At 37.4% G+C, this 56,132-nt stretch overlaps 9 protein-coding genes and 1 non-coding gene across 13 annotated transcripts; 6 read left to right on the top strand and 4 right to left on the bottom strand.

Annotated features, from left to right (window-relative positions):
- The first annotated feature begins 6,174 nt into the window (after positions 1-6,174).
- On the top strand, positions 6,175-8,667 carry LOC103985882 (alpha-galactosidase 1-like). The gene is made up of 15 exons (XM_065185412.1): positions 6,175-6,314; positions 6,381-6,439; positions 6,527-6,583; positions 6,674-6,708; positions 6,833-6,936; positions 7,027-7,102; positions 7,180-7,238; positions 7,315-7,380; positions 7,469-7,552; positions 7,619-7,683; positions 7,758-7,840; positions 7,955-8,045; positions 8,121-8,170; positions 8,252-8,392; positions 8,479-8,667. The coding sequence occupies exons 1-15, from the start codon at positions 6,175-6,177 to the stop codon at positions 8,596-8,598; spliced, it is 1,230 nt and encodes a 409-aa protein (XP_065041484.1). The 3' UTR covers positions 8,599-8,667.
- Positions 8,668-12,358: 3,691 nt separating this feature from the next.
- On the top strand, positions 12,359-13,125 carry LOC135675138 (uncharacterized). The gene has a single exon (XM_065185411.1). The coding sequence runs from the start codon at positions 12,439-12,441 to the stop codon at positions 12,892-12,894; it is 456 nt and encodes a 151-aa protein (XP_065041483.1). The 5' UTR covers positions 12,359-12,438; the 3' UTR covers positions 12,895-13,125.
- A 3,146-nt stretch (positions 13,126-16,271) lies between these two features.
- Positions 16,272-19,264, bottom strand: LOC103985447 (signal peptidase complex subunit 2). Its single transcript, XM_009403143.3, has 5 exons — positions 19,127-19,264; positions 18,842-18,993; positions 18,647-18,728; positions 17,235-17,377; positions 16,272-16,583 (listed from the first exon to the last, which is right to left on the bottom strand). The coding sequence occupies exons 1-5, from the start codon at positions 19,217-19,219 to the stop codon at positions 16,490-16,492; spliced, it is 564 nt and encodes a 187-aa protein (XP_009401418.2). The 5' UTR covers positions 19,220-19,264; the 3' UTR covers positions 16,272-16,489.
- Positions 19,265-20,678: 1,414 nt separating this feature from the next.
- On the top strand, positions 20,679-23,474 carry LOC135674460 (probable small nuclear ribonucleoprotein G). Its single transcript, XM_065184334.1, has 4 exons — positions 20,679-20,825; positions 20,938-20,960; positions 22,918-23,039; positions 23,169-23,474. The coding sequence occupies exons 1-4, from the start codon at positions 20,791-20,793 to the stop codon at positions 23,226-23,228; spliced, it is 240 nt and encodes a 79-aa protein (XP_065040406.1). The 5' UTR covers positions 20,679-20,790; the 3' UTR covers positions 23,229-23,474.
- Positions 23,475-24,477: 1,003 nt separating this feature from the next.
- On the top strand, positions 24,478-28,821 carry LOC135584984 (small ribosomal subunit protein uS3x-like). Of its 4 annotated transcripts, none has more exons than XM_009403146.3 (7): positions 24,478-24,636; positions 24,738-24,885; positions 24,973-25,144; positions 26,746-26,800; positions 26,871-27,002; positions 27,275-27,488; positions 28,470-28,821. In XM_009403146.3, the coding sequence occupies exons 1-6, from the start codon at positions 24,607-24,609 to the stop codon at positions 27,437-27,439; spliced, it is 702 nt and encodes a 233-aa protein (XP_009401421.1). In that variant the 5' UTR covers positions 24,478-24,606; the 3' UTR covers positions 27,440-27,488; positions 28,470-28,821. The 4 variants fall into 4 exon arrangements, with proteins under 4 accessions (XP_009401421.1, XP_065040403.1, XP_065040404.1 ...); XM_065184331.1 differs by having other exon boundaries at positions 28,464-28,821; XM_065184332.1 differs by lacking the exon at positions 28,470-28,821 and adding an exon at positions 27,580-27,641.
- A 663-nt stretch (positions 28,822-29,484) lies between these two features.
- LOC103985450 (uncharacterized) lies at positions 29,485-30,746 on the bottom strand. Its single transcript, XM_009403148.3, has one exon. The coding sequence runs from the start codon at positions 30,694-30,696 to the stop codon at positions 29,758-29,760; it is 939 nt and encodes a 312-aa protein (XP_009401423.2). The 5' UTR covers positions 30,697-30,746; the 3' UTR covers positions 29,485-29,757.
- A 9,961-nt stretch (positions 30,747-40,707) lies between these two features.
- On the top strand, positions 40,708-42,737 carry LOC135675137 (protein indeterminate-domain 16-like). Its single transcript, XM_065185410.1, has 3 exons — positions 40,708-41,062; positions 41,161-41,566; positions 41,785-42,737. Exons 1-3 carry the CDS (start codon positions 40,927-40,929, stop codon positions 42,542-42,544), a joined length of 1,302 nt encoding a protein of 433 aa, XP_065041482.1. The 5' UTR covers positions 40,708-40,926; the 3' UTR covers positions 42,545-42,737.
- Positions 42,738-43,392: 655 nt separating this feature from the next.
- TRNAG-CCC (transfer RNA glycine (anticodon CCC)) lies at positions 43,393-43,463 on the bottom strand. The gene has a single exon. It is a non-coding gene; the product is annotated as a tRNA-Gly (tRNA).
- A 1,011-nt stretch (positions 43,464-44,474) lies between these two features.
- On the bottom strand, positions 44,475-48,110 carry LOC135674459 (signal recognition particle 9 kDa protein). The gene is made up of 4 exons (XM_065184329.1): positions 47,952-48,110; positions 47,768-47,836; positions 44,869-44,962; positions 44,475-44,739 (listed from the first exon to the last, which is right to left on the bottom strand). Exons 1-4 carry the CDS (start codon positions 48,021-48,023, stop codon positions 44,663-44,665), a joined length of 312 nt encoding a protein of 103 aa, XP_065040401.1. The 5' UTR covers positions 48,024-48,110; the 3' UTR covers positions 44,475-44,662.
- Positions 48,111-49,697: 1,587 nt separating this feature from the next.
- On the top strand, positions 49,698-50,698 carry LOC135675136 (transcription factor MYB20-like). The gene is made up of 3 exons (XM_065185409.1): positions 49,698-49,859; positions 49,946-50,075; positions 50,174-50,698. Exons 1-3 carry the CDS (start codon positions 49,727-49,729, stop codon positions 50,589-50,591), a joined length of 681 nt encoding a protein of 226 aa, XP_065041481.1. The 5' UTR covers positions 49,698-49,726; the 3' UTR covers positions 50,592-50,698.
- The last annotated feature ends 5,434 nt before the right edge of the window (positions 50,699-56,132 follow it).

Here is a 56,132-nt window from a genome sequence, read left to right as displayed (position 1 = left end):
AGTCGCGCCTTTGTTGACTCAACCGTAATGCCAAGTGATGCTAACGTTGGGGGGCCCAGATGGGGCCTTTCCATCGGCCAATCACCTTGCTTCGACGTGGCAAGGACATGAAATCAATCTAAGTAAAAGAAATGAGAAAATTATTAGTTATCAAGTTTGAAATTTGAAATTTGAACATGGCAAAGAAAATATCAAGAATTATCTTTTATAAATATATTTAATTTAATGTATCAAAATAAAATAAAATTTTGAATTATTTTAATTTAACTAAATTGTAAAATTTTGCCTCTCATTTGGGTTTTTCTGATTTATTATTATTATTGTTATTATTGTTGTTATTGTTGTTGTTGTTGTTGTTGATGGCCTTACTTTCCTTGCCTGCATAATAAGGCAAAAAGATAAATTAGTGTTATACTATTTTTATTTAGGCTATAGTGTTTTTGGCACATCCACAAAAATATTTTGAATCTGTATAAAAATATTATAACTAATGAATAAAGACTCAAAATATAATACAAAAAAATATTATCTTTTTTTAGATTTAAATAAGTATTTTTATTATTTTGGTAACAAGAACATTAAAAAATGATTTCTAAATAATATTATAATGTTTTCAGTATATCCATAAAAATACTATAATTGTACGGATCTGTGTAAATGGTAAGTATCTTTCATCTATTTAATGAAGGGCATATTAAGGATATAACGAAAGTATGGCTAAATAGGTGCACTAAGGAGAAAAAGTCAAAAGAAAGGATTCTTCTTAGGAATTCATCCAAAATATTCACCTAACCAATTATAAATAATTAGGACATAATGATTTATTATTATATACTTAATTTAATTTATTAAGATTGTACCATAATCTGTATAAATAATAATAGTTAATCACATCCTGCTTTTAAATTTCAAATAAACAAGGTGATTTATCAAAAATAATAAATGAAAAAAATGTGGTTGCTCAATCTACGGTTGTATTCATTTGTAGCAATACAGTATATAAAAAATATGAAATCAAGATAATATAAAGCAGGTTGTAAAGTACATGTTATATGAATATAAGTAGGCTTAAAGCATAAATAGATTAAAAAATGGGTGGTTTCATTAGAAAATATAAATATTTTTTATATTTCTTAATTAATCAATATTATTTTGGAGTAGGATTTATCTTCGAATGTAATATGCAGGTTCATAATTCTCTAATATGGGAGATTAATTCGGTCAACAAAACAAATTCATTAACGTAAAGTTATTAGTTGATAACTCTAGTGAAAAGTATCAAAGTAAATGATATTGACAAAGCTACTTATATCAATCATGATCTTTTTCACTTGAGCATTAATCATCCTCACAGAGACTATCAAAGCATCATCATGATTTAGGTTATAGTATTTTGTTTCTTTCTCCTTGAAAGTCATCTTTGAGTCGTCTTTTGGACGTTTTTCAATGGTAACTTAGGTATAAGTCTTATGACCTAAGGAGCTATCTTTGCCTCCTCCCAAGGCAAATCCACTAATGATAACATCAATCTATCTCTCCATCGGCCCTTAAGGTCAGGTGAGGGTTTCTAGTGCTTTTAAACAAATCGCATAATGTGCACTCGTCATATGAGCTCTTCAATATGCTCTTTTAGGTCGTGATATTCTTGGGTGTCACGAACATAATCTCGGTGGAATTGATAGTACTTGGACTTAGAAATACTTCGGTAGAATTGGTAGAACTTGGGTGAGGGTCTCGTAAAAGCTCATTCTCATTTATTTGCAGGAAGACTTTGGCTCTAGTCATATTTAGAAATGTCAACCTGAGTCTTGGGTAAGGTAACTTAGGTTGTTCATTTCTTCTCTATCGTGGTAACTTTAGGGTCATGATTGTATATGATATCTCTTGCTTCAGCCTCTTACGTGTCACCTGAAGCTTGCCCGAGATCATCACCTTCATAGCAACATATCATTTATTATTTCTTTCTCCATATGCTTGAGTTCAAGGAGTGTTACTATTGACAATTGAGGGCATACATTCCTGAGAAAGTAAAATTTGAACTCCTTCGTCAGTTGGGCGAAAGAACAGATGGAAAGTGACTTTAGGCGAGTATATTATTCTTGTGTCAATTCTCTTAATGTGATCGGGAATGCCCAATACATTAAGGAGCCAAAGCTATGATATAAATGACATTTGGGCTTGGAATGTTGCAATGTACTCCAAGTCAATTCTACCATCGAATACTTCTAAGGATGAGAGATAGATATTTGCTAGAATTGGTTCCTCTTGGATTTTCTAAGTGAATGATGACTGACTCACGATATGGTCGACCAGTGCCTCCCCTTTTAATTGTTGGAACTCTCTTTGCATCTCCTTCAAACATCGGTCTATCTATCATAATTGGATATGTTGGGAATCCTCTATCAAGTTTGCTAATTAGATCTCAAATTCAAGTATAGCAGAATAAGGGTGGTATATTATATTGAATTCTATGGTCGAGAACTAAAGTTCCCCTCGGTTGATGGTTTGATAGGTCTCAGGTACTCCTGAGATCGTGTCAGGTCAAGGAATCTTGGTGAGTGATGATAAAGGTGGAGTTGGGGACAATGACTGAGTTGGTGGCACAGTCTCTTGAACCAGTTGGGACAAAATCAGGGTGACAATTTATATTATGCATGTTAGCATCTATACTAACTAAGGTTTAAAAGCACCTTGACGGAGATGAGAAGGTAGCTTGAGGCTATCCCTAGGGATAAAAGACTCGAGTTATTGAATAGATGCCAGCATCACGTTAGAGTATGCGCCAAGATAGATGCATTGATGTGTGAAAAAGATAGTTATTGCCCCCTCTTGGATAAAAGTATTATGGTTCAGGGACAAAGCCTCTTCGTTCAAGCATTTATTGAGAGGATCAATGGACAAGCATTCTTGCGACATTGAGTCCTTAGCCAAAAATATTATAAGAAGATATCATTGACATTTGAGTCACCCGTCGTGATTTGTACCTATGTACGTAGGGTTATCCGAGATACCTCCAAGGTGAAAATGTCGAGCTTCCGAGGAGGTTGTCTAATATGTCGCTTACACTAAGATTAAGATTAGTTGAGGTTTCTTGAGTCAGTCCCTCTAACACCTAAGTAACCCGAGATATATAAGTGAAGTTGCCAATGGTAAAAAATCACTTTTGATTATGTTAAAAGTGAGCTTTTATATCTAGTAATGAATAGATGGTATATTCTATGAAAGATTCTTCGGGAATAACTTTTAATCATTCTTAATAATCAATTTGGTCTCCTTTTCAAGAAAGCTACTAGGAGAGAGATAGCTATAACTATTTGTCTTGAACCCATGTCTATACAGGCAAACAGATGATGGATAGTTTTTCTCTCATTCTTCTAACTTGGACACCACATAGATGACACATGTTCAATGATGGTTAGTTAATAATATCCTTCATATTACTTTTAATACCAATATAATCTATTAATATATAATTACATTGGGCTTGATTGAGTTATGATATAAAATATATAATCTGTCAGTCACCACTTATCACATTAGCGCCACATAAGACCCATAGGAAGATAAAGGCCTATACAACCTAACACCCTCCTGCCTATATGTATAGGAGTCTAAAGGCAGCTCGGGTCAATTATCGAGTTGCCTCTACAAATATTCATAGGAATATTTTTGAAAGTCCAGAGGGAAATTTAGGTCAGTTACAAACTATTGCCCCTATAAAATATTTACAAAAATATTCTCGAAAGTCTAGGATTAGTTCGAATCTGTTATAAAATGCTTCTCTTACGAAATATTCATAAGATATTCTCAAAAGTCTTATGGAGCAGCTCGGGTCGGTCACGAACTGTCTCTCCTATAAAATCTTTATGGGATATTCCTTCTCCTCAAAGTAAGTATAAAAATACATAATTAACTTTATATTAAAGGTAGTGAATCTCGGTACTAACTTAAGCGTCGGAAGGATCGACTTAGGAAAATCCTTTCAACCTCGATCTTTATATAGGTAACAAGTTTAGAGAAATAACATACCTTTTCGGATGACTCCTCACATATAGATCAGGGCCATGTTGTGCTAATGGAGATATCAATGATATTTTTCTCTAATATTTTTGCACTAAAAGGAGGGTTCGATGTCACAAGAGCATCCGTAGGACAACCGTGTCTATAAACATTCATGTGAGTCTCTGCCTCCAACCTACAATATTTTTACTCAAACAGAACAGTAGCCACCCTTTCCTTATATAGATACATTTACCTCACCATAAGTATCAATATAGCACTGGTGTTCGTTCAACGACCTTAGACCCTCATCTTTGAAAATGCCGTCAAGCCATCTACTTGTTCCTACTAAGGCATTCTTAAACCTCACCCAGCAAATGCAAACATTATCTAGCATAATACAGGTCATTATCTTGTTTTTACCTCGGTTAGACCAATTGGTGATGCCATTGCCTCAGCCCTCATCGACAATTTGGCAACCACCAACATCGGTATCCACTGAGGTCCTCTCACCCAACAAATTGTTAGTATCTCATGAGCATCCAAAACCTTTCAAGCCACTGACAAAGGGAGCACCTCATTCCCCAAATGCAGAGTTCAGTAGGCTACCCCACCATCACTATGCTCTACTTGAATTTGAGACTCACTTAGTTGATTCAATGGGTAACTATTTGATGATCTAACTATAGCAAATGGATCGACGCTTAGAAGAGATGCACCAAGATTTTCACCAATCTACGGGTGATGAATAGATCGACTCCACCTCGGGTCAATCACCGTTTATCTAAAATATCCAAGAGAAGTCGATCTGTAACATCCCATTAGTCCCACATCGGAAGTGGGCAATGTGTATGATTAGCTTATAAGGGTATGATGAGTGTACTACGTTAACTCCTGCTTAAGCATTTTGGTCCGTGGTTGAATGACCAAAATGGAGTTATTGGCTAGTTGGCTCATCAGACTCGGGTCGTGATATTTGGTATCAGAGCCGACCTAGCATTTGGGCAGGGTGAGAGGGCTCGAGTAGGAAAGGGCTACCCGTGGATGGAGTCAGAAAACTAATCACGGCGTGGAGCCACCATTGAGTTAAACCTTGTAACATCCCATTAGTCCCACATCGGAAGTTGGCAATGTGTATGATTAGCTTATAAGGGCCTGATAAGTGTACTACGTTAACTCCCGCTTAAGCATTTTGGTCCGTGACATTATTGTAACATCCCATTAGTCCCACATCGGAAGTGGGCAATGTGTATGATTATCTTATATGGGCACGAGGACGTCAAGCTAATTGAGTTGGGGATATTGCAACATCACATTAGTCCCACATTGGAAGTTGGGGATATTGCAACATCACATTAGTCCCACATTGGAAGTGGGCAATGTGTATGATTATCTTATATGGGCACGAGGACGTCAAGCTAATTGAGTTGTGGATATTGCAACATCACATTAGTCCCACATTGGAAGTGGGCAATGTGTATGATTATCTTATATGGGCCTGATAAGTGTACTATGTTAACTCCTGAGGACGTCAAGCTAATTGAGTTGGGGATATTGCAACATCACATTAGTCCCACATTGGAAGTGGGCAATGTGTATGATTATCTTATATGGGCACGAGGACGTCAAGCTTTGGGGATATTATAACATCTCATTAGTCCCACATCGGAAGTGGGCAATGTGTATGATTAGCTTATATGGCCCTGATGAGTGTACTATGTTAACTCCCACTTGAGTATTTTGGTCCGTGGTTGAAGGACCAATTGGCTCAGTGACACGATCCCTTTTGCCTCCTATCATTAGAAACCTTTGATGGTGCCACTAACGGTCATGATTTAACGATGTGTATGACTCACTAAATTTTTATTGATAATGATTATAAATTTATATGCACAAATAAAAATTAAAAAATATTTATTAAATTATTTCATAATTTTAAAAATCATTTTGATATCTAATCTTGATATCTAATCTTTATTATTGATATAATCAAGATAATATTTTATAATTTAAAATTATAATAAATCTATGAGATCGTGATAATCTTATCGATATCTTTTCAGAACAGAAAATCCCTATCAATACTAACAGAATAGGGTGTTGCTATTGCTATAAAGCTCTCTACGTAAGTATAAGGAAGTAGTACTGTGTATGAGAAAGTACAATTGTGTGAGGATGATGAAGAAGCAAATCGGTTTGGTGATGATTGCGGTGGTGATGTTGTGTAGCCAATATTTGATTAGCGTCGAAGCAAGATCGATCGTCGAGCGTCGGAATCTGCTCGCGAATGGGCTTGGGATGACTCCTCCCATGGGGTATGTTTTTTTTTTTTTTTGATAGATTTATGTAAATTTTTCTGATCATAAGATTTTTAAGAGCAGTTGGAACACTTGGAATCACTTTTATTGCGATATCAACGAGACTATAATTAGAGAATCAGGTACAAATATATTGATGTGTTTTTTCTAACAAAAAATAAGTAGATCGGTTTATGATATGCTAGTGATGCTTTGTTTTGGTGTTATAGCGGATGCATTGGTGTCTACTGGGCTTGCTAAACTTGGATATCGATATGTCAACATAGGTATGTCTTTCATAACCTCACTCACAATTTTATTTTTCTTAGATTTAGAGAGAGTAAATCTGATGAATTGTTTATGGCATGGACATGTAGATGATTGTTGGGCTGAGCATGATCGCGATTCAACGGTTTGTAAATGGGGTTTTATTGACTAATTTATGATATGATGCATCAAGTGTTTGCTCATAAATACTTCAAGGCATCTGTTTTAGTGTTTCATCAACTCTCATGGTCAGTCATGGATGCTTCCAGGGTTATATGGTGCCAAAAAGGTTGACGTTTCCATCAGGAATCAAAGCTCTCGCGGATTATGTTCATGGCAAGGGGCTTAAACTTGGTATTTACTCGGACGCTGGGTAAGTCTAGCGGAACAATGAATCCTGATCATCTCTTCATGACTGTCTCGATCTGTGAGTTCTTGAAATAAGACTTGTCGGGCATTGCAGGCACCAAACATGCAGCCAGACGATGCCAGGTTCGCTTGGTCATGAGCAGAAAGATGCTGAAACTTTTGCTTCATGGGTGAGTATGCGTGGTCGAACTGTTGAAGCTTTCTCTAATACGAATTAGCTTGTTTATTCTTCTTATTCTTGTACCAGGGCATTGATTACCTCAAGTACGACAACTGTAACAATGATGATTTGAAACCGATGAAGCGGTAAGGTTTTCTTTTTTTTTTCGTCTCGGTGAGATTTCGTGTGTGCCATTGAAACAAGGAAGAACTGTCGATATAGGTATCCTGAGATGACTCGAGCTCTGATGAGAACAGGCAGACCAATTTTTGTCTCTCTATGTGAATGGTAAAAAAGAAAAAGAATACTAGAGAATATGAGCAAACAATTCTTGCTTCTTTGTTGATCGACTCTGCTCTTGTTCTCTCTGATTCAGGGGAGACATGCACCCGGCTCTTTGGGCTGACAAGTTGGGGAATAGTTGGAGAACAACTTTCGACATAAACGATTCATGGGAAAGGTACAGTCATTCATCTTTGTTTCTTCTTGATATTCTCTTGTGGCATAATATTTGTTGTTTCTGCAGTATGGTCTCGAGGGCAGATCAGAATGAAGTTTACGCTGAGCATGCAAGGCCCGGCGGTTGGAATGGTAAGTGCCTGCATAATTAGTCGATCCCATCATTTTTTGTGCAAGACGTCTGACATGTCGGCTTACGTCTATAGATCCAGACATGCTCGAAGTTGGAAATGGTGGTATGAGTAACGATGAGTACATCGTGCACTTCAGCCTCTGGGCTGCTTCCAAGGTAGCATAAATCTCTCTCTCTCTCTCTCTCTCTCTCTCTCTCTCTCATTATCTTTCTGCATGGTGAAGATTCTATTTACATATTGCTACACTCTAATCTAATCCATCCTTGTAGGCTCCTCTTATTATCGGTTGTGATGTAAGGAGCATGACCAAGGAAACCTTGGCTATCCTTGGCAACGAGGAAGTGATTGCTGTAAACCAAGGTAGGCATATGCGATGAGTTCGATGGGGCTCTCATGAGTATGGCTTTTACATATGGTTTGTTTTTTGATGAACAGATCCTCTTGGTGTTCAAGCTAAGAAAGTGCGAATGTATGGAGATTCCGAGGTTGGTAATTGGCATTGTAAGTTGTTCTCATATTCTGCCATGAAGCACGCAAGTCCTGAGATCATGGAAGTTTGGATGTAGGTTTGGGCAGGACCTCTCTCTGGATACAGAACTATAGTCGTTCTATTGAACCGTTCCCCTGAATTCAGAACCATCACAGCCCAATGGGATGACATCGGTCTTCCACCAAACACGGTTGTGGAAGTTAGAGATCTTTGGAAGGTACTCCAAATGTTTTGCCATCTTCTCCTACACATTGTAGTCACCGATTGACCGTTGTAGTTAACATACATTATTGGTTGTTGTAGCATGCGACACTAGAGAAGAGGTTCATGAACGAACTGAGAGCCGACGTGCACCATCATGCCTGCAAGATGTTCCTGTTGACGCCTCTTACACTATCAGAAGAGGATGAACCGAAAGTCTAATCACTGCTCGGATGAATAAATACATGTACAAATTCGATGCTTGAATTTATTGGTATTTTAATGAAGTAGATCGGCTCGTAGGATGAATAAATTCATGTACAAATTCGATGCTTGAATTTGATGGTATTTTAATGAAATTGAGGAATACGAGCTTTTTTTATTCATGACTTCTTTTCCCTAAGAAATCGCATACTGTGATATTCTTTTTCATGTGCGTAAGCTATGGTTCCGATCGGGGATCGATTTTAACGTGATCACGCAACGAGCGAGTGGGTTGCGGGGATCTCATCTCTCCTTGTGCCGCGTCGAGTAGTCATCCCGTCATCGTATGCGTCCCATTAAATGTGTTACGGACTATTTTTGAATTGCGTGCTTATAATTTTCGAAGCATTTTAGGAACTTATTTGTAGATTTGATCACTTTTCATTTGATTTTTTATTTTGATAGGGTAATTTGGTTGTTAAGAAATCTAAATTATAAATAATTATAAATTTATAATTATAAATTTATTGATAATAATTATAAATTTATTATTAATAATTCTAAATTTATTGATAATAATTATAAATTTATATACATAAATAAATATTAATTATGTGTTTTATTTCAAAAATAATTATAAAAAATATTTATTAAATTATTTCATAATTTCAGAAATCATTTTGGGATCTAATCTTTATCATTGATATAATTAAGTTAATATTTTATAATTTAAATTATAATAATATATTCTTAAAATATCGATGAGATCATGATAATTTTATCTCAATGATATCTATATTATTTAATAATTTAGAAAAACATGATCTTTATTATTGATAGAATCATTATGAAATATTATTATAATATAATATTAAAATATTAAGTAGATCATGATAAATCATATCTTGGTTGAAAATGATTTGGAATCCTTTAATCATGATCTCGATTCTTTTTTTTTACAATAACTCATTCTAGAGAGATTTTTTATAAAGTTCACCCTATGATGTCATGAATTAAAGGTACCAAAAGTATGACTCACTAAATTTTTATTGATAACGATTATAAATTTATATGCATAAATAAAAATATAAAAATATAAAAAATATATATTTTATTTAAAAATTATAAAAAAAATTAAATTATTCCATAATTTCGGAAATCATTTTGAGATCTAATCTTTATTATTGAACAATCCGAGATCTAAACTAACCCTTCTAAACTTATGGAATAATCTTTATTATTCCATAATTTCAGAAATCATTTCTAGAACTGAAGTTTAGAAAAATGCTTATGGAGATACCTCCAACTAACGAGGACTTCACTTGAGAAAAGAAACAAATATAAGTATTGTCGTTCCCATCACAATTACGATCATGACACAAAGAACTATCACAAGGTCATTTAAAAAATCGATCGGCATGTTAAACGATCGAAGATGTCGAGAGTCATTACCCTGACCTTAGGGTCTAGTTTAGAGAAGATCAATGTTCTCATTGACGATCCAACCATAAGAGGAGACAACACTTCGGATCGTAAAGTTTACGCCCAAGCCATTATTGAAAAGTAACACAGGACTAAAGGTGACTAGGAAATAACTTTTAGAGAGGAAGAAATAGAGTGTCTCGATCCAAACTATGATGATACCTTGGTGGTTTTCATGAGAATAATCAACGCTCATGTAAAAAGAGTCATGATTGATATAAGTAGCTCTGCTGATATCCTCTATTTTGATACGTTTCAAAAACTTGGGTTCACGACTAACAATGTCACCCTATGGCTTCTTCATTGATGGGGTTTATGGGCAACTTAATCTCCCCTCTCGAGATCTTGAGCTTACATATTATATTTGGAGATGAGACATGCTCTAAAATAGTTGTGACTAAGTTAATGGTAGTTGACATTCCCTTAGCATATAACGACATCATAGGCCGACCAATATTGAATAGATTATAGGTAGTAGCGTCAACTTATCATATAATGATGAATTTCCTGACCAACACTAGCATTAGAAAATTGAGGAGCAACCCGAGAGAGTCCTAACAGTGTTACCTCATGTCGGTCTCCTTGCCTAAGAAGGTTTGACTCGATGTGTCACTTGCGAACCCTGAGATTTTGCCAAGCTCCTTCCACACCCTAGAATTGGTGGAGCCATTAATTAAAATACCCCTACCCTATACAAGGCTCGTCCCGATTGGATCCAAGGTGGGAGCAACGTTATCCAATGAGAAATGAGTATAACTTATTAACTTCCTCAAAAATAATTCTGGGATGTTCTCATAGTCACCAAGAGATATGATGGAGATCGATCATGATGTGGCTCAATATTCTCTGAACATCTCTTTAGAAGCTTGACCAATCAAGCAAAGGCCTTGCAAATTTGCCCTTGAATGCTAGTAGACGATTAGCAATGAAATCAACAAGCTATTAGGAGCAAGGTTTATTACCGAGGTGCAATACCTGCTATAGCTTGCCTACATTATACTTGTCAAGAAGTTCAATAAAAATTATAGGATATGTGTTTGGCTATACCAATCTCAACAAGACATGTTTGAAGAATAGCTATCTACTCACTCGAATAGATTAATTAGTCGATGCTATATCGGGTCATGAGCTCTTTACCTTAATTGATGCATTTTTAGGATATAACCAGATAAGGATGACACTCAAATATCGGGAGCACACATCATTCATCACCAACCGAGAGGTACATACTATTACCAAGTCATGCTGTTTGGGCTAAAGAACGCAAAAGATCTAATATATAATAGAGCAAGATCCATTATAGTTACTAGAGAGGGATCTCTGTAAAAGTGATGTGGGACTAAAAATGTTATAAGGCTAGACCCTTTAGTCACCACCTCTATGACTTCTCCCATTGTTCTTCCTTAGCTGACTGCCCCCTCTCTAGTGCGAGAGGGTAGCAAAAAGGACTACCCCTACTGCATGGTGGTGGTGCGTAAAGACGAGGAAAAAATGCATCACGAGAGGAGGTGCATCACCACTTCATTTGTCGTGTGGATCACCGCTAAAGAGGAGAACGCAAGATCTCCTTCATCCACAGATTAAAATCTACAGATCAGGGATATACAAGTTCCCTTAGGTGAGATCATCTTATGTCTTATACAGTTTTCGATTTTCGATTTCATGAGTTTTTCACTCCTAATCATCGTACGTTATTTGATATAAATTTATTTTTTGGAAATCTTTTTTTTTTTTTTTTGCTGCGCATGTGATGTTCTTCTAAGTTTCCCAATAATTCCATCTCCTCAAAGTTAGTATAAAAACGTATCCATAACTCTAGATTAGAGATGGTAGATCTCGATATTGACTTAAATGTCGAAGGGATTAGCTCGAGAATCTCATTTCGATCTCGATCTTTATGCAAATAATGAATCTAGATAAACCGCGCTCCATTCCGAATGATTCTTCAATATACGGATCAAGATCACGTTGTGTTAACGGAGATATTTACGATATTTTTTCCTAACAAGTTACACATCAAATTTCTACTTATCAAAATTAGTGATATTTCAGTATTTATTTCAAAATTTAATTGAAAAGATCTCAATTCTGTCTTCCCCATAATTTTTTAAATGATAATAATAATAATATGAAGTTATTTTAAATCCGCCTTGAGTACTTCTCTTTCGGATCAAAATCAAACCTGACTTTTCTGCGGATTCAATCGAAAGTTACCGGATCCGCCATCCCCTCCAATGAGCCTGGTGATCTTGTGATTTCTTGTTCCCCAAGCTCGATGTCATTTATGATATAAACCTCTCCGGATTCCCGAGCTTATAAGCACAGTTCCTCTTCCTTCTCCCCGAAACGAATCAAAGAACCGACAAAACCCTAAGCATGTCCTATCCTCCTCCTCCTCCTCCTCCCACAACCCCTTCACCATCTCCCTCCTCCTCCGATCCCACACCCGATCATGACACCCCGCCCGCCGTCGGTCTGGCGGCGGCGGACGAGGGAGCAGAGTCGAAGATGGTATCAGGAGACGAAGCAGCCCAAGTGGAAGAGGAGGAGGAGGAGGAGGAGTGCGGCTTCTGCCTCTTTATGAAGGGGGGCGGCTGCAAGGACGCCTTCGTCGCGTGGGAGAAGTGCGTGGAGGACGCCGAGAAGCGCGGCGATGACATTGTGGACAAGTGCGCCGAGGTCACCGCCCTCCTTAAGAAGTGCATGGACGCTCACGCGGACTATTACGAGCCCGTGCTCCGCGCCGAGCAAGCCATGGTCGAGGCCGCGGCTGACGCGGCCGCCTCCGCTAACCCTGAACTGGAGGAGGTAAAGAGAGGGAACGATTCTTGAATTCCTTTGACGTTCTTACTTGTTTCTGATACCTTCTAATTTCTCCATGTTGTACGGTTTGGCATTGCATTCTTGGATGAGTTACTTTGCAAAGTAACCTCTGCCTTTTGCTTTCTAGCCACAGAGTTGTGAGAATAATGTGGCCTCAATTTGAGGAAGCTTTAGAGCAATACGTTCCTCTGTAGAACTAAAACAATTTTGAGATCATACACAGTTTTTTTTTTTGTCTTTTTACAATATCTTTATCGTGTTCTTGAATTGCTTTTACTTTTAATGTAGTTCTTGCATCTATGATCTGAACTTTGAGTAGCTATGCAGTCTGAACACAATAACTTGTATTGGGTAGATGATGCAAACGATTGAAACATGATATCTTCAATTGAATATTAGGTTTTGAGCTCCTTTCCTTAAAATAACTGATAAATTGTTTCATGATCTACACTGTGGTATCACTGTGCATGAAGAAGAAAATACCTAGAGCTTTGCATAATATTTTGATCAAAAATAGGGGGATGTTTATGTTGCTGCTTTCTTATGATTTGGAATGATTTATCAGGAGAGACCATTAGTGTTGCAATTTGCTGACTGCAACAGTATTCAGTATTCTGTGTCCATAATTTGACTTTAAAATTTGAGAACCATTGATGGTGAGATTTGGTGGATGTGTTATCTATTTAGTACTCTGTGATTGTGTATGAAGGTTATCGGTGTACTAATCTTCTTTTTCAGCTTATTCACTCCTTTTAGAATCTCTTAAAAAAAATCCTAGACCAATTGATCCGTAGGTTGTGTGGCATAGGGTTGTACCAAACTCTGTTGACTTCTTCTACACTACTGATGGCTCTTTGACATGAATGATCTACATGAAACTTGGACAATTTCCTACCTATTAAGTTCAATATTTTGCTTGTCAAATGTGGTAATGGATGAGGATAATATTGGCAAAAAAAGGAGAAAACAATAAGGTTCGCCAAAAGGGGAAAAAAAATGATACTGTCAAATGTGGATGAGATTGATTATACTATCCCATGGAGAATTTCAGTCAAGTGCAAGTTGCATTGAACCAAGCTTAAGGAACCAAAAATCATTTGCTGAAATTTAGGCCTAGTTTATTAATCATAAACCTCTTAATTCTTAATATGCATGGTTTTGATATGCCGATTTTTTCATGTTACATTATAGTCAACCAAGCACTTCATCACGGCTGGCTTAATTGGAATTCTGATAGTGGTCCTTGGTCATGTAATCTGTTTCTACCTGTTCTCTTAACTAAATATTAGGGAGCTAATCAATGTCTGCTGGTGTCTACCTGGTCAGAGATCACACTAACTGGTATCTCAGTGTTCAGCCTTATTCTAAGGGTTCATATTCAAATTCAATTATATGAATCTTCTATGTGCAATTACTAATTCCAATCAGATCTTTGTCAGAGTACCATCCATATCCATCCAAACATTATCCTATTAGAACAACTCCTCTCCCTTTATCTCACATTTTTTAGGTAACTTCTTTGGAAGATTCATTTGAGGGTTCATTCTCCTTCATATGCTGCGCTTACACATGAAGAATATTTTTTTTAGTGAAGATCCTATAAGTGGCTATTCCCAAAGACTAACTGATCATGTTTTTGCCTTGAATCTTATTTGTCAGGCCACATGATGTCTGAAGTAGGCACATCCTACAATTCCTTTGCTAGAAATTGGAGAAAAGAATCTGGTTCCAATTAGTAGTATTACTAGGATTAAGAAAACTTGTTGGTAGACATTGAATCATACAAATTTTTGTTTGCTTTATCCTATGTTTGATATTGAATATTGAGAGGAATAATTTTCATCCCAGGAGGTAGAAACTCTAGAAGACCATGCACTATCAGCTAGTAATTGCGAACCATAATTCCACATGATGTTTGTGAATATCATATTAGATCTCAGAGTGTGATGTCTGATCTTATCCTATGAAATTTTTGTAAGCTCATCACCCATGCTACAAACTAACAAATGATCAGGTAGCAAAACCAAATGAATGGACAATTCTTATTTGTCTGACCACTTTAGTGGCTCCTACTTAAATGGAGTCACTTGTTATTTGTTGAGAAAGGAAGATAAAACTAATATTCAGCATGAAAGGGTAATTTTGGTAGGGGAATATTTGATAGTGGATTGTTAGGGATATTTAGCTGTTACTAGTGAACTTCTGTGTGCATTAGGCTGGATATCTACATTATTGGTGAAGGAAAATGATATAGGTATTTTTCCTGTAGTTTGTTGAAGAAAATGTGAATGATATAGCAGGAATCCGAACAAAATATCTTGAGAAATTTTACACCTTAAGCTGACAAATGGTGAAATACTTGTTTTATTTAGTCTTTAAATAAAACTTTATAGACAATCCATTCAGTGCTTTTTTTATCTGGAACATATTATGCGATATATTATATAGTAAACCATGTGATATATTTAAGAGGGAGAAGGGAGTGTGGGATGAGAAGAAAAGGTGAAAGAGAAAAGAATATCAAGAAATCATTGTTGTGTGCAATTAGGGTTTATATGCACACAATTAGACTTTTTTTTTATTCAATGATTTTTAATTGAATCATAATTGATTAAATTAAGGTTCATCAAGTCTAATTTGAATAACAAAAGTCTGACACGTCTAATTTGGACTAACAACTTTGCTCACATACATATTAATGAGTTGGGTATAATATATGTATTTATATAGATAATATAAAATATCCTCATCCCCGTCCTTTTTTTTCTTTTCATCCCTGCGAGCACCTGTACCCAAGTGTAATTGACATCCTTAGTTGACACCTTTAGCTTGTTAGTCCTCGGCGACTGTTGTCCTTTTGGAACTGTGTTCGTCTTCTGGGACTGTTGTCCTTTCGGAACTGTGCTAATGTTTGGCACCTATCAAGAGTTATTTTAGAAAATGATATTAATTTCCTACCTGGATGTTTCTCTAAGACAAATGTAAAACAACACACGTTACAAGAAAGATGTGAAGTTGAGAACAATTTAGTTGTTGAACAAGGATCGAGCAATGGCAAACTTAATGATCTCATCAAGTGCATCATATTAGTCTTCAAAGGTGATTACTCCCTTTGCACATGTATTATAATGTTTATTTGTAGAGTCCAAATATTATTCTTTGTGTCCTGTCGTTCTTTTTATTTTTTATTTTTATTAATAAAATTACTTTCGTAATTATAGGATAAATAGATTTAGATGATTTACTTTCATAAAAAATATCAATTTAACTTTTTTAAATATAAAGATCAAAATAATAAAAATAACTAATTATATAAAGTAGCATGTAATTAACCTCAATACCACAGACATAGATCCACCAAACACAAACCAAGATAAAACGTGCAGTTAGCCCATCTAAAACATCCCAACTTAGTGGTGGCTGCTTCCTTCAGTAAAATTCAGAAATGATAGCAAAAAAAACCTTAAAGGGTGTTTGTTGATTTTTCAATGAAAATGATCGATAATTTTTATGTTTGCAATCAAGCAAGGGATTTCAACAGCAGGAACAAGTCCCCAAAAAAACCCTCTACTAATCAAGCCTGATGAAATTCCCCAAAGATGAGTTATTTGTTCTTCCGATCCCCATTGTAATCATCCATCAATCTCTCCACATCCTTCCAGAAGAGACCTTCAACGAGAAGACCATCCTTGGTGAACCTGGTCAAAAAGAGAAGTATAATTATAAAATTCCATGAAGAATCAAAAATCAAAGAATTGGTTCATTCTTTCAGAAGACAAAAAGAAAAAAGAAACTTAACCGGACAACTTCCCAAAATGGGTCTTCGTCATCACCAGTATTAGATGAAACATCAAAAAAGGCATTTAATTGGTGGATAATTAGTGGGAATCAAATATGGTCGCATATATCTGACGATAGCTCTTCTTTTTTCTTTTTTTTTGGAGACAATAGTTTGTTTTTTCGGTAATGATCATCACTGCATAAACAAACTAACAGAAACAAAGAATACTCAGGTTGGACAATACTTACTGGTGATGATCCATCACCTTGATGTTTGTTTTTTGTCTTTCAGATATCAGATATACATGACAAAAAGATTTAAATTCAACAAGTTATTCTTAAAGGAATTTGCTGGATTATATTCATTCCCTATCATGAAAACCACATTCATTACATCACCATAAATAAATTTAAGACCATTCTTAAGTTCAATTTTCATTCAAATCCTAATTTCTTGATTCCTATCACAAGCATTTCAATTTACCTTCACCAGACAATTAAAGTGACTTTAGTAAGAAATAATTCATGTTAAGAAAAAGTTTTTATTAACAAAAAGAGGAAAAACTAACCATTTTGTAACACTCTTTGTCAGAACTACTGGTTTATTAGCAGAAATGGACTTTGGATCAGCACTAGCTATTGTTAGAGTGTACATGTCAGAGAACCTTGGCAGCTTAGAGGACACGATCAATCCAGTGCTATTGAAAGATCCCTGTCATCAAATAAAAACAGAACCACACTTGAGTCATCGAATAAAAGCTGCATGTTAAGTATAAGCTTAGATATATGTTACAAGGGCAAAACATAGGTCTACTATGGTGCTGAAATGCCAGAGTGAATCCATCACCTCAAACGAATTTACAACAAGCTTTGAAAATAATATACTTTTCCTAAAACATGAGAAGCAATATGATCTAACATCTGACAAATTCATGATATACAGACAACAATCTCCCGACAGCAAAGAATCATCGTACTTATCACTTCTCACTGCGTAAATGGTTCTTAGACTTACATTATCAGTTTAATAAATCAAGCAACATCCACGGGTTAATGTAAAATCCCAATTTCATGTCACTAGAGGCCCAAGCCCTGACTTTGTGACACTGATAATGTAGCCTGCTAACACAGAACTTGCACATATCCCAACTCCATCCACCTCCTTACAAAAGAAAGGGACACCCAATGAAAGGCTGCTGATGTAAAATAGCTTCTGTTTACATATCAATAGTCAAGACAATCCTTATAGACAATTGTTATCCTATTTTGATGTCCAAATTGTCCTGAAAACCTATTGTAATAATGTAAAGTACAAGCCGATTGCTATTATATTTCAATACTCGAGTTGTTTTGATTAGTTACCTACCTACCAAGGAGGTATATGAAATACAACATCTTTGCAGAGAGATCAAGTAAAGCACTATCATGTTGCGTTCAGGAAAGACTTACATCTAGACAAGGTAAGTCAGAATATTTCAATTTGTCGCGTAAATCTCTAGCTGTACAGCAGACAAATTAAGTTCTTGTGGATTTCAAACTTAATATAGAGTGCTCAAATTAAGATAATCTATGTACATATGACCGAAGTTACCAACATCACCTAACTGTGTATTTCTTTTTTAAAAGAAAACAGACAACAATTGCATTAATATATCACCATCTAAAATGTTCCACAGGGAATGCTAAATGGGGGAGTCACCCTTCCAAGTGCAGGAATCCCTCGGGTAATCTGGCACAATTAGCCTTCCAAAGGGAATTGTCTATTTTGTGTTGAATCAAATTGACAGAGTCATGCATGAGACTTATTAATCGTTCTTACATTTATACTTTTGCTAAAATGTTCCTGAAGACACACAAACTTATATAAGAATATCAACAGTATACCAAGGATTAGATGAAATAATAACCCAAAGTTATGTCATCAACATCTACACTACAACCAGGTAATTTCTAGATACTAATTCCAGCCAAAGAAACTTACAGGAGGAGGATAAGTGAAAAGGAACGCGTTCTTCTCCTTCGTATAGCTGATGCACTGCAACAGGCCATTAAACACTACATACTTGCCCAAGTCAAAGAAGAAACAAACTCCGCACAAATGCTAACGTTTTTGTGAGTGAGTGTGTGTGTGTGTGTTAGCAGAAGAAAATGGTCCAAACAAAGAGTAAAAGGATATAATCCGATGCAAGTAACAAGGAAGTCCCTATTTTCAGGGAATTTCTTGGGGTAGAACTGCGCAAGAAGCGCGATGGCGATGATGATGGATCCGATCAGCAGCCTCACGTTGCTCAACCTCACGTCCTCCGCGTAACCCTGACTCTTGACGACCTGAACCAAAGACAAACCATCTCCAACCTAAAAACCCTGGCGACTCATCGGATGCGGAAGGATCGAGGCGAACAAAGAGAACCCTAGAGATCGATCGAGGGGGAAAGGAGTAGAAGGAGGGAAGGGATGTGACCTCGGTGACCGATTCGTCGAGGAGATGCTTGATGGAGTAGTGATCGACGAGGTTTGCCTTCTTAGGATTCTTCGCCGCGCCGCTGCTCGCCATTTTTGGTGATCGGTTCTCTTCGATCTGTCTCCGTTGTGTGTCCGTTGTTCTTTTGGTTCATTTACCTATCGACCCACTAAAGCTAAAATTACGTAAGTACCCCTATTATTACACGTGAGATAATAGCTTTTACATTTATGTATTTTTTATTTTATTATTGGTATATTTTTTTGAATTGATATTAACAAAAAACTTTTCTATTAGAATTTAAAAAAACAAAATGATGTTTTTCATGTTATAATATTTTAAAATCATTTATGATTGTCCAATTTGTTGGATCGCAGACATGAAAAAATAAAAAAATACTATGACTGCTAATCTAAAAATAAAAAATAGGCATTAAAAAAATAAATAATAAATAATATGACTACTAATCTATATGACATATTCCTTATATCCATTATAAGATGTAATAATAAATAAATAAATAAATAGACAGACATGAAAAAAGAGATTTTTTGTGGGCTCAAAATTTTAGTATTAAAAAAAAAATCAAATTATACATTATTTTTTTTATTGTTGTTGCATGAGAGGGTATTAATGTCAAGTTTAGTGCATAAGAAGTCATCTTGGAGACCTAACAAGATATAACACAAAGCTAAGTTGGCTTCAGGTTAGTAAAAGGAACAACAATAAATATTTTTTCTGATATTTAAGATAAAATTTTCTGAACTAATTATGAAAAAAAAAGCATCTCATTTTGGATTTTCAGCACCTCTTTTTATTTTTTTCTATCCTTTTATATCTCCAGTTTAGTGTTTTTTATACCATGTCAAAAACATTACAACCTAACTTAAAAATACTATGTTTTTACATGTTCTTATTCTGTGACAACTAAGATTATATATTTAAAACCACACAAAGGATGAAAATTTAATATTTATTATATTTTGAGTTTTTATCCCATATTTATAATTTTTTTATGGGTGGAAAAAGTATTACGTTCCTGTTCAAATTTATTATAATTAATATACAAGTCAAAATCTAAAAGGTTATATGCTATTTTATATTTCATATATTTTTAATTTATAGTGTTTGTATATAGTATTTATTGTACTAAAATTATTATAATCTTATTCAATTAACATTGAAACAAGAAAGGTTGACCTGACCTTATGGATTGGTTCTTGTCAATCCAATGTAGAAATATTTAAAATTATGAGTATTGTTTGAAAAAAAAAAAAAGAGTCAAATAAAAAAAAGTAAAAATAAAATGCATTATATCCTTATAAATATTATTAAAATTATAATAGTTAAAAATTAGTAAAAAAAACTTTTGAGAAATATTTAAAATTATGAGTATTGTTTGAAAAAAAATAAAAGAAACCATATCTATTGAAAAAATACAAAATATAAATATTTTCTTAGGAAATCGTCTAAAAAAAATCATAAAATTCGATTTTTTAGCTAAGGAATTCGGCCAATATTTTATTAATTTATTTGAAGCCATTATTTGCGTGTCCGCCACATCGATGAGCTCAGACGCCCCCACCGACATCTAGGGTTTACTGTTCCCGAGCGGCTGCAAGTGTCCTTGGAGACCCACCGGTTCCTTCTCGCTTCTCATCACCATGAGCCGATCGGGCCAACCCCCGGATCTCAAGAAGTGAGTTCCTCAATCTCTTCCTTGGAATCTCTATTTGCTCGCGTCTTTAACCAATCTAGTGCTGACTCCTTTACGATTCTTGGTACCTCCCGGTGCCTGCTTGTTTCTTCAGGTACATGGACAAGAAGCTACAGAGTGAGTGCCCCCTGCCGTGGTCGTCTGATTCCGCTTTTATTTGCGCTCTTTTCTTGGCGAAAGCAGTACACTTTGGGTTTTCATTCTGAGCAATTTTTTATGAGACACATCTTGGATTGGTTTGTTCTTTATGGAATCCCGAAAAAGTTAGTTGAGACCATTGAGATGAAATATAGCTATGTTCATTGTGGAAGATAATCTTGTGGAGATTATTCTTGGTTTCCTCGTAGGGTGGGTGAGTGACCAGGAGGAAATTGAGGGAAAGGTACAAACTTGGGTGATAGGCGAAAATTTTTAATCTTGATTTTTAGTTTCACAAGTTGCCTGCTCTAACAGCAGGAAAAGTGAACTTTCGATTCTCTTGGGCTCCTTTAAATTTATCTACTTAATATAATTTCTATTAGAAGTTTTTGATGCCTTCAATAATCTGTAGTATTAGTTAATGCTTCTTTCTCGGACTTTGGTATTTACATATTGTGATACCTTAAATAATTTGTACATAAAATAATATTGCAAAATAGCACATAGATTTAGCATGACAAACAGGCCCATTATCCATCCTCTGAATCATAGATCTCTGCTTCATTTTTCACATTCATGTTAAGTTATCATTAAGTTTAAATGCATCACCAATCTTATAGCATATATGTTTTTATGTCTTTTCTGATTTGATTAAATCATTAAGTTTAAATGCATCACCAATCTTATATCATATATATTTAGGCCCCCTGTAGATTGTAAAACTATTGTATTTTGCCTATGAAATAGACCTTTTAATATTATCATTAGTAGTTGAATTTTCTGGGGCCTAGTTGTACTATTTGTGATTGCATGGTAAACTAATCCTACAAGAAAATTAGAACAGACAAGAGTACAAGACAGGAATTGCATCTTTAAGTGTTTGATTCTTCCAAGATGCTTAAATATGGATACTTTTTTTGTGAACTTGTTATTATTTTGCAACTAAATAAGGTTTTGCTTCTTTTCATTGAGGAGTAAATGGGCATCTGCTTGCATGTTGAGAATTTAATTGTAATCCTAAACTGTTTGATTTTGAACAAGCTTTCAGTTTGAGTTATCGATATTATGTTTAGACAATAGACATTCATTACAGGAGGATAGATGGGAAAACGTGTGATTATTAGACAACGATAATGCAACAGATGAAGATAAGAGAGATATTGGAGATTTGGAAGATATTTGAAGTACATTAGGCTTTGATCCTTTGAACTTGTTAGCTAATATATGCAAGAGGAAATGCAAAAAAGCAGATGTTTAGGGAAGGTGGATATTGTGGTCTTTATTCAGAGGATGTTATTGCTAAAGTGTCTTAAACCAAGATTTTCTTGAAAAGAACTTTGGGGGAACTTTTGTGTGAACCAGATGGAATGTCAAAATACTCAGAATTCAAAACCAGTTATCTATATATATATTGTCATGTAGATTATGGAAAGTGCTATGCAACTTTTCTAGATGGTTCAAGATGCTGTTTAGTCATTGATGAGTGTTGGGTGGACTTGAAAAGATTAAGTTAGTTACTGGGATGACCAACTTTTGTAACTATTTGAGGAAAAAAGGGTCAAGTCCGGTTTGTTTTCTACACCCTTCTACATAGTTTACCATTAATGGGAGGGAACATCAAGGAGAAAAGATTTTCCATTATAAATTAATAGATAACTAAGTAGTATTGGATGGGAGGGAGCATAAATCTTATTTGTTTAACACTAATGGACCCCATAGTAAAATTGATAGACATGAAGACATATTAGAGATGATCTCCTTTAATGTTAAGTGTATAGGTAGATAGCAATAGCAGCAGGTCAGGTCAGGTTGTAGAACTGCCTTGTTCAGCGTAACATGACGAGCTGCCAGCAGGTCAAAGTTCATGTGCTTTAATTTATTCACTCGAATAGATTAATCTTTCATGTCCTTTTCACACGTAAACTCATATTTGCAGTAAAACTGAATGCAAACCGGGTCGTTGTGGGTACTCTCCGCGGATTTGACCAATTTATGAACCTTGTTGTTGACAACACAGTGGAGGTGAATGGCAATGAGCAAAATGATATTGGCATGGTGGTGAGTTCTTCTTGCAGCAATAATCCTGTTCAATTTATGCAATCTCTAGTGCTTTTATTAAGTTTTTCCTTGGGTTGCTTTGTCTTTCTTCTCTTTTTGAAGATATTGAAAATGTACTCTTTTTTGTAGGTTATTCGAGGAAACAGTGTGGCCATGATTGAAGCTCTTGAACCAGTCGCCAGAACGTAATCACATATTTTCTCTTCTTCGGATTGATGCTTGTACCAGACATGTTCTTAATGAACGCTTATGATATTTGTAATGATTTAGCTGGAGTTCATTGTCTACATTGTGTTCCCTTGATGCAAAACCTGGTTAAGCCAATGTAGCATGACATTGTCCTTCCTTTAAATCTTGTCTTTGTCAGTTGGCTGTAGGATCTCTCAAGTACCTATTGTTAAACTATTTATAGTATGACATTCTATTTCTGTTGGATGCCTAGTGGGCAGCTAAAGGTAAATAATAATAATAATTTAGAACTGATCGTACAATTAGTTCCTTTTGTTAGACATATCATCATGCATTATTTTTCACTGCTGATTTCTGCTTGTTTTGCCAGTGAAGTGGCTTTGCTTATTTTCTTCTATGAGGTGCTCTTAATGCCATATGTTTGCTGTGTGCTTCTCGTTACCCAGGTTGCAATGAAACTGACAATTATGCCTTTGACATCCATGACATTTTAATGATGGACTTTACTAGTAGATAAGATATTAGCATAGCATGTCTTGCTCTACATGTAACAAATGAAACTCAAAGTGCATATACGTGAGGGGTTAATTATAAATTAGCCTATGTAGTTAATTATTTTAGTATTTCGATCCTTATAATTTTAAAAATTATATTGATATGTTTATAATTATAAAGTAAAATATTTATGTTTATTTATTTTAATATCATCGATTTTATTAAGAGAAATATGAAAAAAATATATAAAAAATAATTTTAATATTTTAGTTGGTGATGACAAATAGTGATATCGTTGAGGGTTGATTATTGTAGATAATAAAAATGACGATAAGAGATGAGGGTCATTTTGTATTTGTATCAATATTGATACACTTATCGAATGACGAAAGGGTCGATAAATTTTTTATTTATTTTTTTATCTATTATTTTTATATTTTTATTAATAAAATCGATGATATTAAGATAAATAAAATTAGATATTTTATTCTATAATTTTTTAAAGTATGAAAATGTTAAAAGGTAACACACACTCATACACACATATATATATATATATATATATATATATATATATATATATATATATATATATATATATATATATATATATATATATATATATATATATAACAATGGGAGACCATTTACATGATCCATAAATGATCGACGGCTTTGATACTTCACAACTCCAATTATCCATCTAAACTCTCTGTTTCATGATCAACTTCTCCTAACCGTCCGATCTGCTCGATAAACTCCGATATAAGGAACAAGTGCGCCGCTTATCTTCTTCTAGGGTTTCAACTTCCAACGCGACGCACGACCAGTCTAAAGAGCAAAAGCGGCGTCGAATCTGCTTCTCTCGAATCCCTCCTCGCAAATGGCGACCCAGATGAGTAAGAAGCGAAAGGTTGCACCTCTTCCGATCCCATTCTTCGCTTTTCCCCGAGGTTTTCTGCTGTCGCGCTCTCAATTCGGTATATTGGTTTGAGTCCCTTCCCTCTCGCGTAGTTTGTTGCGGATGGGGTGTTCTTCGCTGAATTGAACGAGGTCCTTACGAGGGAGCTCGCGGAGGATGGCTACTCTGGCGTGGAGGTCAGGGTCACGCCCATGCGTACCGAGATCATCATCCGGGCGACCCGCACCCAGAACGTCCTCGGTGAGCTATCTGTTACTTTTGGGAGTTTGATTCGATTTTCATGCTTTGGATAGGTGGTGTTTAGTGTTTGATTCCTTGTTGATTTAGGTGAGAAGGGAAGGAGGATTAGGGAGCTGACGTCGGTGGTGCAGAAAAGATTCAACTTTCCGGAGAACGGCGTCGAGCTCTACGCGGAGAAGGTGAACAATAGGGGGCTCTGTGCCATTGCTCAGGCTGAATCGCTCCGTTACAAGCTTCTTGGCGGCCTTGCTGTTCGGAGGTTGAGAACTATTTCACCTTTTGTTTCACTTCTAAATTTGATGAAAGAAGTCTTTTCCTATTGCTTTGTTGTTAGTTGTGACACTTTTATTCATTATTGCTGTTTAAACGTGGTACTAAATTCCTTAATTGTTATCGATGTTATAAATAGGTGTTCAAGCTTGCATATGTGAGAGGAACAGTATTGCACCTATTCTAGAATTATGGTTGTACTCAAACTGTATCTCATGAATTCTGTTTCATGACTGTTAAGGCTAACTCTTATATGCTATTTAGTATGTTATGTGATCTATTGGCCATCATTTAAATTACAGTGGTAATTTAGATAATATCTTTGCATGGTTTTAATATCATTACGTATCTTGTTCATGTTTGTGATTTTTTTTATTGGTGCAGCTAGGTTCATGATGTTTCTTGATCTCATAATGGAAGCATTTGGCGGCATGTTTACTAATTCATTGCCAATCATTTGCCAAACTTGTTTCAGTTCTATAAACAACTCAATGGGATTTTGGTAGATGAGAACATGGAAATGTAGGTTCAGATACACGAGGAAAAGTTTCATAGGCAATGAAAGAGTTTTGGTTCTTTCTTTATAGTAACTTTTGTGTGCTATCAGGTGGTCTTTTAGCTGTTATTTTGTACAAATTTTAGTCGTCATGGAAAGTTAATTATTTTTCATAGTTTGAATATGATTTTATATGTTTTTGATGTCTGCAATGTCTGTCATCTAGAAATCAAATGCATGTAATGGCCATCTTTGTTGGAAGGTGACCATATCAAGTTTGTTGTTGATGTAGTTAGCTTTGTGATATTTCTAGATTGTATGATAGGAACTTCAGAGGACATGTTCATCCATTTAATGAAACGTAGGTATTATTTTTGGACTTGTTTGTTGTCCATTTTTAAGTTTTTTTTTTAATTTTTTCTCAAGCATCAAATTCATTGATTGTGACATCAAGTAATATTTTGACTGTGTGATTATTCACAATTGACCTGTTTTATCAAAAGTCAGCATCAGTTCCCTTAGACACTTCCTCCTTTACTATTGGGCCATTGAAATGTATATGTGCGTCTATGATGTTCAATTGATGGTCAATTTTTTGTTTTTGCTTCGAGTTTCTGATTATGAATATACTTTCTTGTTTTGATGTGTATCATTCTTTATCAGTCTTAAAAAAGACTGATTAACATGAATTCTGGCAGGAATGGAAGCGTGTCTTGTGTTCTACATAATGCTATGACACTGTTGCATCTGTGATATGCTGTAATTTTGTAGAGCCTTTTACTATCTTATATCCATGGTTAGTTAAATTCACACCAATTTATTAGTACTCTAAAGTCAAACATAGATCACCAGAGAAATTCTAATGAATTTCATCCGAGGATTCATATCTCAGTATAGTATTTTTAATCTATTATTTTCTCATTCTCCATAACATGTTTTCTGTGGTATGTTCCTGTATGTGACATTTGTTTACATGTGACATTTGTGACTGTTAACTTCAGAGTTAATGGTGTGGACGGATTTTCTTTAAAATATGTACAGTTCATGGATTAGATTTTGGAATTAAAGTGGTGTTTGGTTTGCTTATGTTCTAGGGCTTGTTATGGTGTATTGAGGTTTGTCATGGAGAGTGGTGCCAAGGGATGTGAGGTATACACTGGTCCTAATGGTGCATCATTTTTTCTGTGGGGATTGGTGTCTTATTTCATTTTTTCTTTAGGTAATTGTGAGTGGAAAGCTCAGGGCTCAGCGTGCTAAGTCTATGAAGTTCAAGGATGGATACATGATATCTTCTGGTCAGCCAGTTAATGAATATATTGACTCAGCAGTGAGGCATGTTCTACTAAGACAGGTTAGGATCTAATATGATCAAGTTCTCGATTTATTTCATGCTCAAATGTATTATTTTTATGGTCTTCAGGATAACCTAATGCATACTTTTTTCGATGTTGGATGCAATGTTTTTACTTGCCAGTCACATTTTAATTTGTGGTTTTAGTCTGTTTCATTGTTCCTTTTTTCCTCAAAAACATTAGATGTGAGACTGATCAGTTTTAGCTGGTACAGGTTTCTGGATATAGATTTTCTTTTCCTAATTTTAGTTTCACGCATTGTTATCAACAGGGTGTTCTTGGAATCAAGGTCAAGATCATGCTGGATTGGGATCCAAAGGGAAAGCAGGGTCCTACAACGCCTCTTCCAGATCTCGTCACGATTCATCCGCCAAAAGATGAAGAAGAATATGTCAAGCCAGCAGTACTGGTGGCTCCAGAGGTACCAGTGGCATGATAATAATGGATGCTGGTATTCTCCAGTCTTGGATGCTCAGCTGGGAGAGGTACTGGTGCTAAGAAGAGTTACCTTGTCATGCTTTTCAGAATAACTAATTAGCTTTCATTTGTATGTGATCTGAACTTGTTCTTTCACAGTGCCTTCCAAACTATTGTTATCTTTGGCCGATGGAATTGCAAATTTTTCTCTTATGGCTGCATTTCTGGGCTTTTTATTTCACAATTGCTGAATGTGAGAGCTGTAGTACTCCTCATGTTGGTGTAGTTTGTTATTTGAGAAGTGCACAGCAGTTCAATGTTTCAGTAGACAATTAAATTACCTGTTCTGACTTATTTTGGAATGCCTAAAATCATTGATGCGAAACTTTGAATTATAATAGGTAATGAAGAACAAAAGGTATCCAATTATGGTCTCTTATTAATTATTCTCTGATACTCTACTGTTTGATTCCTCCTTGTTTGTTCTCCTTTGATGAACCACATGAATTCTTGTTGGGTTTCCAATCGTTTAAATAACAAAGTTGGTCTCCGTCTTCCTGAATTCGTAACGAGTTAAATTCAAGACTTACAAGATGCTTTTTATGCGGATATTGATTTATGTCCTTTCAAAATGATAGTCCATGTCATATGTATGATATACATATGATCAAATTGTTGATTCATTGTGGACCACCATTCATGGATGATGCTTTAATTCATCAGCAAAACATGGATCCTAATATACTGACCTCTAAGATGGTTTGCCTATCTAATCTTTCCTTCATTCTCCACTCTAAGCACTAACCTTCCTCCAACCATTCCATCCCAATCAAACACTTGTTCATTATATTAGCTCAAGCTGGAAGGCAAGTGATCTTACTGGTCAATTTATCGTCATCTAGTTAACATGAATCCTCCAGCTAATATCAGATCAAGAAAATCTTTATAGTAATGTCACTCTTTGAAATAGTTTATAAAATAATTGTTCTGCTACTTTATCTGAGAGGATGAAGAGAATGTGTCTTGTTTGCTATGCTTTGCAGTTGCAGTTGCAGTTGCAGTTAACCTGATAAAGACAGACAGTTGTTTTCTTGTAAGAGCAATCCATTATCTTTAAAGCATCCGAAGATTCCTCATCCCATTCCATGTAGACTTACTTCAGTGGGCAAATCAAAGATGATGACAGGCCACGTTCATTTGCCTAAGAAGAAAGCTTATCACTTTGGCTTTTGCTATGTACATTACAAACTATTCAAGAGCAAATGATGTAGACAGGATTTGTGTGCTGGTTTTTACATGTGTTCTTTTATGCCATATATATGACTTGGAAGTTAAAGTTTCTTCTATGTTTGTGTTGTTATATGCCAAATAAATGAATTCTTCAGTTGAAGTTGCTTTGAAGCCACAGCTATTGCAGGGCAAAGAAATCATTTCATTTAAATTTACAAGTAACTCTCTGTAGTCAAACGAGCTTATCATATTGTGTTTTCATGCTTGGATTAGATGGCACTACTCATAAATCTTTTATGATATGTATTTAAAAATTATCTAAAATAAATACTCTAATTGCCACCTTTGCCCCTATCTTATGTGTGATAACTGTGGGGTATTACAATATTCTTTCTACATGTAAATTTCACACTTTTGTCTCTGTTTTATATGGATCTATTTTTAGGTCTATCTTCTGTGTATAAATTTTATATAAATCATAGTTGGTGATATGAGTTCAGAGATTCATTATCACATGAGAGATTTCTTATTCATCATAATTTAAGCTGAAAAATAATAAATATCAAATCACAAAAAAAGATGTGATTACTTCTCTTTTTTATTTTTTGTTGTCTTCAACTAAAGTAAATGGATAAGATGGATAATATCCCAATTCAAATTTGGAACATTGCAAACGAGAGAGGAGTCAAAGTTCAACCATTACTGTCTCCAAGTCTTGACTGGTGTGGATATTTCAGGTTTAGAAAGGCTGCTATCAACATATTGCTGCTTGAATTGCCTCCCATCCATAGACAAACTCTTACAAATCTACTGTGTTGCAGAGTACACTATAGATGATGATGATGATGATTCCTTAGAAAGAAAGAAAAAAAACAATGATCAAACTAGCAGCAGAAGGCTACACCAACTATTCTCTTCCAAGAAAAGGATTGACGGCAACTGCCATTGATCTCCTCCATTCATTGGGGAGAAGAGACACACAGCACCGGAAGCCAAAAGACTATCCTAAGCTGTACAAAGAAAGACGGAAGGATCAAACAAGAAGAACAAAGAACAAAGTGGGAGACACGATATGATGATGATCCAAGACGCACTTCCTTTCTGTCTCTACCTCTCAAGCTCCAATGGCCTAAACCCTTTCCCCATAGGAACAAAGCTGTCGGACTCGGTCAGCGTCTTCTGTGACTCCAAGTCTTCCTCCTCCTCTTGAGCTCCGTCGTTGACCACCAGAGGCAGGTACTGCGTCTCCTCGGTGTAGGACTGCGATAGGAATAGGTAGAGCAGCATGCAGAACACTGCGGTGGCCGCCATGTACAAGCTGAACTGGAGGTTGACGAGGGACTTGGCGCGGTGGAGCGCCTCGTCGCTGCGGCAGCGGACGACCCTGTGCCCCTCCTCCCGGTTCATGAAGCAGCCCTTGGGGATGAGGCTGGGCGTCCAGAGCATGATGCCCATGACGACGAACCACACGCCCTGGAAGGCGATGCTGGCCGACCGGACGAAGCTCACGGGGAAGCTCCGCGGCAGGGCGACGCCGAGGAGGGTGGTGGCGAGCGACACGGCGATGACGGCCTGCAGCAGCTGGTGGTACTGGCCCTCGACGCCCATGTGGTCGGCGGAGTGGAGGTGGAACATGAGCAGCTGCTGCGCGAAGGCGGCTGCGGCCAGGAGCATGGTCATCTCGCCGTGGAGCCTCGGGCGGGGGCGGGTGCGGTCGAGGGCGATGGCGAACCAGGCGTAGATGAGGAGGGAGAGGGAAATGGAGGCGTGCTCGAAGTTGTGCAGGTGGTTGGAGGGGATGGTGCCGTCGGCGTCGAAGGGCTGGTGGGCCTCGGGGCCGATGATCAGCTCCATGGAGATGGAGGCGATGCTGCCGAGTATGATGAGGTAGAGCTCAAGGTGTTTGAGCTTGGGGGCGCAGAACCATGGGTGGGAGATGTAGGAGTTGGGGTGCGTGCGGTAGAGCTTGATGTGGTTGAAGAGGTGCCATAACCCAATCACCAGAAAGCCAAAGCCAGGTGCCACATGACCTACCAAGGTCCCCATGATGACGTCTCTACTGCTGCTGCTGCTTCTGCCGCCACGAGAGAGAGAGAGAGAGAGAGAGAGAGGGTTTAGGTGGGCTTATAAAGTGGGAGAAGGGGGGAGTCGAAGAGTTGAAGGTTTGAAAGTTCTGCGAAGCCATTGAGATTGAGATTGGCTTCATACGGTGGGATGACCCAACACGTGCAGGACTGCCACCACCTAATTAATCTATGATCCACATCACATACGTTATCATATGATGTGACAATCGGTTTAATTATACTAAGTTATTTACTTAAGAATTTGAGTAAGTGAATTGTTACCTCGCATCAAGATATACAATATCGTATCATATCGGTGTTTCGATGTTGGTTTGGTACGGTACGATATCATGTAACGAGCAGTACGTGACGAGCAGTACGTGACGTATCGAATGATACACCTAATTTTAAATATTTCTTTCTTTCTACTGTACTGTAGCACGTTAGCGGTTTACGTACCGATATATCGTTGGACCGGTACCATTCGAAATTGTATATCATGTCTCATATTTTTCAGCACTATACGATCGTATTTATGATTTAAAAAATAATAAATTTTTTAATTACTTTTACATTTGTGAAAATTTGATGCTTATCAAATCTAAACTAAATTTAGTCGTAGATAACCTACGCCCCTCATATAGTATTGTAAAGTTTGACTTGGATTTTCCTTCAAGTGACATCATTTCATTTCGAGTAGGATTTTGATTGACTTTGAATCAATATTTACAATAAAACTAAAATTATTTGACTAGTTCTATTAAACAAATTAACCCTAATAAATTTTTGAAACAAGAAAAACATAGTTAATGCATGCGTTGGCATAGTATATCCCTATCCTGATTAAAAATTTTAAAATTTAATTTAAACAAAACATGATAAATTTGATCATTCAAATCCACAAATTGATATAAAAGTGTACCTCACTTTAATCACAACATATCAAAGAAGCAAAAGCCCAATAAGTACTTAATAATGGACAGGACAAGAAAGAACAACTTTATACTTCTCTTTTTCACATATTCTCTATAACTTTTATCATTTTTTATAATATTAAAACATTTATGATGTCAAGCTGATGTCATTCGATCAAGTTTAATCTAACTGGTTCAGGTTTAAAATATTGATTTTGATGAAATAAAAAAAAGAAAAAAAAATCATTAGTATGCATCATCTCTTAATTTGGTATTTAGATTTGGATAAGACGTTGAATATTTAACATATATTATATCGATTCAATTCAAAAGTTTAAACTTCTAGATTATTATATCGTCTCTTAACGACAAGTCTATCTTATTAGTCCATCTTATATCCATAAATATCTCTAATATTTTCTCTTATCGTATATATTCCACTTGTGATGAATTTGATCGATTGTATTTTCTTAATTATTTCTTTTTATTTTTATGGGTTTAAACTTGTTGGAATCTTTGATGCTATGGGGTGATTCTACCCGTTGAGTATAGTTCATCTTCCAATAGTCAAATTTGTACCTTAAACTATGGCTCAATGTTTTATAAAATTTGTCTAGTCAAATTTAATGTTAGAATTCAAATATTGATGAGTCTTAATCAAATTGACTAATCGTAATGTATATCAAATTAAATACTAATTTAATTTGAAACCTTAAAGATGTAAGATTAATATATTTATCATCTTTTCTTACAGTGACGAGCATGGTTTGTGTAAATCCGATCTCACCCATCCATGGCCATCACACCAAGAAGAAAGGGGCGTGTAATTGTCTTGGTGGCATGCTCGTGCTTCCACTCCAATTCTTGATGTGGAACAACATTAATGTGTCGTTGAATAGGAAACAGGTAGAATGTTGAGCAAATTGACTACATAGCTTCGTCTTCCATTCAAATGTGAATTAAATTACTAGTCATATGATTCTCCAAGTCTTTTTTTTAATTTGAAAGGGATGTGATTTTTTTTTTTTTTGGTATAATTGACTTTGACTTTTGGACTAGTAAAATGTGTCATTTAATATTCCTCTCAAACCGTTCAGCCTATAGGATACAAATTAGATTATCAAACAACGATTCTAGAATTTATTTGAATTTAACTTACTCAATTTAGATTTTGATGATAAAATTAGTTAATAAGTCTATAGAATTAATATGCTTTTAAATTAAGTAACACAGAAAATATACTTCGATGGAATCGAACCACCTTCGTACGAGAGTTGAAAGTTATGTCAAAAAATTATCGTGTCTAAAATTGGATGCTAAGTGAAAGGATTAGTCAATATACCGAAGATCGAACTTTATATTTAATGTTTGAGCATTATGTCGAAAAAAATAGATATTACGTCAGGAGATTGAATATCATGAGAAAATCAACATGTCGATAAAATGAACGATATGTCAAAGGCTCAAATGAAGTGTCGGAAGATCGGACAACATGTCACAAGAGTGAAAAATATATAAAAGCTTCAAATATGTATTAGACAAGTGGTTGACAAAGTATTGATAGAAGTCATTTTAAGTTAAAACAAAGCCAACTTGTCAAGAATGTTATTGGGCTTGAAGCTAGCCCAAATTGGGCTATTAGAAGATCAAATCGATGGCCTAAACTATCTCTAGGTGATGGCACTGCTAAGCTTAAGTAGTAGTATCACTTGAGTTAGTCGACAAGCACTTAACACTATTATAGTTAAGTAGTCGAACTTTGATCCACCAATATTGCTTTAACTCATCGATGACTCCGACTCTGGTTTGAGATCGATCGAGTTGCATTGATCTTTGTTAATTTTTACGGATCTCTCGTATGAAGGAAAAGGCATTCCTTATTATGTGTTAGTCTCTTAAATATCTCACACCACTTAAATTGGATGGATGCGAACCTACTTGGAGACAACAACTAAATGAAAGAGGAATCGATGGGTAAATTTTATAAAGGAAAGGCCCAAAAAATGTTCAAAGTCTATAAGGCGATATTCGTTAAAGTTCTAACAGTCATTCACTTAGTTTAAGCGACATAAGACAATTGAGAGGCTAGCATATAAGGAAGGTCTTTTCCTTCATCGGAAGGATTCATAGGAACTAATAAGGATTAGCATAACTAAATCGATCTTACATTAGAGTTAGAGTTATTGGCGAGTTGAAATAACATGGTGGATCAAAAGTCGACTACTCAACAACAATGGTGGAGAGTAGTTAAGAGCTAAGAGATGCATCATAGTTAGAATAGAAAATTGAAGATTCAACTAAGGTGAGGAGATGCAACATCTGCAAAGGCTTTGACGAGAATATCGAAGGAATAAATAGAGAAGAATGTCAGATAAAGTTATAAATATGTTGTTCATTGTAATGCTCATGTATGTTTATATTTTTTTATTTTGTTTATGCTTTGCACAACATACAAAAGCTTGTAATAGGCTTAACACCCTAGTTTGGTTGGCTTTTATGATTGTTTCAAGCTAATAAATATAAGTTATGTGTAGTCATCGCATAGAGGTAAAATTACATAGAAATAAGCCATCTAAGTAATCATTCTGAATATTCTCTAGATTTGTAAAGTGGTACGGAGTGTCAATTAGTATAGCAACTAGGAGCTATCTAGGTGACATATGACTGGATGGGCCTTTGGGATAGTATCTATGACTAGTTCATTATATTGTTCTGCAGTAATATCATGTGGGCACTTATGAAGACTTTTGACCATAGCGGACTACCTTGGACCCTTTGTCATGCGAACGTTCAAAGCTTGTGAAGTTCATATTTATAATTTACATTAGCTATCAAGTGTTTACTAAAATAACTACTTATGGATCCTAAGTTAAATACTTTATATAACCCATTTTTTCTTTCGTAGGTCATTAAGGAATCGTAAGAGATTTCGGGATGGCTAACTCTTTGCGGATATATACACAATTGTACTTAGGCAAAACCAATTTTGTCATAGGAGTGTAGTTTATAATATTTCACGTATATTTTCTTATCAATTATATTTATATATATATATACACTCAATAATAATCAAGATCAATAATGGTTAACTTGAATTTATTTTTGAAATTCAATGTTTTACTAATATAACTATAGCTTTATTTTATATTATAATTATGTTTCACCGATTGACTCCTGCGATCCTAAATTTCTAATTAATATTCAAAATTAGCAAAATTGAAGAGAATAAGAGAACATATATTTCTTAAACCTAATGTGTTCATTCACGTATTCAGATATATGGTGTAGGGCTTTAGTAGTCTTACTTGCTACCAAAACTAGGACGCGAATACAATAGTGTAATTCCTCAGATTATTTTATAAATTCTGATTGATTAATATTAGTAATTTAAGCTTATCTACTTTTATATTTAATAAAATTATTTCATTATGTTGGATTGTCACATATTTGGTGTGATAATATAAGTAACTTAGCTTAATTTTTTTTGTCATAGTCATTTTCAAACATAGATCTAGTTTAATCCATTAACCATTATTATATTCCGATCGAATTTAATGTCGTCGATGATGATCATCCTAATATTTAACTCATTAAATTATTGAGGGTACACCACTAGTATAAAATGTTAAGTTCAATCATAATATTTTTATAAATATCTTTATTATTGTGGATGTGCATGGTGAATGATGAATCAGTATAGTTCGGTGTCTACCCCAAAGTTATAAGCTCATCCAAGGAACTCTCATGGAAATTTCTAGGTAGGTTTGAGGTGGCTCCCTATACGAAGATTAGTGTCGAGGAGAGTTTCCTGACCCAACCCCTCTAATGCTTAAGTTAGTTATTACTGAGGGTGATATAGCTGTGGAGAGTTTGATAGAGATCTAGCCTCTAGGCAAGTGCCAGGGGTCAACTTTTATACCCGGGTGACAGAGGAGATCATCGATCATCTGTAACCATTGCAATGCCCTCCTTTTAGCATTTTGTAGACAAGGGTGATAGGCCCGAATGATCTCCTACAGGTTATCGTCCAAGAAGGTCGATCGAGGGGTAACAATCGTGAGTGAGCGATCATTTGGGGACCATTATCTATGAAGGCCAATATAATCGGCCCGTATGGCCCCCCGTGGACTATTGCCCACAAGGGTCAATAGGTCGTTACTGCCCCTACGTAGGGACATGACTCGGTTCTCATCTTCCACGTCAGTGCCTCGATAGTGGCTAGCTAACGAGCACCATAATATCCTTTATTATTTGTCTTCTCCCTCAAAGGGCGCGCTTTGGAGCTCTCATAAAAGGGTTTAAGGCATATCGTTCAGCCCCCTTGACGTATGAGTGTTCAAGGTCTCTTGCACGGGTAGAGTTTTCCCAATTTAGGTATCTTGGGTGTATTGGGCTCACATTTTCATTGTGATGAGTTCTGCCTTAGTGCGGGTCAGATTTTTTGACTCACATGCCTCGGGTACATCTTGCCCAGAGCCTCCACTATAGCAAATTTGCTTTGGTGCATGTCAGATTTCTCGACTCACATACTTTAGGCATATTTTGCATGAAGTTTTCGTCATGTGAATGTCTTATTTCTGTGACGATTAGTTATAAACTGCGTGTATTGTTGCATGTTATGTTGAATCACATAAAATCAATTTTTTTTTATAAAATTGTTACATTTGATACCGATCACAAATTTAAACTTCATCTATTCTGGCAGTTAAAAAGCATCATTGGTCATTGGTTTGTCATCAAAATAGTTGACAGAAAACTAAAAAAAAGGCAGCAAATGTTGCAGCCCTACAGCGTTGGCAGAAGACTGATTGCATCTATTCTGTAATTCTTGCAACACCCTCTCTTTGGCGTTTTGTCCATGGGGGCGATAGGCCCGAACAACCTCTTGTAGGCTATTGTTCATGGAGGCCAACTGAGGGGCAACAGCTCTGAGCAATCATCCGAGGACCACTATCAATGAAGATTGACCGGATCCGCCCGAATAGCCTCCCGTGGACTATTGTTCATGGGCGCTGATAGATTGTTATTGCCCCTACATCACTACCAAGTGGGGGCATGACTTAACCCTCATCTTTGATGTCAGTGCTCGATGGTGACCAACTGATAGGCTATGATTAACGTCAACATATCCTATATCATTTACCCATGACTAAACTTGAGCGTGTTACATGCATGGTTGGATTACAGGAATTACTCATGCTAAACATTCCATTGTTGTGATCTTACCATCACACAGGATGAGACCTAAAGCGGCCTGTTCCTGTGCTCCTTTGTGGTCTCACAAGGCATCCGAGAAAGAGGACCTGAGTGAGTTGGGCTTTAGAATTTCTGAAAAGAGAGCTCTCTCATCTCAAGCGAACTACTGCTACAAAGTCTGAGATAGGTCATTCTTCTTCACAAAACTTTTTTGCAGTGTGATGAGGCTCTTGCTGTCCAACTCTTCCAGTGTGACATGCTGCCACTCTTCCTCTGTGTGCTTCCCACTCTCTTTTTGTCTCATTTTCCTTGTCTTTCATGTGAAATGATCCACCACCATGGCTGAGGGTGATGGGAGCACATGGTCTGGTGGCTCATCCAAAAAGGGACTTGTCAACTAAAAGAAGAGAGGTGGGATGGGAAGCAAGTAAAGGTAGAGGCAAGGAAGAAGAATCCTAGATGCACTAGCATTAGTTGCTTTGGACTCATTCACATTGGCTGCCTTGCTCTACTTTTGTGACATGCAGTGGATCTATCACTGATAAGGTCATTCTATCCATCACAGATTCACGCACTGCACTCATTTATCCTGAATGGTAATACTGCCTTCTCAAAAACTATGTTACTAGCACAATGGCCAATGTTACTCAATGAGAACTGTACCTTCATCCTCCACATCAATCACACTATGTTCAATGGCTGGAATCATTCATACGACTCGCCAAATGGCCGCTTGTGGAGATGCTTGAATTCTTAGGCTTCAAGTGTCTGTCATGAGGTGGGAAGAGGCAAAGTTGCTAAAGGTGATATGATGGAACAAAACAGCTATTACGTACAGTAGTTGGCATTATCCATTCATCACTCTTATCATAGAAGAAAGAAGCTATGAGCAAGGCCAAGAGGACATGCAAGCTGGGGTATGGGGACAAGAAGGGATGTGGTGCTGGAATCTCTCATATACTTTTCAGAAATATATGATATCCAGCTTTCAAGTATGAACTCATTGTCTTCTTGCTTGGGACCTCCTTGGAAGCAGACAGCTAAAGAATATAATACTTGACAATGCCCTACTAAGTCACTTCAACTCCTTCAAGTGTACACAACCACACACCTCTCTCTCTCTCTCTCTCTCTCTCTCTTCACTATTGGTCCACATGGTTAAACAGTACTATACTGATCAATACAAGTCATATCTAGAGATAAATATGTAGTGCCTACTAAAAGTAGAATGGCTTGCTTCTTCTTTAGGTGGAGAAAAATTGTACTTGGAGACTTCTATGGCATGCACTTCTCTTGAGTGAAGAATTGATCTCATCAAAAGCAGCAACGCGCATTGGCTTAGTGAGCCAATTAAGATCGAGATTGCTAAACTGGAATAGATCATGATCGACTCAGAAAGGAGGAGGAGGAGGAGGAGAAAGATCACATCAAGATGACCTCCTAAGTTGTCTTGTATTCCTTGGAGTGCATGTTGGTAATAGTAACAGGATCATGCCGTCGTTGAAAGAGCGAAGCATTTCGTTTGTCATGTAACTGCTGTATCATTCCCTGCAATATTCCTTTAAGAGATCTCGAGAACAAAAGGGATCGAGCTCGGTATGGCGACCCCCTCGAGCATGCATGCATGTGTCATGGCTAGCGTCAGATCAAGCGAGGAGTGCATGGTAACAGGAGAGGGTGGCACGACCGACAGCGCTGAGAGGCGCAACGGACAATAAGGGAAGCCACGGCCATGCGGCCAAGCTCAGTAAGGCCTGGAGATAGCAGACAAGGACATGGTCCAGATGAACCCTAACCCTAAAACCCTAGGCCGAGTCCACTAGCTCGACATGCCTACGATGTATGGAAGGATGCCTGCACCTCGTTTACCTGTTGGAGTGGGCCCAGCGCGGGTCCCGTTGTTGCCGCCCACTCGGAAAAGGTCCAACGGGCTCCACGTGTCCGACAGCCCTGCTGCGTCGTGAAGTGGACTGATGTGACATGATCGAACTAGTCCACTGTGCCTCTGTAGATCCTTCTATTATGTCACCTTTACCACACAAGAACACTCTTTTCCGATATAACTTCTCTTCTCGATCTATAAGTGTCAATCAATCCTATATTTAACTTCATTTTGACTCCGAAAAAGAAGAAGATATTCCTGTAGATATACTGTATCCAACAAGCCACCACAGAATGGACAAGCATCTGTCTCATAATTGGTGATCCACATCACAATCTGACACAGTAACAGTAGATCATCACCGTTCCCAAACAAAGATATCCGGATGAGGGTTTTACACCCCTTGGATTGCACAAACAGAAATCATGCTTCTCTCTCTCTCACACACGCAGCTTTTCTCCTTCCACACAAGACTGAAAACATCATGATGTGCAGTAGAATGGATGAAGCTTTAACCATGGCCGAGTCAAAGAAGAGGGAAAGCAAAGACAAAAGGAAGAAGAGGTGAAGGAAAAAGATGAGGATGCCATGGGAGGGCAAGAAAAGAGAGATCCTGGAACATGCTTAGCTCAAGCAGAGATGATTAGGTTCAGGATCACCAATGCTTGGGATTGATGATTGCCAAAGGACAGATGCATGTGTTGAGATCCTCCTCCATCGTCTCTCATTCCTTCAGCTAACAGAAAAGCCATGAAGGATATGATACCTGCACGCAGAAAGACTCACTTTCGATGGGTTCCCAAATGGAAGTGAGCTGATCCCAACATTCTTTTGTTAAAGAAGACAAAGGTTCCTTTTGTTACAGGGTTAGCATGATGCCAAGACTTTTAATTGCTATAAATATACAGTGAGAACATATCGATTTATGCATCTGTGAGGCTGCCATCAGCTTGAAAAGCACATATTTCGTCAAGGCCTTAAACAGTTGCTTGTGTTACATATGATGCCATTCTTATCATTATCTTAAACATTGGTTTGCAGCAGAGGCATATGAGTCGATCAATTTGTTGAGGCAAGAACTTGTAATGGCCAGTGTGGCATTTTAATTAGACTTAGATATGAGTTGTAAAGCTTGGAGTTCATCAAGTACACCGCCAACCTCCTCCAATGAGCTTCCCATGAACAGGTACAACAGGTGGTGCAAAACTATCATTATGTGCAAAAGCATGGCATGTTTAATTGCAAGAGAGAGAGAGAGAGAGAGAGAGAGAGAGAGAGAGAGAGAAAATGAAAAGCTGCCTACTCTGAGCTTAGTCTAATCCAGCAGTGGAGAATGGCATGAAGTGGAAGAATGATGCCATGGTCTCCTGTGGGTCCTCACCCTTCTTCTTTCTCTCACCCAGTAGTATGAATCCCATGTCATCATCAGCAACAGATGGAAGACTTGAGGCCATAAAATCATTTGTAACATGGTAAATGCAGATGAAATCATTCTAGTAAAATCTTTAAAATATCAAACAATTGCATATATACATGTGCCTGTAGATTTATTATTATTAATTTTGTTTTAATCAAATGGAATTTCATCCAAAGAACAAAATCTTACTACACATGCTAAACAATTGGCAATAAAATACTGCTGCAGATTGTTACAAAAACATCTTAAATTGTGGCTGACAGATACCATAAATGATTTTTATATTAAATGAAACAGTTTGTTTGATAAGAAAAGTAATAATTATAGTTAGAAAGATTAAACTTGGAATTTAATTTCTAATATTTCTAGTTGAAACCATCAAATTGTAGTTTGATCAGAGGCTAAAGCTCAATAGCAGGTATTATTAGAGAGAGAAGCACAGGTCTCACGTGTATTTGGAGACTGGCCTGCATTGATGCATGCAAACTTGGACCAATGGACGTCATGATGGAATTATGAGCCCTTTTGTTTCTTTGTGGGGATGTCTTCTTCTTTGTCCCGATCGCCTCGTTGTGGTGGGCGGCTCAACTCATCCGATCTCTCTCTCTCTCTCTCTCTCTCTCTCTCTCGCTGAAGCAGCTTTATTTATAGCAGCATTAGCAGAATCCTCTCACCATTACGAGTCCAACTCCGACCTTTCTATGTCATTTCTTTGAGTGTGTAGCACACTGCACAACGTAGAATCCTGAGAGAGAAACCTTCGTCTGCCTCGAGCTGCATTCTCTCCATTTCTAACAATCTATGTCGGTGTTATCTCAGTCAAGGATAACCACATACGGTACAATGTTAAGCTCTCCACCACCACCAGCTCCACCACCTCCCGGTGGCAGCAATGGAAGTAGCAGCAAGAAGAAGCGAAGGCCGGCGGGCACTCCAGGTTACATCTTGAAGTCATCTTTATCATGCTTTGTTTGCACATGGTATCTATACTTTTGTTCGGGGATGATTCCTGATTCCGGTGGTGGCCATTGTTAGATCCGGACGCGGAGGTGGTGGCGTTGTCGCCGAGGACGCTGCTGGAGTCGGACCGGTACGTGTGCGAGATCTGCCAGCAGGGGTTCCAGCGGGACCAGAACCTGCAGATGCACCGGCGGCGGCACAAGGTGCCGTGGAAACTACTGAAGCGGGACGCGGCGGCGTCGGAGGTGCGGAAGCGGGTGTTCGTGTGCCCGGAGACGACGTGCCTGCACCACGACCCGCGCCACGCCCTGGGCGACCTGGTCGGGATCAAGAAGCACTTCCGGCGCAAGCACAGCAGCCACCGACAGTGGGCGTGCGCCAAGTGCTCCAAGGCCTACGCGGTACAGTCCGACTACAAGGCCCACCTCAAGACCTGCGGCACCCGCGGCCACTCCTGCGACTGCGGCCGTGTCTTCTCCAGGTGCCCACAGTACTATTCGTGTTCATGCAGTACTTGTCTTCTTGATTAGGGTTCTACTCCTTCCCTCCTCGTCTCTGGTTTCGGTGCCATTAATTGCATTTAGTTTGCATGAACCCAAATCTAGACATTTGTACTACATGCTTCGTTTGTTGCAGTGCACAGCTCGATCGATCTTAGCAGCAGCATTTATATTGTGTTCTCTACTGTGATCACCACAGGGTGGAGAGCTTCATCGAGCATCAAGACACATGCACGGCCGGCCAAGCTAGGGCGGAGCTCCAGATGAACCAGGCGCCGGCATGCGTGTCTAGGATGGCTTCGAACACGACCCCATCGAGCTGGCCCGGCCTGGGAATGCCGAGTCCCGCGGCCGCCGTCTTCCTCGCCCGGCTGGGTCATCCTCCATCGTCGCAGCCCGTTCGACGCTGCACTGAGAACATTGAGCTCCAGCTCCTACCTACATCCAACAACCAGCATACGACCCGCCCTTCCTCTGCGTTATCTTCTCCTGCATCCGAGGAGGCCGAAGTCGCCAAATTGCAGCTCTCGCTCGGTCCCGCTGACGACCATGCGCCGGCCAAGGACGCACAGGCGGCTACCGCACGGCTCAAAGACGAGGCGATGGAACATCTAAAGCTCGCCATGGCCGAGAAGGCACTTGCCGACGAGGCGAGGCAGCAGGCTCGGCGACAGCTCGAACTAGCCGAGCACGAGATCGAGAGCGCTAAACGGATCAGGCAGCAAGCGCAGCTGGAGCTGAACCGAGCTCACGGCATCAGGGAGCACGCCGTGAAGCATATCAACTCCGCGATGCTGCAAATCACTTGTCATGCCTGCAAGCAGCAGTTCCAGCAGGCAAAGCCCGCAATGGCCTCCGAGGCGAACTCTTTCGCCATCAGCTACATGTCGTCGGCGGTGACCGAGGGCGACGAGGAGAATGACGACCACAACCATCAACACAAGATCCCGAAATTATAGCTTCAATTCCCTCCATTATCTAACATCGAACGATGAATGCAATTACATTCGGTGTTCAATGTGCACGTCAAGAGCCGGAATGCTCCACGCAAGTGTGCTTGTCCATTTCTAGCTGCATAATGATGTATCTGTTATGATGTTTTCTCTATGTTCCAAGCATCAGACTAAATAGTTGATGGAAGACTTGTCTGCAGCCTTTTCTCGTGTCTTTTTGTGATCTCCATCGGACTCGAAAGTGCACCTGCTTAGTCTGGTTTTAGTGGGATGCCTGGAAGCTGCAGCTGCTTAGGATGAACAGTAGAGAGCATGTCGGGCTACAGTGCACAGAAAGAACGGAACGCGAGGGATGATGAATGCGTCTGCGCTGGTGTGAAGTGAAGGGAAAGCAAACACGAACCTCAATCAAGTACACAGCCTCAGCCTCGGATACAAACACAAATGCAGAAGCAGGGACATCATTCATGGAGGAGAAAGCATGCAACAAATGGCATGGAATTCAGTGCTACACACTCATCTCTCTCTCTCTCTCTCTCTCTCTCTTGCTCACGAGGGTATGCGTGCAGATCTCTCTGAAAAGGGAGAGGAACCAATGCGTCTTTTTCCTTCAGGTTTGAACCGACCTCAGATGAAAGTAACTCATTGTGCTGATAGAGCAGGAACCGGCAAAGACTAGAGGAAAGTTAACCTTCTCTTTCCTTGGAACTCATTATGCTGATCACTGACAAGAACGAGCAAAGGGTCTTACCTCATTCAAATCTGTAATGAACTAGTTGCGCTGAATCTGCTGAAGAACATGAAAGCGGAGAGATGAGGAAGAAGATCCAGCTCTCAAAAACAAAATTCATTTGTGCGCATCCGGGGAATCGAACCCCGGTCAGTACCGTGGGAGGGTACTATGATACCACTACACCAGATGCGCTTGGTGATCTTTGTTTTGGTTCAAGACATATTGAGATTGCCATAAATTTTCTTGATGGTGATCATTTGCTGTAGATTTTGGCAACCATGAGCTCCCCAAGAGATTCCAGTAGGGTATCAACCTTAGTGGATATGGAGGGGTGTTGTCTCGCAAAGGAGGAGCATGATGAGTCATGAGAACTGTAGGAACAATCACAAGACATGAGTTTGGTGGCATAAAAATATGATACGGGCTTTGGTCAGTTCTTCTGTCACATTTTTTTTTGAAGATTCCATTGTGGCTCCGTCAATCTTCCTGATCATGGATGACAACTCACTCATGTTTCTTCTATAAGCGAAATATGGTTGTACTACTACAATCTTCTCTCTATATGTATATATATAGTATGCATCGAGATGCGTGTTGAGATCTGATTGACGCTTCAAGAGTCGTGTCCCCGATAGGGTGGGCCGAAACGAAGAGACGTAGGCCATCGTGCTTCGAGATGCGTGTCGAGATCTGATTAGCTCTTCAAGATCCGTGCCTCAGCCTGTACACCTAATGTGTGTCGAGACTCATCGTAAGGGGAAGCTCATGACATGGGTATACTTAACCTTGGTTTGTACACATTTGTACAGTTACGACTTTGTCATGCATTCTTCAAATGATGATTGTAATTTTTGTTTTACATATTTTATATAACTCCAATAATAAACATTTCTATTTTCTTAAAAGGTTAAGAATTACTCTCAGATATTATAATAACGATACAAACGAACGGTGGCAGTATATATTCTTCTTTTTCCACTCTTCTAATGTCGTAAAACTGGATAAAATTTTGTCAAAATAATTGAATTTACAGAGTGCAATTGATTCAGGACATTCTGACTGATTTCTAACTACAAGGCAAAAAGAAATTGACCAAAATCAAATCAAACTTGGACAATTTCTGTAGGGATCACAGCCAAGACTCCAAGAACACAACACAGCTTTGGAAGAACAAGAATAAGAAGAAGAAAGGACACATCACAGTTGAACTGATCCATCTTAACTAGAAATATTTGCCACTAAAACAATGCAATGTTGAATATGTGAAAAATCGTCTATGGTTCAACTTAAATTTAAGTCCCCATCCAGATCTGATGCTAGGATATGTTATCCAGAACTTCTTTGCCGAAAACTACATGGCAGTGGCAAGGAACAAACTGCTGATCAAAGATTTACTGCCTCCTTCCTCTTCCTTTCTTGGATGCAACCTGCTCGACCTGTTCCTTGCCTGATGCTTCTGATATGTCAGCTGTAAATAAAGAGAAAAAACCAAGTTATGAACATCAGAAGTCAATGGGATTTAGAGAACAAAAAAAAAGATAAGGTAGCAGGAAAAATTGATTCCATGTTTACTAGAAAAGTGATCGAGGCACAATACCATCAGGGCCACGAACCATCAGTGTGAAAAAGATGTTGGTGAGTTTCTCCATTTTTTTCGCATCCTGAGCCTGGTCTGTCTTGAACTTTAGGCACTGTAAAACATCATCATTCATGTTAATGAGTGGTGTGCCAATGTAACTACAACTCAGAATATCAGAATTTGATAAAGAGTCCCCATATAGACATTGCTCCACAAGGATACACAAAATATTTTTCCTCTGAAATACTCAGGTTTGTCATAGAACAAAGCATGCAGGGTTAACCAACAATATGTAGACAGAGTTGCATTTGAGCTCATCATGGAGAGATCCTAGTAATGTCATTATTCATTAGACATCTAAAATTATGAGTCTTCACGTTTCTCATAGATGTCGGAACTAATTTTGACTTTTCCATTAGGCTCAATAATCATATTCAAACAAGAGCTTTCTTCAATTTATATGTTCAAAAGGTCAGAGATAATACCCACGTTCAACCTTCATCAGAGAAATGTTCTGTTAATGTCTAGGTTTGGAAAAAGATCCTTGGACAGAACCATAACCCTCTTCTTTTTCTCACTTAATCAAAAAAGGCTGAAAGATGAGCTAATATCATCTTAATTTGACTTCATAATAATCTGATGTTGCAACATAATTTAAAACTATTGAAAAGGAACCGAAAAAAAGAAGAACATTCTTGTATTCTTGTGTGCTTCATGGACATAAAATAATAGCAATATAATAACTGTTACTAGATTGATGGAACATGGCAAACACCTTAGGTTGCAGGGAGACCATCTCCTCCAAGACTAGATTTTTTTTCTCACACAGGTTTGATTAGCTCATATAGCCCTTAGATTCAGTCTACCTCTTTCATAGGTCTAATTAGTTTCAATTGGAGTTAAGTGAGTAATTACTATGTTTAATTTGAAACAAGTTTCAGAACAAACTCATCTAGTAACACCTTGGCCTAACCAGATAGAGAACCATCTATTTGGTTGGATCCTATGAGTTTATAAAAAGAGGAGGCTATGAGAGACTTCAAATTGGAACCAATTCCATGTTTCTTTATATATTTAATGATTATCCCAATTGATATTAATTATACCATGGCTTAGACCTAATCCATTTACAAAAAAAGGTCAAATAAGGTCAAAGAACTTAAATGATATGAGAGGACTTTATCACCCTAAATGGGACCAATTCTAAACCATAAACAGGTAAGCAGCTTGTCCATTTTGGAATTCTAGCCTTGAGAAGACTTTCAGAGTCCAAAGGCCTCTCTCTATTTTGGTTATTGGCATTGCGAAGGACAGTTCTAATGGAGGAAGTCATATTTCTTTGGTTTACAGTGCAAAGGAAGATCTCCATATCTTACACACCCAGATGTATTTGAACCCTGTATCAATTTAATTATACCTGAATCTACATTAATCAGCTCCATTTAGAAAAGGCTGACATAGATTTTGGGCTAAATTGTTCGAGTGATCTATGAGTTATGAGGGCCTTCCCATTGCTTGTTTCTTAAGCTAAAGGCAGTCTTGGTGGTATTTGGTACTTTGAATTAATTAGGTGCCATCTTAATTGCTTTTCAGTCCCTAAATGATGCAAACTCACTCATATATTTGTTTCTCTTGCAACAAGTTCATATTTGTAAAGTATCATTCTTGTCATAACAAACTATCAAGAAAGAAAAAAAAGTGATAATGATGCAAAGATTGCCATTTTTAAGATTTCTAATGTAGTTCTTGATTTTTTTATTTTCATGAAAACACTGCCCTTCGTTCATGAACTAAAACCACCCAAGATCACTGGGCTAGTATATTGGTTAATAGCATCAAAAAATTGTGATGTGGAGGATTGTATTTGATAGAGATGAAGACAGAAATAACAGACATAAACTTTGCGCCTTTATATCATGAAATTTTGATGAGATTTTAGGCAAACATGCAAGTAGCATACATTTCACAAAATGATTTTAAGACATCTCTTTAATCCACTGAATGACTCAGTAAAAATAGACCAATCACAATTTAGAGAATTTATTTCCTTGGGATAGAAGTGCTACAGAACTTCGAAACCCAACATAGCATAACAAGCACATCTATCATTCTCTTTTTCCTGTTTAAACTTCAGTACAAGAATGACAATTAGCAGTTGAGTGTCATTCTAAATACAGTTTCATCATGGATCTATTGGATTGAATGATCAGTTGGCCTTGAAAATTTCTATTTTCTATCTGAGTAACAATTTTTGCATAACAATCCTAAAGTTCTTGAAATAACATTAGAAACTTAAAATAGCATGGTACCGATTAAGATTGATCTACATTTCTGGTCCTATATGCAAATGGGGCATGTGTAGTCATAGTCAGGAACAATTAATAGTTGTTGAACTCATTATAGACTTGACACAGCACCAAAGAAATGATCATAGACATCCCAAAAGAAAATATACAGAATTAAGCTAACACAAAAGAAAACCAATCAAAATTCCCCTATATTTATTTCAGCTGTGTAGTTTATTGATCTACAAGATTGATTATGTTATAGTGCTTAATTACAACTTGAAGCACACACAACTCTCTAATGAAATCAAATGATGAAACCTTATGCCAAGTTTTCTCTTGACCATAATCTGGATTGATAACCATGCTCAACAATTAAGATTAAAATATGTGTTTTGTAATTGTTATCTTCATCCTTGGAAAATTGAAGTTCCAAACCATCAACTCCTTGACTGTGAAATCTAAGCATACAATCCAAGAGGCATCTCCAAGCGAAACACGGGTATTTATATTTACGGGCAAAATAACATGCATTAATGCGCTTCAAGACAGAAGAGATGTTGCAAAACAAGCAGAAAAGCAATTCACAGGCTTTTATTGGCATCTAAAGTAGACGATAACTCCAAGCATACCTCTCGATTGTCGGTGACCTTGAGGACCAGCTTTCCATCGCAGTGCCTGTACTTCATCACATACCGCGACTTCCCAATCGACATCGTCATCACAAGAAACCCCACACGAATCAGTCCAAAAGCATAGATGGATTGTTAGGAGCAGGGATCGCAGCGGTCGGGGTCAGGGTCGGGAGGAGCTCACCGAATGGGGATCCGCGCGGAATAGCTGCACCGATCTCTCCGCGAACTCGTCCCAGGACGCGATGTAAACCATCGTGCGGAAGCAATTGAGGCGATCGTGGCCGAAAGCAAGAAGAAAGAGAGGCGAGCAACGCTCCGGTCGATCCCTATTAGGGTTCCTCTTCTCTCTAATTTTCAGGGTATTATAGTCAGTCACTAAAAGTTAATAATAATAATAATAATAATAATAATAATTATTATTATTATTATTATTATTATTATTATTATCATCATCAAATATTTTTTCTTTTCGACTCGTCTGAATAAATTGTAATAATATAAATAATATTATTGATATAATATATATGATATAAATACAATTATTAATGATATGATGATATTAGAAATACATATTTAATTATAAATAAAATAAAATAAATAATTCATGTAAATTAAGCAGATTTAAGGTGGAAATAAGTAATATTATCCTTATTTTAGTTCAATCAGATTATATATATATATAACAATGACTATATTCTATCAATTTCTCGGTCAAAATTGGTCAAAGTCGATTAAATTAAAATATTTCCTTTATATAACGCCATGATATACACAAAAAAAAAAAAAGAATCGCACATCTGACAGAAAATAAACCAAATCTGATTAAGAAAATTCATTAATTGTGTCAATTGACCCCAACCAAATCAAAATTCGACATCAAATGGGAGGATTCCCACCTAAAAATCGATCAATATTAAAAAATATACTCCTCTTAAGATATTATTTACATTTATTAACTCAAAATAAATAAATAAAATTGAAGTATTGTGTATCACATCCATTGACTTAGAATTACAAAAAATAAAATAAAATAGCTTTTGTCAGTGAGTAGTTTGTGGAATTTTGCTTTTGCTCTAATTATGGTGCATCAGTTGATTCAGTCTAAAGAGTTGTAATAATTTCTATTTAGATCGACCTTATAATAATACCTCCCTATTGACTGTCATCTTGTTCTTCTCTGGTCCTTCTTCTTCAGCATTTCAATCACTTCCTTTCTGTTGGGTCTTTATATTATGTTGAACAGAACATATGAACTGAACCTTCTGTGGGGGAAACAATGAGTCTTACTTGGTTGATTGAATTCCAAGTGAAGGAGAAGGCTTGTTGTTCTCACCAGTGGAGTAGAGTGCAGGCTACTGCTGGTAGTAGTAGTAGTAGCATAATTCATTGCACCATTAACCAAACTCCAAACATTTTAGCTGCTATCTTTTTTTCCAAGTCAAACATTGTTCTTGTGAGACAGAACAATGTTTCATTTCGTCTCCCTCACACTCTTCTCATTCTATCTTCTTCTTGCTCTATCTCTCTCTCTATCCGTGGCAGAAGAAGATGCAGGCTTCTTGGATGATGCTGTAGCATTATGACCTCACTCTTGCCACCCTCCATGAGCCTAATCCCCAGTGTTCTTTGTGTGAAGTCAGTCCTCCCCCATGCACTTCTTAACCCAATGTTGGAACTGATGCATCATGTGAACTCTCTACGCACTAAAACCTTGAAATCTCTGGGCTGGAGTTTCCACCCTTGCAAACCAAGCATGAGAAGATGAGCTGCCACTGTCCCAGAACAGACTTCCCACGTGAGATCAAGCCCGCCCACCATTCCTTGTTAATACGTGTGCATGACAGTTGGACTACGAAGCAAGATAAAGCTTGGAGTGAGAGCTATAAAGGGGAAGGTGAGGCTTGTGTGGAGAAGCGTTTCGTGGTGGGGAAGGATAGGAAGTGGGTGAGACAGGCAATGGGGAGGCAGCCATGCTGTGATAAGGTGGGGTTGAAGAAGGGGCCATGGACAGCAGAGGAGGACGAGAAGCTGATCACCTTCATCCTCACCAATGGCCAGTGCTGCTGGAGAGCTGTGCCTAAGCTTGCAGGTGACTCTTAACTTTTTGATCCCTCATTTTATTGCCTACGTTTCTTCCTTCTCTGGTTGATATCATTGGATCTGATGTTGATGCAGGACTTCTGAGGTGTGGAAAGAGTTGCAGGCTACGATGGACAAACTACCTGAGGCCTGACCTGAAGAGAGGATTGCTGTCAGATGATGAGGAGCAGATGGTCATTGAGCTCCATTCTCAGCTTGGAAACAGGTCTCTCTCTCTCTCTCTCTCTCTCTCTCTCTCTCTCTGTGTTATTTGATGGTTGGACTCCACTGCAACTGAAGCAAGGGTTTTGTGTGCTACCTCAGATGGTCCAAGATCGCATCTCATCTCCCTGGTAGAACTGATAACGAGATCAAGAACCACTGGAACACCCACATCAAGAAGAAGCTGAGGAAGATGGGAATCGATCCCGTGACACACAAGCCCCTACGTGAGGAGCCCTGCTTACACTCCTCTCCCCAGGTACCTGCGGAGCAAGTGGAAGGGAAGAACACAACAAGCACCTCTGCCACATGCTCCGTTTCACCATCGTCATCGTGCTTTTCTGAGAAAGCTGAGGAGATCCAGCTTCCACGCATGGAGTGGCCAGAATCTGCATACCTATATGGGTTGGACGACTTGGGTGGATGGGATTTCACCTCTGATCACCTTCTCCTTGATTCTTTCAGCCAGTGTCAAAGAGCAGCCTTAGATCAGGAATCCTGGAAATTTGAGCTCTTCTAATCTCATACACCTTGCTTCTGTAATTTTTGCTTGCAGATAAAATAAAGAGGAAGCAGAATGAATAAGAAAGCAAAATTCATATCTTGATTCTGTAATCTGTTCTTTAAGGTTGGGGTCAATTTTTCCTGATCGATTAGAATAAAATCATCACATCAACATGAAATCTCAACAGGGAATAGTATTCTATAATAGATCCTTCTATAAACATTCAATGAGATCGTGCTGAAGAGTTTTGGGAGATCGGATTACATAGGGTCATCAAAACCTTTTGGTCCTACAGACAATGTCGACAAAAGAAGCGTCACACTTGAATCACCAATGACGACATAACATCATACGAGAGTGAGCACGCGGCACCCAAAAGCCGCAGCACCCGCAACAGAGGAGGCCACTTTCCAAGTGAGCAATTGCATGTGCATCAGCGACAATCCGCGACTGCTTTCTTGCACTGAATGAATGCCTTCAGACCATGCAATGATTGCATGCCCACCTACGCGCTTCAGTGACACAAAGACGACGAGAAACTATCGAGAAAAAGGAACAATGCATGCAAGGTACAGTGGAAGTGGTGATGACAAAGGTTGAAGCTGATGCATGATGACGTAAGGAATGTTAAGATAATCTTAATATAAATTTTATTGATTTAGAAGATGCCAATAGCTTATTTAGACTATAAATAAGAGAGTCATCTGCAACTAAGCACGCATGGAAGTGCAGTGACATAAGATCATTAAACTGAAACCATGATGAATGTGTCTTTCTATGCATGAATCGAACCTAAAGATCGACCTCAAGATATGGTGGAACCAAAGAATTAGCACTGTAAAGGCAAGAAAAGAAGCTGATGGAAGACGAAAGCGGTATGAAACCATGAAGCAGATAAGAGATTAATGGTCCAACTGAGCTCGACGTTTCCAAACATGGACTTCGTTTCAGGGTCCAAACACCGCGTCTTCTCCACTCGACGCCTCGCCATGGCAACTTGCTCCGAATGGAACGTGGAATCATGTTCCTTAGGGCGCCGTCACCTCAATCTTTGTCTCCTTCAATATCAATGTCAACGGACGTGTCTCTTCACTACCTTCTTTTGTTGCTCTTCGATTGAAGCTTTCCTGCGTTTCCATGGAAGTCAAAATTGCAGTATGAACATTAGAACAATGCAGGGATATCTTTTTCTTGGACTAGTGAAGAGTCAATTGTGAAAGCAAGTTTTGTTGAACTTGACACCATATCGTTTGCAAAGATCACCAAGTCAAAAAGTAGATTCATATGAGATCATGTAATGTGAACCAGTGGACTAGATCCATACTAAAACCCCAGACCATGTCAAAAAGATGGGAGAGAATAAAGTGGGACAATCCATGCATGTATAGCAACAACTTTAGATCATACATAGTATTGTAGGTAAATTGGACGTAACTTGAGGATAATTATATATTATCCCTAGTAAATAGTTATATTTAGTATATTGATCTCTAAACTTTTAAAAATTATATTAAAATTTGTATACTTATAAAATTAAAATATTTAAACTCGTTTCTCTTCGCATCATTGACTTTTTTGATGAAAATATCTGAAGGTGGCAAACTGAGCATGTGTGGTATTTTTGTTAGCAAAGTGGACGACGTGAGGAGAAACGAGATTATATGTTTCACTTTCGTAAGTACCGAGATCTCTATATAATTTTTGAAATTATAGATATGAACGATAACTAATTATATGAGGTAATATATAATTAGCCCTGTAACTTATGATACTATCAACATTTATAACCTATCTCATGTCCATTATCACAAAATAAGAACACTAATAGAAAATAAACTTGTGGAGGATATCCAAACATACCAAAAGCAACCTCCACCTCATTCTTCACTGTATGAGTTAGGATCACAACATTTTGATGGTATAGAAACTTATTTGAACAAATAATGTTATCATTTTTATCTAATTTACTTTTCTAGAACTTCTAATTTTTTGTATGTATTTCTTCCTTAACAAACCTTTGATGAATAGAAATTACGAAATCCAGTGCTGTAGTTGAACTATGTGATGTCTGATATATTTATACATGTTCTTCAAATTTCCATGTCACATTCTCTTATTCTTACAAAATAATAAATTAAGATAAAAATATTTATTCATAAATCCTAACAAACAAATAAATTTTTACAAATAAATTTTTACAAGTAAATTTTAATATTTTTTTTTTTTTGTAGTAATCTAGAAGTAAAACACTAATTGAGAAAATACATGAACACTTACCATGCTCACTGTCTCAAAGATGGAACTCCTAAACCCAAGAATTGCAGTATTCAGATATGTGGGCCTAAATTCATGTTGATAGACAAAATTCAGGTGATATTTCCCTAACTTCATATAAGTTTATTTGGGTATACAACAATGCAACTATCAAAATAATTTGATTTAAATTTAGGTTCATATTGGACATAAACCATGCTTTAATTAATTATTATTTGAGTCACTGTCTACTCCCAAATTGCAACTTAGGACTATTCTCTTTTTGTGGACATGACTCCAAGTGTAACTAAAATAGGCTTACTCAAGTCAAACCTTCCTACCATATGAGAGCTTGGGTCAAGCTTCATTTCCTCTTGCTATCAATGTTGATCAGCTGGGTTTATAATTGAGTCTTGATCCAATATGATATACAAGATTTTATGTTGCAAGTCCTTTATATTCTCTTATGATATGAATTTCCAAAGTAAGACCTATATGTAACACTTATTTTCATGACTCAAACCCTAATTATTTAGGTCAGAAATGAGCAAATCTCAGATTAGGTTATTTGGAAAATAGTATATATGAAAAAAAATCATATATTAATAATCACACAAAATTATACCAATGCCTCTAATCACAGAGAGAGAGAGAGAGAGAGAGAGAGAGAGAGAGAGAGAGAGAGAGAGAGAGAGAGATTGAAGTGACAGAAGGTGTTTGAGTTTAATACAGATTGATTTTTTTCCTAATGACTTGAACTTTTAGAATTACTAATTGCTCAATCAAAATCTTAATTACAGTGCTAGAAAAGGTTATGAGTTAGAATCATGTATATATTCCCCCCTATTTTATCTGGTATTTCAGTAAACTTTTAAGATTTCTAATAAATCAAATCAAAATATTTATCAGAGGGGAGATTCTATCTATATACAAAAGATGTCCCTTTCATACACTAAGATATTTTAGGGGAGAACATGGAAGTGACACAGATACAGTTTCCATATAGGAACACAACAGGCTGGTTTGGTAGATGGAAGAAGGAGAGGTGAATGAGTGTGTGTGTGATTAAGCAGTGGTTCAAATGTCCACGAGCACATCTAACTTCTCTAATCATCTGGTTCATGGTGTCTTCTTCATATCAGCTGTCTTCCTTCTTTCACTGTTCCAGCATCATTGCCCTTCTTCTCCTTGGAGTAGATGGGTTGTTGTTGTTATGGATCACATGCAGGGGAACCTGAACCGCAAGTCAACATAGCCATCTTGTTCTCATAGCAAGCCGGAAGCACCCATATATATGATCGATCCCTTTTCCTTTGATCTTTGAGCTATGTGTAAACCACTCCATGAAGCTTTCATGTGTCACCAGAGGCCTTCCGTTGCATGTACAGTGTCTTCTATGTCTGACGCTTGGTGGGGGTCACGGCAGAAAACTCCATGCACACGCATAGGGTGAGTGACGTCCATGCCATGCTTTGTGTCAGGTGAGCAGTCCTTGTGCTCTCGACCTTGTGTTCGTTGTCTGTTCGACCTTGAAGAATACAATTGGTAAAGCTCAGCTGCAGCTGCTTCTTCTCCTTCTGCTTCTTGAAGTATGACAACATATAACAGTCATGCTAATCTTAGACCAGATTCTTCCTTTCTTGCTCTCCACCTTCTCTACTGTACTTTCAGAGTTAGGATCACAATATGAGCCGTCAAGTCTTCATATCCTCGATTGAGATCAAGAAATAGCTTTGTTTGAATGTCATTAACCACAGAAATAGGGTCTGAATTGCAAGAAAGATATGGAATCAGCCATTCACATGGGCTGAACTTGAGATAAAAGTTGATTGCATTTACATAAGAAGGGCCCTAATGCAATGGTTATATGAACATAAATGCACAAAAGCAGATGATTAATAGATAAGCAGCAGGCAAAGCTGCTAATCTCTTATAACAAGCTTTCTGCATGATATGTGGTCCGTTTCTCTCCCTAGGGTTATTATCCTCCTCCTCCTCCTCTCTCTCTCTACGCCACATACACAAACATAGAAAGAAGAAATATTTTAATCTTTGATGTACAAACATGAAAAGAGCATAAGGTTTAAGGCATCTAGAATTAATGTGCTACAAGAGAACCAGTCTTAACATGTTTGTAAGGTCATATATTTGGTGTAAACAATCAAGTCATATGGTACAGAAACCACAAGTCATTTCCTTTGATGCACATAATTTCAGCATAATTTTAAGGTCGAATAGATAGCGAAGATGATGTTTAAACGAAGGACTGCACATTTGACAAGGCTTGGCATGGATAAAACACCTGATGGTGATCTCCCCTACACTGTTGGTGGCTTCTAATTCTGAGAAGGTCATGTACTATCATTTTATTTTTTTATCTTTTAGCACCTTCAAAGTAAAGATGCATTTGCTATGGAATTAAGGCTTAGCATTGATAAAACACCTGAGGGTGATTTACCCTACACTGTTGGTGGCTTTTAATTATGAGAACATCATGTCCTGCATTATCATCTTATTTTTTTGTCTTTTAGCATCTTCAAAGTAAAGATGCATTTGCTATGGAATTAAGGCTTAGCATGGATAAAACACCTGATGGTGGTCTCCCCTACACTGTTGGTGGCTTCTAATTCTGAGAATGTCATGTCCTGCACTATCAACTTATTCTTTTATCTTTTAGCACCTTCAAAGTAAAGATGCATTTGCTATGGAATTAAGGCTTAGCATGGATAAAACACCTGAGGGTGATTTACCCTACACTTTTGGTGGCTTCTAATTCTGAGAAGATCATGTCATGCACTATCATCTTATTTTTTTTATGTCTTTTAGTACCTTCAAAATAAAGATGCATTTGCTATGGAATTAAGGCTTAGCATGGATAAAACACATGATGGTGATCTCCCCTACACTGTTGGTGGCTTCTAATTCTGAGAAGGTCATGTCTTGCACTATCATCTTATTTTTTTGTCTTTTAGCATCTTCAAAGTAAGATGCATTTGCTATGAAATTAAGGCTTGGCATGGATAAAACACCTGAGGGAGATTTACCCTATATTGTTGGTGGTTTTTAATTATGAGAAGATCATGTCCTGCACTATCATCTTATTTTTTTTATGTCTTTTAGCACTTTCAAATAAAGATGCATTTGCTATGGAATTAAGGCTTAGCATGGATAAAACACCTGATGGTGATCTCCCTTACACTGTTGGTGGCTTCTAATTCTGAGAAGGTCATGTCCTGCACTATCATCTTATTTTTTTATCTTTTAGTACCTTCAAAGTAAAGATGCATTTGCTATAGAATTAAG

Source organism: Musa acuminata, chromosome BXJ1-5 (genome assembly GCF_036884655.1).
Source record: "Musa acuminata AAA Group cultivar baxijiao chromosome BXJ1-5, Cavendish_Baxijiao_AAA, whole genome shotgun sequence".
NCBI classification, from domain to species: domain Eukaryota; kingdom Viridiplantae; phylum Streptophyta; class Magnoliopsida; order Zingiberales; family Musaceae; genus Musa; species Musa acuminata.
This window is presented reverse-complemented; position numbering and strand designations above follow the sequence as displayed.

Bases quoted from the DNA above. Each gene is read 5' to 3' on its own strand.
- LOC135675136 (XM_065185409.1), top strand. From the start codon at position 49,727: ATGGGGAGGCAGCCATGCTGTGATAAGGTGGGGTTGAAGAAGGGGCCA. The intron at 49,860-49,945 runs GTGACTCTTAAC...ATGTTGATGCAG, and splicing joins AGCTGTGCCTAAGCTTGCAG to GACTTCTGAGGTGTGGAAAG. The intron at 50,076-50,173 runs GTCTCTCTCTCT...GTGCTACCTCAG, and splicing joins CATTCTCAGCTTGGAAACAG to ATGGTCCAAGATCGCATCTC.
- LOC135584984 (XM_009403146.3), top strand. From the start codon at position 24,607: ATGGCGACCCAGATGAGTAAGAAGCGAAAG. The intron at 24,637-24,737 runs GTTGCACCTCTT...CCTCTCGCGTAG, and splicing joins AGATGAGTAAGAAGCGAAAG to TTTGTTGCGGATGGGGTGTT. The intron at 27,003-27,274 runs GTTAGGATCTAA...TGTTATCAACAG, and splicing joins GGCATGTTCTACTAAGACAG to GGTGTTCTTGGAATCAAGGT.
- LOC103985882 (XM_065185412.1), top strand. From the start codon at position 6,175: ATGATGAAGAAGCAAATCGGTTTGGTGATGATTGCGGTGGTGATGTTG. The intron at 7,381-7,468 runs GTAAAAAAGAAA...TCTCTGATTCAG, and splicing joins TTTGTCTCTCTATGTGAATG to GGGAGACATGCACCCGGCTC. The intron at 8,046-8,120 runs GTAGGCATATGC...TTTGATGAACAG, and splicing joins AGTGATTGCTGTAAACCAAG to ATCCTCTTGGTGTTCAAGCT.
- LOC135674459 (XM_065184329.1), bottom strand. From the start codon at position 48,023: ATGGTTTACATCGCGTCCTGGGACGAGTTCGCGGAGAGATCGGTGCAG. The intron at 47,837-47,951 runs GTGAGCTCCTCC...TCGATTGGGAAG, and splicing joins TCCGCGCGGATCCCCATTCG to TCGCGGTATGTGATGAAGTA. The intron at 44,740-44,868 runs GTATTGTGCCTC...CTTTATTTACAG, and splicing joins GATGGTTCGTGGCCCTGATG to CTGACATATCAGAAGCATCA.
- LOC103985447 (XM_009403143.3), bottom strand. From the start codon at position 19,219: ATGGCGAGCAGCGGCGCGGCGAAGAATCCTAAGAAGGCAAACCTCGTC. The intron at 18,994-19,126 runs GTCACATCCCTT...TCTTTGGTTCAG, and splicing joins TCGACGAATCGGTCACCGAG to GTCGTCAAGAGTCAGGGTTA. The intron at 17,378-18,646 runs GTAAGTTTCTTT...ATTTGATGACAG, and splicing joins TTTTCACTTATCCTCCTCCT to GGATCTTTCAATAGCACTGG.
- LOC103985450 (XM_009403148.3), bottom strand. From the start codon at position 30,696: ATGGGGACCTTGGTAGGTCATGTGGCACCTGGCTTTGGCTTTCTGGTG.
- LOC135675138 (XM_065185411.1), top strand. From the start codon at position 12,439: ATGTCCTATCCTCCTCCTCCTCCTCCTCCCACAACCCCTTCACCATCT.
- LOC135674460 (XM_065184334.1), top strand. From the start codon at position 20,791: ATGAGCCGATCGGGCCAACCCCCGGATCTCAAGAA. The intron at 20,826-20,937 runs GTGAGTTCCTCA...TTGTTTCTTCAG, and splicing joins CAACCCCCGGATCTCAAGAA to GTACATGGACAAGAAGCTAC. The intron at 20,961-22,917 runs GTGAGTGCCCCC...TCATATTTGCAG, and splicing joins CATGGACAAGAAGCTACAGA to TAAAACTGAATGCAAACCGG.
- LOC135675137 (XM_065185410.1), top strand. From the start codon at position 40,927: ATGTCGGTGTTATCTCAGTCAAGGATAACCACATACGGTACAATGTTA. The intron at 41,063-41,160 runs GTTACATCTTGA...GGCCATTGTTAG, and splicing joins AAGGCCGGCGGGCACTCCAG to ATCCGGACGCGGAGGTGGTG. The intron at 41,567-41,784 runs GTGCCCACAGTA...TGATCACCACAG, and splicing joins TGCGGCCGTGTCTTCTCCAG to GGTGGAGAGCTTCATCGAGC.